At 44.7% G+C, this 72,089-nt stretch overlaps 2 protein-coding genes across 2 annotated transcripts; one reads left to right on the top strand and one right to left on the bottom strand.

Moving 5' to 3' along the window:
• Positions 1-33,927: 33,927 nt before the first annotated feature.
• LOC127295254 (uncharacterized) lies at positions 33,928-34,954 on the bottom strand. The gene is made up of 3 exons (XM_051325169.2): positions 34,565-34,954; positions 34,424-34,485; positions 33,928-34,223 (listed from the first exon to the last, which is right to left on the bottom strand). Exons 1-3 carry the CDS (start codon positions 34,677-34,679, stop codon positions 34,092-34,094), a joined length of 309 nt encoding a protein of 102 aa, XP_051181129.1. The 5' UTR covers positions 34,680-34,954; the 3' UTR covers positions 33,928-34,091.
• Positions 34,955-38,466: 3,512 nt separating this feature from the next.
• LOC127348901 (probable calcium-binding protein CML46) lies at positions 38,467-39,331 on the top strand. Its single transcript, XM_051374763.2, has one exon. It carries the CDS (start codon positions 38,556-38,558, stop codon positions 39,132-39,134), a length of 579 nt encoding a protein of 192 aa, XP_051230723.1. The 5' UTR covers positions 38,467-38,555; the 3' UTR covers positions 39,135-39,331.
• Positions 39,332-72,089: the final 32,758 nt, after the last annotated feature.

The raw sequence follows: 72,089 nt of genomic DNA on the forward strand, positions 1-72,089 counted from the left end.
TTCTGCCTTTTATTTCGCATTGCCTCTTTTGCTATGTTGGATGGATTTCTTTGTTCCATTGACTTCCAGTAGCTTTGAGCAATGTCCAGAAGTGTTAAGAATGATTGTGTCACCTCTGAACATGTAAATTTTTATCATGCACTAACCCTCTAATGAGTTGTTTTGAGTTTGGTGTGGAGGAAGTTTTCAAGGGTCAATAGAGGAGGATGATACAATATGATCAAGGAGAGTGAAAGCTCTAAGCTTGGGGATGCCCCGGTGGATCATCCCTGCATATTTCAAGAAGACTCAAGCATCTAAGCTTGGGGATGCCCAAGGCATCCCCTTCTTCATCGACAACATTATCAGGTTCCTCTAGTGAAACTATATTTTTATTCCATCACATCTTATATGCTTTACTTGGAGCGTCTGTTTGTTTTTGTTTTTGTTTTTGTTTTAATAAATGCTTGTGTGGGAGAGAGACACGCTCCGCTGGTGCATATGAACACATGTGTTCTTAGCTTTTAATTTTCATGGCAAAGGTTGAAACTGCTTCGTTAATTGTTATATGGTTGGAAACGGGAAATGCTACATGTAGTAATTGGTATGATGTCTTGAATAACTTGATGCTTGGCAATTGTTGTGCTCATGTTTAAGCTCTTGCATCATATACTTTGCACCCATTAGTGAAGAAATACATAGAGCATGCTAAAATTTGGTTTGCATGATTGGTCTCTCTAAGGTCTAGATATTTTCTGGTAAAGGTGTTTGAACAACAAGGAAGACAATGTATAGTCTTATAATGCTTGCAATATGTTCTTATGTGAGTTTTGCTGTACCGGTTCATGCTTGTGTTTGTTTCAAATAACCTTGCTAGCCTAAGCCTTGTATTGAGAGGGAATACTTCTCGTGCACCCAAATCCTTGAGCCAAACACTATGCCATTTGTGTCCACCATGCCTACCTACTACATGGTATTTCTCCGCCATTCCAAAGTAAATTGCTTGAGTGCTACCTTTAAATTTCCATTCTTTGTCTTTGCAATATATAGCTCATGGGACAAATAGCCTAAAAACTATTGTGGTATTGAATATGTACTTATGTATCTTATTTCTTATTAAGTTGCTTGTTGAGCGATAACCATGTTCCTGGGGACGCCATCAACACTTTGTTGAATATCATGTGAGTTGCTATGCATGTTCGTCTTGTCTGAAGTAAGGGCGATTTACCATGAGTTGAATGGTTAGAGCATGCATATTGTTAGAGAAGAACATTGGGCCACTAACTAAAGCCATGATCCATGGTGGAAGTTTTAGTTTTGGACAACAATCCTCAACCTCATATGAGAATAATATTTGTTGCTAAATTCTTATGCATTAAAGAGGAGTCCATTATCTGTTGTCTATGTTGTCCCGGTATGGATGTCTAAGTTGAGAATAATCAAAAGCGAGAAATCCAATGCGAGCTTTCTCCTTAGACCTTTGTACAGGCGACATAGAGGTACCCCTTTGTGACACTTGGTTAAAACATATGTATTGCGATGATAATCCAGGTAATCCGAGCTAATTAGGACAAGGTGCGGGCACTATTGGTATACTATGCATGAGGCTTGCAACTTGTAGGATATAATTTACATAATACATATGCTTTATTACTACCGTTGACAAAATTGTTTCTTGTTTTCAAAATAAAAGCTCTAGCACAAATATAGCAATCAATGCTTCCCTCTGTGAAGGGCCATTCTTCTACTTTTATGTTGAGTCAGTTTACCCATTTCTCTCTATCTTAGAAGCAAACACTTGTGTTAACTGTGCATTGATTCTTACATGCTTGCTTATTGCACTTGTTATATTGCTTTGCATTGACAACTATCCATGAGATATACATGTTACAAGTTGAAAGCAACTGCTGAAACTTAATATTCCTTTGTGTTGCTTCAATGCCTTTACTTTGAAAATATTGCTTTATGAGTTAACTCTTATGCAAGACTTATTGATGCTTGTCTTGAAAGTACTATTCATGAAAAGTCTTTGCTATATGGTTCATTTGTTTACTCATTGTCTTTACCATTGCTTTGATACACTTCATTCATCTCATATGCTTTACCATAGTATGATTAAGATTATGTTGGTAGCATGTCACTTCAGAAATTATCTTTTTTATCGTTTACCTACTCGAGGACGAGTAGGAACTAAGCTTGGGGATGCTGATACGTCTCCATCGTATCTATAATTTCTGATGTTCCATGCTTGTTTTATGATAATACCTACATGTTTTGTTCACACTTTATAATGATTTTATGCGTTTTCCGGAACTAACCTATTGACGAGATGCCGAAGTGCCAGTTCCTATTTTCTGCTGTTTTTGGTTTCAGAAATCCTAGTAAGGAAATATTCTCGGAATTGGACGAAATCAACGCCCAAGATCTTAAAATTCCACGAAGCTTCCAGAATACCCGATAGCCACCAGAGGGGGGCCACAGGGCCACCATATGACAGGGCGGCGCGGCCCAGGGGGGGCGCGCCCCCTATGGTGTCATCGCCTCGTCAGCCCTCCGACTCCGCCTCTTCGCCTATTTAAAGGTCCCTGACCTAAATCTTCGATACGGAAAAGCCACGGTACGAGAAACCTTCCAGAGCCGCCGCCATCGCGAAGCCAAGATCCGGGGACAGAGTCTCTGTCCCGGCACGCCGCCGGGACGGGGAAGTGCCCCCGGAAGGCATCTCCATCGACACCACCGCCATCTTCATCACCGCTGCTGTCTCCCATGAGGAGGGAGTAGTTCTCCATCGAGGCTAAGGGGCTGTACCGGTAGCTATGTGGTTCATCTCTCTCTCCATGTACTTCAATACAATGATCTCATGAGCTGCCTTACATGATTGAGATTCATATGAGTTTTGTATCACTATTCATCTATGTGCTACTCTAGTGATGTTATTAAAGTACTCTATTCCTCCTCCATGATGTAATGGTGACAGTGTGTGCATCATGTAGTACTTGGCGTAGTTTATGATTATGATCTCTTGTAGATTATGAAGTTAACTATTACTATGATGGTATTGATGTGATCTATTCCTCCTTTCATAGTATGAAGGTGACAGTGTGCATGCTATGTTAGTACTTGGTATAGTTGTGTTGATCTATCATGCACTCTAAGGTTATTTAAACATGAATATCGAATATTGTGGAGCTTGTTAACTCCGGCATTGAGGTGCTCTTGTAGCCCTACACAATTAGTGGTGTTCATCATCCAACAAGAGGGTATAGAGTATAGCATTTATCTATTCTGTTATGTGATCGTTGTTGAGAGTGTCCACTAGTGAAAGTATGATCCCTAGGCCTTGTTCCCAAATACTGCAATCATCGCTTGTTTACTGTTTTACTGCATCTGTACTGCCTGCAATATTACCACCATCAACCACACGCCAGTTGTAGCAGCAAGCTATTTTCTGGTGCCGTTACTACTGCTCATATACATTCATACCACCTGTATTTCACTATCTCTTTGCCGCACTAGTGCACCTATACATCTGACAAGTGTATTAGGTGTGTTGGGGACACAAGAGACTTCTTCCTTTGTGGTTGCAGGTTTGCATGAGAGGGATATCTTTGACCTCTTCCTCCCAGAGTTCGATAAACCTTGAGTGATCCACTTAAGGGAAAACTTGCTGCTGTTCTACAAACCTTTGCTCTTGGAGGCCCAACACTGTCTACAAGAAAAGAAGCGTGAGTAGACATCACGCCTCAGAGCCCGTCGCCGCCGAGCCCGTCGCATCCGAGGGCGGCGCATCCAAGCGCGGCGCCTCCGTGAGCTGGGCCTCTCTCATGGGTGACGGACCACTTCACAAGATCGGCGAATGCTTACTGGCAAATAAGGAGTACGTGGACGCCTACTCTGCTATGAGGCAAGTCTGTAGAAATTGGCGCTCAGGTTTACCTGAGCCCGACGTGCACCTGCACGAATGGATCATGGTAGACCACGCCCTTCCACGCGCCGCTGCGTTCACCTTCCTCCAACTCGGCACATCCCGCTACGTCACCATAGATATATCGGAAGTTCGTGCAAGGTTCAAATTCCTCCAAATTCCTCCATATCTATAGAGTTAATCTATTCTTATTTTCAATCTTAGTGTTGAATGTTATCTTCATCAATATATTTTAGATACTACTTCGCCGGCTTTTGCCGTGGTGTCATCGTGCTTGCCCAGAAGAACCCGCCGCACAAGATACGGCTTCTGAACCCACTCACAAAGGCATCGAACACTATGTTTGAGGCGCAGATGCCATCTGTTTTTCTGAATTCAGTCACTGTAATCAAATCCCCGACTATGGTCTTCGTTTGCTCACATTACCCGAACGAAATTAGTTGGGTCGATGAGAGCACTCCAACTAAGGATATATATGAAGATTGGGGAGATGGTAGTTTTTCGATGGAGAACCATGGTTTGCGTTGCATTACCCCGTTCAATGGTGAACTGTATACAATAGCTGTGGATAATTTTGAGCCCGGAAGAATAGTGTGCACCAATGTACAATTGCAGCAGCGCGCGAGCACTGTCAAGATGGAGACACTAATTTCATTTCCACAACTTGGAAATGACAAGTTCTATCTTGTGAAGTCGGATGGTGATCTGCTGCTTGTGTTATTGGACAACATGCTTTTGGAGGACTGATACGTCTCCAACGTATATATAATTTCTGATGTTTCATGCTTGTTTTATGACAATACCTACATGTTTTGTTCACACTTTATGATGATTTGATGCATTTTCTGGAACTAACCTATTGACAAGATGCCGAAGTGCCAGTTCCTGTTTTCTGCTATTTTTGGTTTCAGAAATCCTAGTAAGGAAATATTCTCGGAATCGGACGAAATCAACGCCCAACATCTTATTTTTCCCGGAAGCTTCCAGAGAGCCAGAGAGGGACCAGAGGGGAGCCCTGGGGGCCCCACACGTGGTGGCGGCGCGGCCCAGGGGGGGCGCCCCCCTACTGTGAGGGGGCCCCAGACCCCTTCCGACTCCGATTCTCCGCCTATTTAAGCCGTCCTAACCAAAAAACTTCGGGGGAATAAGCCACGGTACGAGAAACCTTCCAGAGCCGCCGCCATCGCGAAGCCAAGATTCGGGGGACAGAAGTCTCTGTTCCGGCACGCCGCCGGGACGGGGAATTGCCCCCGGAAGGCATCTCCATCGACACCACCGCCTTCTTCATCACCGCTGCTGTCTCCCATGAGGAGGGAATAGTTCTCCATCAAGGCTAAGGGCTGTACCGGTAGCTATGTGGTTCATCTCTCTCTCCTATGTACTTCAATACAATGATCTCATGAGCTGCCTTACATGATTGAGATCCATATGACGAGCTTTGTAATCTAGATGTCGTTATGCTATTCAAGTGGATTTTACTTATGTGATCTCCGGAGACTCCTTGTCCCACGTGTGTAAAGGTGACAGTGTGTGCACCGTGTGGGTCTCTTAGGCTATATTTCACAGAATACTTATTCACTGAGTTATGATTTGAGTTGGATGTCTCTATGAAATTGTGGTGTGTTAGTACCTCCTATAAATGCTCATAGTGACAACGTGGGGTGTTTATTAGTACTTGGGAATACATCTTTAAGGTTTGCCTACATGATGAATTAGAGTTCGTTATCTTGCCAGAGAGTAATTCAGAATAGCATAGTGAAGTGCTTATTTATATTCCTTTATGATTGCAATGTTGAGAGTGTCCACTAGTGAAAGTATGATCCCTAGGCCTTGTTTCCAAACATCGAATCACCGTTTATTTACTGTTCCACTGCATGTTTACTCGCTGCCATATTTATTTCAGATTGTTATTACCACTCATATTCATCTATATCACTTGCATTTTACTATCTCTTCGCCGAACTAGTGCACCTATACATCTGACAAGTGTATTAGGTGTGTTGGGGACACAAGAGACTTCTTGTATCGTAATTGCAGGGTTGCTTGAGAGGGATATCTTTGACCTCTTCCTCCCTGAGTTCGATAAACCTTGGGTGATTCACTTAAGGGAAACTTGCTGCTGTTCTACAAACCTCTGCTCTTGGAGGACCAACACTGTCTACAGGAAAAGAAGTGTGAGTAGACATCAAGCTATTTTCTGGCGCCGTTGCCGGGGAGGAAAGGTAAAAGGTACTCACACTCCGGATCTCGGCAACTAAGCTATTTTCTGGGTGAGTGCTCGAAGCTATTTCCTTTAGATCCTGCAATTGCATCTTTTTGTTTCTTGTTAAACACTAGTAAGGCATAATGGAAAACAACTGTGAGCTTTTTAATCTATTTCCTGAGTTAAGATATAAATGGTGTGTTGCAAAAATTAAAAAACCTATTTTGCATGCTAGTAGCAATGATATTAGTATGAACGCTTTGAATGCCATTGTTTCTAATACTATGGGAAGTTCTAAGCTTGGGGAAGCTGGTTTTGATGAACATGATATTTTTAGTCCCCCAAGCATTGAGGAGAAAATTTTCTTTGATGATACTTTGCCTCCTATTTATGATGATTATAATGATAGTGGTCTTTTGGTGCCGCCTACTATGGAGGATAAATTTAATTATGATTACAATATGCCTCCTATATTTGATGATAGCTACTTTGTTGAATTTGCTCTCACTACAATTAATAAGAATGACTATGCTTATGTTGGGAGTAGTGATAATTTTATGCATGAGACTCATGATAAGAATGTTTCATTTGATAGTTATATTGTTGAGTTTGTTCATGATGCTACTGAAAATCATTATGAGAGAGGAAAATATGGTTGTAGAAGCTTTCATGTTATTAAAACACCTCTCTATATGCTGAAAATCTTGAAGTGGCACTTGTCTAGTTTTCCTATGCTTATTGCTTTATGCCTACATGACTTGTTTATTTACAAAATTCCTTTTCATAGGAAGTGGGTTAGACTTAAAATTGTTTCTTATTTTCTTTTTTGATGCTCTATTTTGCTTCAACTCTTATTTCTTGTGAGTGCATCATTTAATTTGCTGAGCCCATCTTAATGGCTATAAAGAAAGAACTTTTTGGGAGATAACCCATGTGTTTATTTTACTACAGCAACTTTGTTTTATATTTGAGTCTTGGAAGTTGTTACTACTGTAGAAACCTCTCCTTATCTTTATTTTATTGCATTGTTGTGCCAAGTAAACTCTTTGATAGTAGGGTTGATACTAGATTTGGATTACTGCGCAGAAACAGATTTCTGTCTGTCACGAATTTGGGTAGTGTTCTCTGTAGGTAATTCACAAAAATCTGCCAATTTACGTGAGTGATCCTCAGATATGTACGCAACTTTCATTCAATTTGAGCATTTTCATTTGAGAAAGTATGGTGCACCTAACAAATTCGTCTTTACGGACTGTTCTGTTTTGACAGATTCTGCCTTTTATTTCGCATTGCCTGTTTTGCTATGTTTGATGGATTTCTTTATTCCATTAACTTTCAGTAGCTTTGTGCAATGTCCAGAAGTGTTAAGAATGATTATGTCACCTCTGAACATGTGAATTTTGATTATGCATTAACCCTCTAATGAGTTGTTTTGAGTTTGGTGTGGAGGAAGTTTTCAAGGATCAAGAGAGGAGGATGATACAATATGATCAAGGAGAGTGAAAGCTCTAAGCTTGGGGATGCCCCGGTGGTTCATCCCTGCATATTTCAAGAAGACTCAAGCATCTAAGCTTGGGGATGCCCAAGGCATCCCCTTCTTCATCGACAACATTATCAGGTTCCTCTAGTGAAACTATATTTTTATTCCGTCACATCTTATGTGCTTTACTTGGAGCGTATGTTTGTTTTTGTTTTTGTTTTGTTTGAATAAAATTGGATCCTAGAATTCATTGTGTGGGAGAGAGACACGCTCCGCTGTTGCATATGAACATATATGTTCTTGGCTTTACTCATAATGTTCATGGCGAAGGTTGAAACTGCTTTGTTAAATTGTTATATGGTTGGAAACGGGAAATGCTACATGTGGTAATTGGTATAATGTCTTGAATAATTTGATACTTGGCAATTGTTGTGCTCAAATAGATCATGTTTAAGATCTTGCATCATATGCTTTGCACCTATTAATGAAGAACTACCATAGAGCTTGTTAAAATTTGGTTTGCATGATTGGTCTCTCTAAAGTCTAGATATTTTCTGGTGAGGTGTTTGAACAACAAGGAAGACAGTGTAGAGTCTTATATTGCTTGCAATATGTTCTTATGTAAGTTTCGCTGTACTGGTTCATACTTGTGTTTGCTTCAAACAACCTTGCTAGCCTAAGCCTTGTATTGAGAGGAATTCTTCTCGTGCATCCAAATCCTTGAGCCAAAAACTATGCCATTTGTGTCCACCATACCTACCTACTACATGGTATTTCTCTGCCATTCCAAAGTACATTGCTTGAGTGCTACCTTTAAAATTTCAATCCTTTGTCTTTGCAATATATAGCTCATGGGAAAATAGCTTAAAAACTATTGTTGTATTGAATATGTACTTATGTATCTTATTTCTTATAAGTTGCTTGTTGAGCGGTAATCATGTTTCTGGGGACGCCATCAACTATTACCTTTGTTGAATATCATGTGATTTGCTATGCATGTTCGTCTTGTCTGAAGTAAGGGTGATTTATCATGATCAAATGGTTTGAGTATGCATATTGTTAGAGAAGAACACTGGACCGCTAACTAAAGCCATGATCCATGGTGGAAGTTTCAGTTTTGGACATCAATCCTCAATCTCTTATGAGAATATTAATTGTTGTTGAATGCTTATGCATTAAAGAGGAGTCCATTATCTATTTTCTATGTTGTCCCGGTATGGATGTCTAAGTTGAGAATAATCAAAAGCGAGAAATCCAATGCGATCTTTCTCCTTAGACCATTGTACAGGCGACATAGAGGTACCCCTTTGTGACACTTGGTTAAAACATATGCTATGCAATGATAATCCATGTAAATCCAAGCTAATTAGGACAAGGTGCGGACACTATTGGTAATCTATGCATGAGGCTTGCAACTTGTAGGATATATTATACATAACACATATGCTTTATTACTACCGTTGACAAAATTGTTTCTTGTTTTCAAAATAAAAGCTCTAGCACAAATATAGCAATCCATGCTTCCCTCTGCGAAGGGCCATTCTTTTAATTTTATGTTGAGTCAGTTCACCTACTTCTTTCTATCTTAGAAGCAAACACTTGTGTTAACTGTGCATTGATTCTTACATGCTTGCTTATTGCACTTATTATTTTACTTTATGTTGACAATTATCGAGATATACATGTTGAAGTTGAAAGCAACCGCTGAAACTTATATCTTCCTTTGTGTTGCTTCAATGCTTCTACTATGAATTTATTGCTTTACGGGTTAACTCTTATGCAAGACTTATTGATGCTTGTCTTGAAAGTACTACTCATGAAAAGTCTTTGCTATATGATTCAGTTGTTTAATCATTGTCTTTACCATTGCTTTGAATCACTTCATTCATCTTATATGCTTTACAATAGTATGATCAAGATTATGTTGGTAGCATGTCACTTCAGAAATTATTCTTTTTATCGTTTACCTACTCGAGGACGAGTAGGAACTAAGCTTGGGGATGCTGATACGTCTCCAACGTATCTATAATTTCTGATGTTCCATGCTTGTTTTATGACAATACCTACATGTTTTGTTCACACTTTATGATGATTTGATGCATTTTCCGGAACTAACCTATTGACAAGATGCCGAAGTGCCAGTTCCTGTTTTCTGCTGTTTTTGGTTTCAGAAATCCTAGTAAGGAAATATTCTCGGAATCGGACGAAATCAACGCCCAACATCTTATTTTTCCCGGAAGCTTCCAGAGAGCCAGAGAGGGACCAGAGGGGAGCCCTGGGGGCCCCACACGTGGTGACGGCGTGGCCCAGGGGGGCGCGCCCCCCTACTGTGAGGGGGCCCCAGACCCCTTCCGACTCTGATTCTCCGCCTATTTAAGCCGTCCTGACCTAAAAACTTCGGGGGAATAAGCCACGGTACGAGAAACCTTCCAGAGCCGCCGCCATCGCGAAGCCAAGATTCGGGGGACAGAAGTCTCTGTTCCGGCACGCCGCCGGGACGGGGAATTGCCCCCGAAAGGCATCTCCATCGACACCACCGCCATCTTCATCACCGCTGCTGTCTCCCATGAGGAGGGAGTAGTTCTCCATCGAGGCTAAGGGCTGTACCTGTAGCTATGTGGTTCATCTCTCTCTCCTATGTACTTCAATACAATGATCTCATGAGCTGCCTTACATGATTGAGATCCATATGATGAGCTTTGTAATCTAGATGTCGTTATGCTATTCAAGTGGATTTTACTTATGTGATCTCCGGAGACTCCTTGTCCCACGTGTGTAAAGGTGACAATGTGTGCACCGTGTGGGTCTCTTAGGCTATATTTCACATAATACTTATTCACTGAGTTATGATTTGAGTTGGATGTCTCTATGAAATTGTGGTGTGTTAGTACCTCCTATAAATGCTCATAGTGACAGCGTGGGGTGTTTATTAGTACTTGGGAATATATCTTTAAGGTTTGCCTACATGATGAATTAGAGTTCGTTATCTTGCCAGAGAGTAATTCAGAATAGCATAGTGAAGTGCTTATTTATATTCCTTTATGATTGCAATGTTGAGAGTGTCCACTAGTGAAAGTATGATCCCTAGGCCTTGTTTCCAAACATCGAATCACCGTTTATTTACTGTTCCACTGCATGTTTACTCGCTGCCATATTTATTTCAGATTATTATTACCACTCATATTCATCTATATCACTTGCATTTTACTATCTCTTCGCCGAACTAGTGCACCTATACATCTGACAAGTGTATTAGGTGCGTTGGGGACACAAGAGACTTCTTGTATCATAATTGCAGGGTTGCTTGAGAGGGATATCTTTGACCTCTTCCTCCCTGAGTTCGATAAACCTTGGGTGATTCACTTAAGTGAAACTTGCTGCTGTTCTACAAAACTCTGCTCTTGGAGACCCAACACTATCTACAGGAAAAAAAGTGTGAGTAGACATCAAGGACCAACCATTGGTGTACCGTGTGGACACTCAGAGCCGCTCTCTCCATCCGGTCAGTAACATTGGCAGTCATGCCTTCTTCGTGCATTATATCCGGTGTATCTCCATCGACACCAGAGTGCACCCGACACTCCGACCTGGCTGCATCTACTACGCCGATTTGGGTTATATCAGAGAGTACATTCATGATACAAAGGCCTGGGATGAGTGGCCACAATATGTGGATAGAATGGGAAACTACGGTCTGAGAAATGAACACATGCCATACCGTCTGGAGGATGTATTGGCCGCACACTGCAGATGGAAGGAGTTCAATGAATATTTCCTTGGGATAATGCACGAATGGGGCGACGAAGAAATATATGAGCAATGAGGAATCTTCTAGCTGGCCATACATTGCGTGTGTCTTGTATTTTTTTTTCATCTTAGTTTATCGTGAACATTAACAATGTTATTGGCTGCTTTTGGCTACTGTATGCAGTTTATGTATTATACTTAGTTTTCTGATTATGTTGCTGTGAATTTATCATATACTAGCTTCTAGATTTGCTGCCATATTGGGCAAAAAACGAGGGTCAAAAGGCAGAAATAGAAGCTTCTCTAGATTTGATACTAATTTGGTGAAAAAGACAGAGAGAGAAAGATGGGAAAAGGTGCTCTTAAAAGGGAAAATGCCAATTTGGGCTGAGAGAGACAAAACTCAGCTCCTGCTCACATGCAACCAAACGCTATCTCGTCCTGTCCCACGCGGTCCCTTTCTACCAGCTCCACGCGACGAGGGCCCACACGACGTGGCCCCACACGTCAGCACGGAACGGTCAACTTAACGGGAATCCTGCCGTTTGAGCTGCTTCTGCGGGTTTCAAACAAGGACTTGGGGAAAACTGAGGAAAAACTAAGGAGCTGGGGAAAACTGAGCACAACTAAGGAACCGAGGGCACGAAAATAGAAATCCCAAAAATATAATATTAAATTTTTATTTTCAATAAAAATTTAATTGTTTTAAACTTAATAATTAAGTCTTTTCTTTTATTCTAAATGCAATTAAAAAAATCAATAATTAAGAAAAAATTCTAAAATAAATAAAAACCAGAAAATGAATAAAGGAATACATTAAAACTAATTTTCCTTTACTAATAACTTGTTAAATCCTTATTAGGAGGATTTAAACCCTGTTTAATAATTATCTTAATAATTAATTCTTTATAAATAATAAGGTGTCAAATCCAATATTATTTTTATTTCAAAGTTATTAATAACTTCAACTTTATAATGAAGTTATTAACCTAAGAACTAAATGGTAATTAGGAAACCCTAGTTCCATTACAAATAAAGTTATAGTTTCATAATCTCATGTGAAACCTAAAACCCTAATTCCATTTAGGAACCCTAGCTCCACTATTTCATGTGAACCCTAATTTGCTTCTAACCTAAACCCTAGGTTATAAAGTATGTTCATGGTAATTATTTTTAACTTATCGATCCATAAGTAGCAACTAAAATGCTTGTCCATATCTACATAAAATATAGGAACCCTATCACTAATAAATTGTTAGTTCATGTCCTCATCCAAATAAAACTAGATGATAAAATAGGATCAACCAAGTGTAAACCCTAGTTCCTAATACCTAGGCCATCAATCTTAATATCCATGATTAGCAACTCTAATAGCAACCATGCCTTATATTTTGCATCATTTGCCATACACACTAAACCCTAATAGTGTTAGATGTTTATAAACCATCTTATTTAGGAACCAATTATTCCTTACTTAGTGGATCCAATAGTAAACCCTAGACAATCACAACCTTAATTGTAATACTTCTTATTCCTTAAGAAGTATGTTTTGCAAAAGTTATTCTTTTGAAAAAATAAGAAGTAGCCAACAACCCTGACTAATAGGATCTATAAACCCTAGCTATCTACCACCAGTAAAATATATCCACCCTGATATAAGCCATATATAACTAATTGCCTAAGATGCTTATACTTAATTAAAACCATACAAGCCCTAGTTGTTGATGAATCCAACTGTGTTGTGATCCATCTAATCGTTACTCTAGAACCCAATTAGAACCATAGTAAACCATAGAACTCCACAACCCTAATTATCATACTTGTTCTTTATTAAAGAACATGTTCTTCCAAAGTTATTCTTTTTGAGTATATAACAAGTAATCATCAACCATACACTATAAGACTTAAAATTGACAACTGCTCTTTACTTATTATACAACTAATATCTCTTGGTGTATATGATTGTTATTATGCATTTTACCACTTGTTTATGATTGTAAGACAACAAAAACCTAATAAGAACCTTGTTTGTAAATCACTCTAAAAGTGCAACACACCCTAAACTAATCATTACAACTTACTAATCCTAAATCATCGGGGTTAGGTCACGCTTAGAGTGATTGCATCTCATACTTATGCATTATTGCATCCTTGCCAATCTTTTAAACATCGTCCTTACCGGACGATGATGCTATTTCAGAATTTGGAGTTATTGCGTATCGAAGACTTTGCCTGCATAAGCTTGCAGTCAAGAAAGGCAAGTTCATCGCTTGCTCATGTCATTTGAGTATTTTTACCAAATTACTTGCAAAATACTATGCTTATCACTCTTGCATGAAAAGTAAAAATACTAATTTCATAACTATGAATATGACTATGTGGTGGGCAATGGAACCATGGTATGAGTATGGTGGAGGTTCCATTGCAAGGGTTTGTATCCATCTAGGATTAAACAACAAATATCGTCCAGTGATTCTTGTGCCGTAATACCCGTGTTAAACATAAGATCTGGAGTGGACGGAGTAGTCAAGTGTGTTCTCTCCTCTCGTTCATCAACAGATGCGCTTACCGTAGACACTTGATCCAGTTAAGGACAAGTGGTGGGTGGGGATCCCATTCTAATTCCCCACGGTAATGCGGTCTATGATGGGTTGCAACCGCCGGCGATGAATTCAGGGAGAGTCCTGAATTTTCATCGGGGTCGGAGGCTATCCATAGGGGTACGCTCACCGGCGTGGACCCAGGGTCGGGGTTTCAACAAAGGGTGGGTGTGCGGGGTCGCGGGAGAATGCATTTTGACTAAGACCTTATACCGGGCCTCACACCACCGAAGAGTGGACGGGAATGTACACCCGGTTGGCAACAAGGTTAAGATCTCTTATGGGTAAAGCAACACACCTCTGCAGAGTGTAACAAATCGTGACCTGTCACTACCTGTTCCGGGTTATGGAACTGTGAACGCTGCCGGAAAGGAACTCCGTGAAGTTCTAGTAAACCGGTGAAGGCTGATGGACATAGTTCTTCTGAATAAAAGCAACCTTTGGAAGAAATGATTATGAAAACCTGCATTGGTATTAGACCTTCTGGTCTAATACCGTAGCTAGTGCATTAAACACCCCTTTCCTATAATGACCTTGTTGAGTAGGCTCGTACTCATCCCACCCTTAAATCCCCTGCTTAGATATGGAGGCATCGAAGGAGGATCTACCGTGCAACTCGAAGACCGAGGAGTCAACAACTACTTCAAGGGACAGGAACCTGCCGGAAGAGTCATATATCACATCCACCATGGAGGAAACCTAGATTAGTAGTAGAAGGGAACTAGCTCCCTAAACCTAGCTCCTATTTAGCTAGAATCAAGTCTTAACCTCTATAGCTAGTCAAATACTCTATAATTGGAGTTCGTGATAAGATTAGACTACGAGTCGTTCTTCTGGAGTTTATTTGCAGTTTTACCTTATTGTAAAGTAGGAGGCTGTGTGGATCTTTTGTAAAGAGTCAGTGTTGTAATTCTATAGACATGCCTTGGCCCCGCATATGTTTCTGTTGTACCACTCGGAGCGATATAAGACTAGTGGAACGGTGTTTCATTGGTGTTATGTTAGACTTGCATACTACACCATGCAGCGGTATGCCGGGTCACCATAGTTAGATCTAGGGTTCTCTGTAACCTAGTCATACCCGGACAGTACTCTCGAGACCTGGCCCCCAATATAAGGGCCAGGAGAGGGGCTGCCGAGGGACACACGCAAACCTGGTAAACTCAGCCACCGCAAGTCTAGAACTAGGTTATACAGAACTTAGTCTCTTGACAAGATCATAGCCGAAACCTTCGGCACCCCATTGTAACTCGATATTTTCATAATGAAGATCATACAGGAAGGACGTAAGGGTTTTACCTCATCGAGGGCCCCGAACCTGGGTAAATCGCTCTCCCCGCTTGTTTGATAACCGATGACTCGTGTCAGCCTACAGGATTCCATATACCCTAAGCCCCATACGGAGGGCATTGCCGAGGAGTCCGAAGGCAGTGAAGTCGGGCCCATAATTCTATGTTGGGCCAGAGACCGAGATAACCCTCGATGAAAGCAACAAATGAGGAAATCACCGTGTAAGCATTAGCCGGAAGGTGGTGAGGCTGGAGCCGGTACTTGCCTAAAAAGGTGCAGAAAAAGCCGCTCGCGGGCAGGCCAAAGCCGCGCGCGAAGTGTGCGAAAAAACACTACAACCTCGTTCTCCTCCGGGATAGGCTCTAACTTGCCCTTAGGGAAACATGTGAATGGATGCGTTTGGTCTTGTACAACCAATCTATTTCGATGGGACATACATTGGAGCCCTCCATCCCACATATCTGACGCACGGACTATGCTATGGTACAGGTTCCTCAACCTCCTCGGCCTACTCCACTATCGAAGCAGCCGTGAGGATGATCTCTTCTGAGGACATCGTATCGACAAACTCAGGTAGAGGGGAGGAAGAAACTGGACCTACTATTTATCTGCAAGGACGAAAGATCTGAAAAAGGGGGGACATCAAAAGAGAAATATAATAATCGGAGATAAGGAAGTTACCGGGAACTTCAAGAACATGCAAATCAAGAAGAACACTGAAAAAGACTGCTTCCCGAGATGAAACAAAACACCAGATTACCCTTACCTTGCTCGGCCCCAACCGCTACAAATAAGGACCACATCAACGGCGTTGTCCCTGCTGGTGCTATGACGCGGGCGAAGGTGCGGCTCCGCGTAGTGGCGCTCCACCACAAGCTCTTCACCAGTGACAGAAACGAGAGGGTTGAGGAAGACGAATTAATAATAGGGGAAAAGTGCGGTCAAAAAAAAGAAAGGGACTGGCGGAGGTGTTTATACTCCCCGAGGAGATCATGGGTCACGGATCTAGTGCGGCCGCACATTTTCCAACCGCACGAATCGTGCGCGGTAACCGTGTGTACGCGGCCACACCAAGGGCCACACGGATGGCATGCGCGTGCATTAACTGCGCGCACTTATCAGTAAAAGCATCATGATTACCGCCGCGTGTATGATTTGACCTTACAAGGGCCTGTTTCGTCAGTCACAGTGACTGCTGTCACTGGCAAATATGTGAGTTCCCATGTATTCTCTGACAAGGGCACATGCAAGTGGGAAACTGTGCCAGAAGCCATCGGCGATACATGCTAAGTGCTGATCGATTGAGACGGATTAGGTCTATGCTGGCAAGTGAAGTATTTCATGCTTAGAAGGAAATCGGGATAACTAACCCGACGAGATGATTAATGTCGGGCAGAGAACCTGATGCGGCCCATCTGCTGGCACCGTTGGACCACACCAGCTTCGGGGACTAATGTCGAGGGGATAACCCCCGGTAGTCTATCCTGGGGCATAATAGACCGACATAAGATAGTTGTGTCGGGTGATTCAGGTTATGCCAGAATACGGTATGATAGTGTCGAAGATATTGAGCAACTCAAAGCTCATCCGGCTGAAGTACAAGCCCGGGACAGAAGTTACCGACATCATGGGACACAGTGGGTAATCCGACATACAGATCTATCATACGAGAAAAGCTAGACCGGCATACTCGGGGTATGCTGATATGAGGATCCGACATAGGACCAACGGTCCACTGCTGGTCAAAGATCCGGTCGTCTGCTACATGACATGGAGGAGATACGCAAGATCAACTTTATGACAAAGCCCCGCTAGCTTCCAACTGAGGCCAAAGCATGCCGCTGATGAAGGAGCAACAATGTGCAAACTGGCACAGGTCAGCACACAGAGGGCACATGCGAGGACATCACGGCCAGGGTCAAAGGTACTTTATAAAGGTGGATGATGTAGGCATAGATTCCCTCCCTAGTTCCTTCTCTTGTAAGCCTCCTCTCCATTATATAAGGAGAGGGGAAACTCCCTTGCACGAAGGGTTATGTTTTACGGCTACTATGCTCTTCTCTTAGGGTTTTCTCCCTCTATCTTCATCTTCTACCTTTGGCCAAGTGCTGAAGAACACCATTGTAGCTCCCTGTTGAGTTCATCTACTACATACATGCAGGAGTAGGGGTTTTACCTCCTCACGAGGGCCCTGAACCTGGGTAGATCGTGTGTCCCTTGCGTTTGTGCTTGAGTTTCATCTCCATCCTCCCCTCATCCCGCGGCGTACATTTGGCTCCAACATAAGCCTACCCATGGCATTTGTTAGTTCACCACGACGACAATCTAAGGGATGGATTTACGATTCCTCTAGTACTTGCATATGCTTGTTTGAGTATGAACATTCAAGGTAAAGCTAGTGCATTAATACTAACATGCATGGTTTCCTTTACAGTTGAGAGTAGTTTTATTGCACAAAGAAGTGGTGCTTACGTGTGATTACATGAAAATAACAATTTATGTTTCATATTTGTCTTCTACTACTTGATCACACAAGGGTTATGCAAAGTGAAGAAATGAAATTAACAAGTTCATTTGTATTTCAGACTTGTAAAATTGTAGTAGCTCATAAACATGCATTTATTTGCTTGGTAAAGATTATAAAATAGTTGCCAAGGTAGGACTATTTCCTTTAATAATTTTCTAGGGTTTAGGTTTGAAATTCCTTAGTGGTTGCAAAATTTCCTTTAATAATTTTCTAGGGTTTAGGTTTGAAATTCCTTAGTGATTAAGTTAGGGTTTCACATATTTCATACAACTTTGAAAATTCCTAATTTATTAGAAATTAAAGCTAAGAAATAACCTTAAGTATAAGTGGATAATGATTTTTAACATTTTCTAAATTTAATTATTTTTAGATAATAATAATTAAGACACTACCTTTCTATGGTTTAAATATTAACAATTGTGACTTCATGATAATATGATAAAATAAAACAACTTGGGTTTTCTTGAGTTTTTAAGCTTTTTAATATTTTAGAAATAATAATAATTAGTATTTTTGGAATTTAGAATAAAAAAGTTATAAACAAGGTTTATTAAATAATTAAAATTTTATTTTTCTTAGAAATGTAATATTATATATTTAATAGATAGACATTATTTTCTGAACATTTTGATATCTTATTGTATTTTTCTAATTCAAAATATATTAGTTACGACTTTCTAAAGTTTGAAACATTTTATGGAATTTTAAATAAACAATAAATACTATTTTATACAGTGGCAACCCTAGCTACATGTCTAACAGATGGGACCAGGACATGTAGGCTGCCACGCAAGCAACAGTTGTCTAATATTTTGACTTGCTCAATGATGATTCACTCGCAGGAACCGCATCAGCACACCGGTGCACGACGGTGACGTTGATTAAAGGTTATCGGATATGCACGAGTGAAAGTGCATGAAGCCCCTATGTGTGGTTTTGGTATTGGTGACAATCCGTATGGACTAATATTTTCTTTGAGTTATATGTGTAGGAGTTATCCATAGGCAATACTTGAACCATATGTTAGCCTCAAGGTTGCAAATAAAAGAAATTGACGAAGATGAAGTGATAAGTATGTCCTATAGAAAAAGGTTGGGTGAGCTCTCGGTATCTTGAAGACATCAACAGGATGAAGAAAGAAGAAATGGTTTGCAAGTTCAATATGAGCCATCCCGAGGAAATCATGTGCTTTATCTTGCCATCCATATGGTGTTCATGGATATGTGAAGATGCACCGAAGAACGGTCAAGATCATCATCATCTACCTCAAGTGAAATGTGCAAGGTTAAGGTTTGCTCTTCGTAGGGTGTCTTTCTTACCGGTCTCGTGGTTTAATTGGGAGACCGGTTTATAGGTTAGTTGTCGTACTATCAAGAGGCTCTCTAGTGAGTGACTCGATCATATCATTTGGAGAGAGCTCAAACCTTTGCATCCTTGCATCATCTTTCCTGATTGTTATTTGGATCTTATCCATATGGTGTTTTATAGCTTGTGCTTATTCTCATTAAAATCTCTAGTGTTGTGGATATACTTCATAGGTGTACCATCGACAGTGCATAGATCCGGCAAGCCCGTGTGGCCCACAGATGGTGGTGGTGGCATATGGCCCACCGGGTGGCCCAATTGTTGTTGATCAAGATGGAAGATGTCTAGCCCAAGAACGAGGATCCGAATCCAGCCCGACGCCAGGAGTCGGATCAAGCAAGGCCCATGAAGGTAGCCGGATCTAGTACGACCGATTAGGGATAGGCGGATCCTTGACGTGCACGGCGATGTATATTCCGTAGTTAGCAAGATTGTATTCCGGGTAGGACTCTCCGTAGAAACTCTAGAGCCTAACGCCTTTATAAGCCGGATCACGAGAGCCTAGAGGCACAACCACAACTCATTGTAATGACGCGAAAGCGCCCACATACCTACAGATAAGCAGCAGTAGGCCCTGCCTCCGTGCAACGTGATCCGAAGCTGGGTAAATCGCGTACCACCATGACGATGGCTCTCTGCCCTTTGGCCCCATCTTCTTCTCCCCTCCATGAGGATCCCTCCTCCAGGGTATTGTCGAGTAGGCAACGACATCTAGTTCATCAAATACGGATTCCGTATGAAATTCTTGTTGCGTTTTTGATATTAGAGTTTTTCTTGGTTCTACGTATTGAGAGATTTCACGTCTAAATTCATGGAAAATTCTACCCTAGTTGTTTTTAATATTTTGAATCTTTGTAGGGTAGCTCTTTTCATACTCTTTCCAACAAAATTGTTTCACCTAAATCAGTGTTTCTAACTCAACTTGTTGCGTTTTCCATATTGGAGATTTTACCGGTTTGTCTCTTTTTTGATAGGTTAAACATTACAACATTTGGTTTTATGCCCTTGACGAACTATGATGGTTCTTTGCGTGATTTTTAGAGCTTGTTGCTAGCTTAGAAACGAGCCCAAGATCATCAAAATCGGAGTCTGGATGCTGTAGTTATGGTCGTTTCAGTTTCAAGAACGGTCATTCCCAGGGCCGGAGACTCCGGCCTCGGGGGGCCGGAGACTCCAGCCTCGGGGGACCGGAGACTCCAGCCGGGACATAGGTTTTTCTGTTTTGAAGAGTGACTTGCTCCTAGCATGTGTCAACACCCGGATTTTTAAGTCCGGGTGCCTATTATGTGATTCATCGCAATCCCAGGAATATTGTTGTTGCGAGGCATAATAGTTAAGTATAATAGTCATCATTCATTACAAACCATATCGTCTTACAACTTGAATCACATGATCCATATTACACGAATAGTTGATCTATTGATCAACGAACAAACACAAGTTCATAGCGGAAGCGTAAAGATAAATGGACTCTCTAGTCCACAGGCCAACGCTTGACGTCGGAAGACTCCTAGTTGTCGTAGGTGTCCTGCTGGTCATCTCCTTGGTAGTTCTGTTCATCTTCATACTCTGGCCATTTGAATAGCCAGGGACACAGCCGTGAGTACTTTAGAGTACTCGCAAACTAATACTAATGTAAGTGCTAACAATTCTAATAAGGGGGTGCTAAGCTCTAGTTTATTTGCATAAAGCCAATTTTAGTTCACAAGTATTTGAGAAAAGACTTATTCAAAGTGCTAACTAACTCAAGTGGGAACATTAGTGTCATTCCCACAACATTTGTTGTGATTCACCACAAGTCACCAATTCACCATTCATTTCACCATCATTTTCAAGAATCTGACATCGGAAACTGTATGGCCTTTCCAACCGTCCGTAACCGTGGACACGGCTATTCGAATAGATTTACACTCTGCAGAGGTTGCACACTTGTGCCACAACATTTGATTTCATCCGTCGGGATTACCCCGAATCATCGTAACACAGTACGCGGATCATCAACCATAACCTTTTACTTACAAACCCTAGTATGAGCACCTCTTCCCATGAGCTTGGCCTCCCAGTGAAGACCAACTGTCAACTTGGGAACTGCACAGGGCTTGGCCGTACAATTCACCTCAATTCACATCATTTCTCAACAACGGAGGCAGCCTCGGCATAACCCCTATGATGTGTGTTCAGAGGAAACCCATACTAAGATGCATAAATTTCCAGTTAAGCCCTACCCATAATCAGGTATTGTGGGGGTACTCAATATTGGAAAGGTATCGCATTCAAACCAACCTCAGTTTTATCAAAATCCACATCTTCTCCGAGTCATATTCAACTTCAGATTCATTCAATGGAATGACTCATCATTCCAAGGTTTCAAATTCATTTCAAGTCACATGTTCCCATCTAGAGTAGTCAAGTTTTAGTATTTAGCACTAGCACTAATCATGAGGGGTGCTAATCTTGCTTGGCTAGCTTGAGACTAACTTTGCTACTCTAGTAACCTTCTTTAACTTTGACCAAAGTTAACTATAAAAGTAACTCTTTGAAATAAACAAGTAAAAACTTGTAAGGTAGAAACTTGTGATAGGCTTGTGGTAAGAAAGGTAAGACTAATGGTGCCTTGCCCCAAAGGGCTTTGCACTTTGCAAGAATATTAGCTTGCAACCATGGAGCTTGCAAGAGTGTTAGCTTGCAACAATATAACTTGCAATAGTCTAGCTTGCCTTGGTTGTTGAGGTGGTCAAAGTGCTCTTCTTCTTCTGGGTAGATTCCTTCCTCTTCCTGGTATTCTCCGGCACTAGCGTCTATACACGAATACGAGGATACAATCACCAAAAAATACTTAAGTAACCTTAATTAGCCTTAATGGCTCACTCCAAATGATCTAGCATCATCACTTAGCATTGCTACCAAGAATTAATCTAGGGTTTTCTTACTTAGGGTTAGAGAAATAATTTCCTCTCATTACATATGTAAATGATAGTTTCCATTGAGTTCTTGAGGAATAATTTCCTCTCATTGAATCTTCTTAAGATTTAATTTCTCAAACAATCCTACATGATACCATGTTGACCTAAGTCAACCATTCATCATCATTATTTGAGAAAATGATTTAAATGAGGTAGCATACCTCATACCATTTAATCATGCTTATTTATGATTTAAAATCTCCAAGTATTTCACGTGAGAGTATTTGACCAGGGGTTCAAACTTCACATGAAAATACTTGGGACAAGATTTAAATGAAGTGAAACACTTCATATAATTTGCATAATAGTTTTGGACAATATCAACTAACTAATATAGCTATATAGTCTTTTATTTAATTTGGGCCATGATCACTCAAGGTAACCATACCATATTTTTGCATAAACAGTTAGTGTAAGTGAAATGTGAATTATAGCAATTGGATTTACTTCAAAATTCAAATTGGTTGATTTTTAAGATTTATTTGAAGTCACAAAAGTCCCTGCCTTGTTCTTTTTGTCACATTAATTCTACACAAGATATCAAAGTGGGACCAGTGGGGTTGGATAGACCTTTTTGCAAGATTTCCAACAATATAAATTTCATCAAATTTGGTTGGGTAGATTTGAAACTATTTAATTTCTAAGACAGGACCAGTATTTGAATTTCTACCAATTTATTCAACCAGATTTGAAAAATGGGCCGGCGGGAAATGGAGTGGGCCGAAAGATTTAAAACGCCAGAAGGGCCAGCCCAGCTAACGCTTCACACGCCACGGGCCGCCTGACAGAGGGGCCGCACGTCAGTGAGTGAAGCTTACCGAAACGGTGCGTTTGATCGCGAGGAGGATCCTACGGTCGAGGCTCGTCGTCTCCGTCGAGGGGAAGAGGTCGCTGCCGCGGCGGAGGTAGGGGGTCAGCGGCTCTGCTGGACTCCGACGAGGGGCGGCGTTGACGCGAGGCGAGGTTGTCGTCGATAGGGAGTCGAATGGTACCGACGGCGACTCCGATGGTGGCCTGTAGCGGTGGATTGGTCTACGGTTGCTTGCGGGTCTCCGGCGAGAAATTGGGTGGCTAGCGGCGGCGATGCGCAGTGGAGAGGAGCGGAGGAGGTTCAGAGAGAGAGGAGTGGAGCAAGTTTGCTGTGGAGATAAAGGCGCGGGGGTGGCTCCATTTATAGGGCGCGAGGTGGCCGTGAGGTGTGCGGCAGGGTCGACATCAGCACGACGACTCCGACGAAGGAAGGGGATCGGCGAGGTGGGCGCTAGGTAGGCGGCGTCCAGGGGGAGCTAGGGAGCTTGATAGCTAGGTGGGGGAAGGTCTGGCGAGCACGCGCGACGGTGATGCTCTGGCGGCAGGGTTACGGGAAGTCAGCGATGTTGTCGTCAGCGTCTGGCGGCGCGAGAGCACGTGAGCTTGTCTGGCAGGCTTGTGTCGCTGCGGCGAAGCTCGACGTTCAACATGGGGGTCCGGGGGAGGCGCAGAGAGAGGGGACGGCGCGTGGCCAGGGCTTGCCGGTGGACGCGCCCACGACGTCCTCGGCATTGCCCAGGGCGCGCGTTTTCCGGCGAGGATCTGGTCGATTTCCTGCAGTGGAGGTGCTAGGCAGCAGTAGGGGGTCGAGGTGGTGCATTGGGGCACCAGGGCCAGAGATGGAGAGTGAAGGAGAGGATGGGGTGTGCCATGTGTGACATTTCCGGCATGGCCATCTCCATGGTAAGTTTGCCCCCCCCCCTCTTAGGGTTTCTGTGTATGGGTAGGGTGAGAGGGGACAAGGGAACCAGGGGGAGTGAAATGGGGCAAGTAGGTTTGGCTAGAGCACTATGCAAATAGTGAATTTGGTTTGTTCCATAATTGCCCAATTCAAATTCTTGCAATTTTTTGGTTTAGTTCAAATGGTTGCGAAAATTGAAAGTGGTTGGTTTGGTTGAGTTGTAAATGACCAAAGACAACCATGTGTGGTGGTGGAATTTTAAAAATCAAAGAAATGCAAATTTGCTCAAATTGAGATTGTTGCATTTGATAAAAAGTTCCAACTTTGGATGAGCATAGAATTTGATCCAAGATGAATTTGACATGGTGGTCTTTACCAAAGTTGTTCTCCTTCATGTGCTCTTGGATGAGGTGCAAAGAATTGGGAGAGTTTAGTTTGAAAAACTTGAATTGCAAAGGCTCAAAGTAGGGACCAGATTATAATTGGCAGATTTGACCATTATCATATGTGATCCCATTTTGAGTTTGAAATTGATGTGATTTGTGTTTCTTTAATTCCAAAAGCTGTAATAAGTGTTTAGTAACATATTAGAACTAATGGTGAAGGCCAAATAGGTCTAGGTCAAAGATTTGGAAAAATGGCATAAGCCATATGTGTGGGTTTTGTGATTTTCTACTTTTTATTCTTTTATTTTTCTTTGCTTCACTTTGACAAGGGTGAGCTTTATTTGGGGTTAGATTGAGTTGGGTAAAGGGTTCAAACCAATTTGGGGCAATGGGGGTGCCTAGGTCAAGATTGGATATTTTGGCTAAGTGCCACATATACCTCTATGCATATGTTTGATTTTATTTTGTTTCTCACTTGAATTGGTTGTTAAGTACTTGGTTGAGTGTGTTGAGGTATTTCCAAACCATCTACCAAGGTAGACAAAGCAAGATTTAGCATTTGCAAAAAAGTAGCCATAGGCTTGCATATGCCTTTTTCTTAATTAAGATCATTTCTTTTTATTTTGTTTTTCAAAGGTTGGTGACAAGAGGGATGAGGTTTAGGGTTTGGTAAGTTTTGCAATGGTTCACCACCATTTAGCAAAGTAAGAAAGGTAGAGTTCAAAATTTACATATTAGGGCTATATGCCCACATATGTCTTTTTCTTTATTTTGGGTTTCTCAAAATAGGTCCACTTGGTTTTGAGAAAGTTAGGGTTTTAAGGTTTTTCTTATTTGATTTCTTTCTATTTTATTTTATTTGGTTTGTGATCTTCACTTGATCCCTTTAGGGTTTTAAGGTTTATCACATAAGCATAAGAACACTCATCATGGCAAAACACAAGTATTAGGTATGAGCACTATGCATAGCACCCTATGTAAGAAAAGTTTTTGTTGGTTCTCATTTTTGGAAAAAGGAAATTCATTTTCTCTTTGTTTTAAAATTTGGGGTGTTACAAACCTTCCCCGTTAAACAAATCTCGTCCCGAGATTTTAAGAAAAGTTAGGTTCCTAAGAGAGATTGGGCGATATGATTTAACAGGGAAACATACTTGGCATGGCCTGAGGTGCTTCTTGGGCTTCTGTTACAGTCATGTTGTAGAGGCAGCCGTTGTTGTTGTTCTGGTTCCTTCTTGCGGCAAAGCGGCGCTGGTTCTGAGCAGGTGCAGCGGTGTTGGCGTCAATCTTGGCTAGCCTCTTGGGGCACTCATTGGAGTAATGCCCAACCACTCCACACTCGTAACAAGTGATGGTGGCCTTGTCCTTGTTGGCGACGGGGATGGCGTTGCTTCCAGTCCTAGGGCCAGTGTTGTTGTTGTTGTTGTTGTTGTTGTTGTTGTTGTTGTTGTTGTTGTTGTTGTTGTTGTTGTTGTTGTTGTTGTTGTTGTTGTTGTTGTTGTTGTTGTTGTTGTTGTTGTTGTTGTTGTTCCCGTTGTTGTTGTTGTTGGGGTTGTTGTTGCTGGTGTGATTGTTGTTGTTGTTGCCTCCGGGCTTCGGGGGTCCTACGTGGTTATTGGTGTAGTTTGGGCGGTAAGTCTGGGAAGTGGGCTTGTTGTATCTTGGAATAAATCCTCCAGATGAGTTTTTGCGGTACTTCTGGGTATTGCTGCACCCATGTTGGTTCATCATCCGGCGTTTGCGGTTCTCGTTGGCTTGGTGAAGCTTCCCTTCCATCTGGATGGCGGAGTCCACCAGGGCTTCTAGGTCAGCAAAGGGAATGTTGACCAGTACAGTCTGCATCTCATCGTGTAATCCGTTCAGAAATCTTTCCTTCCGCTTCTCATTGGTGTCGGTCTCGTCCGGGGCGTACCTTGATAGAGTAAGGAATCTGCCGCGGTATTCTACCACGGACATTCTGCCTTGCTTGAGTTCGCGGAACTCGTCTCTCATCATCTTGATCAGTCCTTGGGGCACATGGTACTTGCTAAACTTCAGCCTGAAGTCTTCCCAGGTTATCATCTGTCCCGCATTCATTGCGCGGGCGCTTGTCAACCAGGCTCGTGCAGGTCCTGACAGGTAGTGGGTGGCGAACAGTACTTTCTCTGTGGCTTCAACTCCCGCCACTTCCAGGTTGTTCTCCATTGTTTGGAGCCAGTCATCGGCATCGAGGGGCTCTTCGGTCTTGCTGAAAATAGGTGGGTTGGTGTTTTGAAAGTTCTTCAGTTTTGACCCAGGGTGGTCGTGGTTTCCATGGTCGTTGTTGTTCTGAGCAATCTGATGTAGTGCAGCGATGTTGGCTTGGCGTTCAGCTCTCTCGGCTTCTCGGTCGGCCATCATCATCTCTAGCATCTGCATCATGGCATCTTGGTTGGCGTTGCGGGTTGGTGGGGCCATCTAAACATCGGAGGAGATGATAAGATAAGAGGGAAATTTCTATGGTTTGTTTGAATTAAAGTTCACGAAGTTCAAAACTTGAAAGTTTGTGTAGTGTTGAGGGGGTAAAACCAACAACACTTTTTCATTCATACCAAACATCACACATTACAATTCTAACACACCGTTGGTTTGAAGAACCATTCATTCGTTCTACGATACAAGGGGATCCTGATACAACTCACACCTATTCAAGTGCTGGGGTGCTACTACTCTTCGGGGTGGGTTCTTCGTCTTCACGGGTAATGTGCTTGGCGAGAGGCGAGGGCATTGTCCAACTCCTTGCGGGTCTTGTACAGCATGAAGTCGAGGTGTGCTACATAGTGGTTCATCTCCGTGTGCGGGGGCATGGTCATCGGTCTTCCCATGGGGTCATGTCTTGGGTAGTAGATGAAGCGAGTGTTCTTGATCTTGTTCTCATTTTGTCCACACAGACGGGCAATTGCTTCCTGCATCGCTCTGACTAGTCCTTCCTTCCAAGTGTTTCCCGTTACAGAAAACCATATGGTTTCCCGTACCGGGGCTCCAAGCTTTCGTCGTAGATCAGCAGAAACTTCCCATCGAGGTGGCCCTCCGGAGTGATTGTTGAGGGGTGTTCCAAAGAACTCAGGATACGGGCGTCCTAGATATTCCACTAGTTGCTTCAAGTCTTTCTCGAACATCAGGTTTCCTCCGTGACCAAGCTGATAGAACTCCCATTTGTACTCCATCTGTGAGCAATTAGGATGAGTAAGTTAAAGAGGTGGTAAAGTGTGTAAAGTTTTATGTAGTTCTTAAAGGAAAACGTAGAGCATGAAATTCATATTTTGAAAAAGATCTCAAGGATAAGAGTGAGGATAAGTTTTTTAGAAATATTCACTTTATTTGTTTTGAAACTAAGTTTTTCAGACGTCCATTCTAACTAGGGTCTCCTAAGGTCAAACAATGGCTCTGATACCAACTTGTCAACACCCGGATTTTTAAGTCCAGATGCCTATTATGTCATTCATCGCAATCTCAGGAATATTGTTGTTGCGAGGCATAATAGTTAAGTATCATAGTCATCATTCATTACAAACCATATCGTCTTACAACTTGAATCACATGATCCATATTACACGAATAGTTGATCTATTGATCAACGAACAAACACAAGTTCATAGCGGAAGCGTAAAGATAAATGGACTCTCTAGTCCACAGGCCAACGCTTGACGTCGGAAGACTCCTAGTTGTCGTAGGCGTCCCGCTGGTCATCTCCTTGGTAGTTCTGTTCATCTTCATACTCTGGCCATTTGAATAGCCAGGGACACAGCCGTGAGTACTTTAAAGTACTCGCAAACTAATACTAATGTAAGTGCTAACAATTCTAATAAGGGGGTGCTAAGCTCTAGTTTATTTGCATAAAGCCAATTTTAGTTCACAAGTATTTGAGAAAAGACTTATTCAAAGTGCTAACTAACTCAAGTGGGAACATTAGTGTCATTCCCACAACATTTGTTGTGATTCACCACAAGTCACCAATTCACCATTCATTTCACCATCATTTTCAAGAATCTGACATCGGAAACTGTATTGCCTTTCCAACCGTCTGTAACCGTGGACACGGCTATTCGAATAGATTTACACTCTGCAGAGGTTGCACACTTGTGCCACAACATTTGATTTCATCCGTCGGGATTACCCCGAATCATCGTAACACAGTACGCGGATCATCAACCATAACCTTTCACTTACAAATCCTAGTATGAGCACCTCTCCCCATGAGCTTGGCCTCCCAGTGAAGACCAACTGTCAACCTGGGAACTGCACAGGGCTTGGCCGTACAATTCACCTCAATTTCACATCATTTCTCAACAACGGGAAGTCAGCGATGTTGTCGTCGGCGTCAGGCGGCGCGAGAGCACGTGAGCTTGTCTGGCGGGCTTGTGTCGCTGCGGCGAAGCTCGACGTGCAGCATGGGGGTCCGGGGGAGGCGCAGAGAGAGGGGACGGCGCGTGGCCAGGGCTTGCCGGTGGACGCGCCCACGACGTCCTCGGCATTGCCCAGGGCGCGCGTTTTCCGGCAAGGATCTGGTCGATTTCCTGCAGTGGAGGTGCTAGGCAGCAGTAGGGGGTCGAGGTGGTGCATTGGGGCACCAGGGCGAGAGATGGAGAGTGAAGGAGAGGATGGGGGTGTGCCATGTGTGACATGGCCGGCATGGCCATGTCCATGGTAAGTTTGCCCCCCCCCCCCCTTAGGGTTTCTGTGCATGGGTAGGATGAGAGGGGACAAGGGAACCAGGGGGAGTGAAATGGGGCAAGTAGGTTTGGCTAGAGCACTATGCAAATAGTGAATTTGGTTTGTTCCATAATTGCCCAATTCAAGTTCTTGCAATTTTTGGTTGAGTTCAAATGGTTGCAAAAATTGAAAGTGGTTGGTTTGGTTGAGTTGTAAATGACCAGAGACAACCATGTGTGGTGGTGGAATTTTAAAAATCAAAGAAATGCAAATTTGCTCAAATTGAGATTGTTGCATTTGATAAAAAGTTCCAACTTTGGATGAGCATAGAATTTGATCCAAGATGAATTTGACATGGTGGTCTTTACCAAAGTTGTTCTCCTTCATGTGCTCTTGGATGATGTGCAAAGAATTGGGAGAGTTTAGTTTGTAAAACTTGAATTGCAAAGGCTCAAAGTACGGACCAGATTATTATTGGCAGATTTGACCATTATCATATGTGATCCCATTTTGAGTTTGAAATTGATGTGATTTGTGTTTCTTTAATTCCAAAAGTTGTAATAAGTGTTTAGTAACATATTACAACTAATGGTGAAGGCCAAATAGGTCTAGGTCAAAGATTTGGAAAAATGGCATAAGCCATATGTGAGGGTTTTGTGATTTTCTAATTTTTATTCTTTTATTTTTCTTTGCTTCACTTTGACAAGGGTGAGATTTATTTGGTGTTAGATTGAGTTGAAGGGTTCAAACCAATTTGGGGCAATGGGGGTGCCTAGGTCAAGATTGGATATTTTGGCTAAGTGCCACATATACCTCTATGCATATGTTTGATTTTATTTTGTTTCTCACTTGAATTGGTTGGTAAGTACTTGGTTGAGTGTGTTGAGGTATTTCCAAACCATCTACCAAGGTAGACAAAGCAAGGTTTAGCATTTGCAAAAAAGTAGCCATAGGCTTGCATATGCCTTTTTCTTAATTAAGATCATTTCTTTTTATTTTGTTTTTCAAAGGTTGGTGACAAGAGGGATGAGGTTTAGGGTTTGGTAAGTTTTGCAATGGTTCACCACCATTTAGCAAAGTAAGAAAGGTAGAGTTCAAAATTTACATATTAGGGCTATATGCCCACATATGTCTTTTTCTTTATTTTGGGTTTCTCAAAATAGGTCCACTTGGTTTTGAGAAAGTTAGGGTTTTAAGGTTTTTCTTATTTGATTTCTTTCTCTTTTATTTTATTTGGTTTGTGATCTTCACTTGATCCCTTTAGGGTTTTAAGGTTTATCACATAAGCATAAGAACACTCATCATGGCAAAACACAAGTATTAGGTATGAGCACTATGCATAGCACCCTATGTAAGAAAAGTTTTTGTTGGTTCTCATTTTTGGAAAAAGGAAATTCATTTTCTATTTGTTTTAAAATTTGGGGTGTTACAACATGCGGGTACGGAGTCTCCGACCCGCTATAACGGCCTATTTTTTTTGGGGGGGAGGGGGCTATAAAAAATCCCCCTTCTTCCCCATTGGTGGGTTGGTTCTTCCATTCTCTAACCTTCATTTTTGACCTTGAAGAGCTTTCCCTAAATCTTGATTCCTCCCATGATTTTTGCATATTTTTTAGGTAAAAGAGTGAGGAGATCTAGATCTACATATCCACCAATCAAATCCCTCTCTTTGTGAGGGGAACCATTAGATCTAGATCTTGGAGAATTTGGCGTTCTCTTCTGTGTTCTTCCTCTCTTATTCCCCCAATAGCTTTTGTAGCTTTGGTGGAATTTGAGACTGAGGGACTTGCCATTGCATTTTGTGCATCAGTTTGAGTTCTTCACGGTGATTCATCGAAGTGAAAGTGAGAAGCTTGTTCCTCTTGGGTTCTTGGAACCCTAGACGACTTTGTGGCTTTTGTGGTTTCCTTGGGGCCTCGAATTAAGTTGTGAAGATTTCCTCAAGTTTTTAGCTTTGTGGATTGCTTGGGGCCTCCAATTAAGTTGTGGAGATTCCTCAAGTGCGAGGCCTTTGTGGCAATTTCTTGGGAGCCTCCAATCAAGTTGTGGAGATTGCCCCAAGCTTTGTGCGGGTTCAGTGACCACCCTCGAGGTTCCATAGTGGATCGAGAACTTCCCTGTTGGTGGGAAGGCTCGAGAAGAATACGGTGAGGCCTTTGTGGCATTTGGAGTGCTTTTTCCTCCACACCGCTCCAACGGAGAGTAGCACTCACAAGAGTGTGAACTTTGGGATACATCATTGTTTCCACGTCACCTCAGTTATTCATGTACCCAAGCTCTTTACTTACGCACGTTACTTTGTGATAGCCTTCGTGCTTGATGTTATATATCTTGCTATCACATAGTTGCTTGTCTTGCTTAGCATACATTATTGGTGCATATAGGTGAACCCTAGTTATATAGGTTTTGGGCTTGATAAATTAAACGCTAGTTTTATTCCGCATTTGTTAAGCCATATTCTTTGAAGTTTTAAACCATCTATTCACCCCCCTCTAGCCGACATCCATGTCCTTTCATTGAGTTAGTGTGTCCGAACCATCGTTGCAAGATGAAGCTATTGTCGGTGTCACCTTTGTAAGATGGTCATCGGAGCTTGCTCCGGCAAGCTATACCGTGCCAGCGAACTCCCCAGCGTGAACTAGCTAAAGGGAGCTACAGACTGCAACATGATGCAATAAAGGGCTCGGGAGATGCGCAAGTTCACTGTGGTGCTTCCCAGATGGTCTACGACGCCAATCATGGACGGATGTGAACTCAACTTCCCCAATACCTGCGAGCTTCTGTGAAAAGGAATGCTAAAATCCTCCTCCCTCCGAGTTCCTCTAGATGTCTGACTTCACCGAGATGACCACTGCAAAGAAGCACATAACCTAGACAACTCCACAAAACTTCGGGATGACCTTAATTGATGGCTAGACAGAGTTAGGTCGGTGGCAACTTTCAGTGATTGTAGAGGTTAAAGAGTAGTAGAGAGATTGAGAAGAGGTAGCGAAGGATGAGGGTCGCGATGTGCTTCTTCTCGCGTATTTATAGACCTTGTAGAGGTCTAAATCGTCCGCTCACCGTTGGCTATGGTCTAGATGCGGTGGTGATATCGGCGTGTATCTAGGCATGAATCGCTTCGTTTCTGGATAAGAACGATTGAGAATGACTTTTAGACTACTCCAAGACGATCGCGTACGCCCGACGCAGTCCAAACGGCCGCCGGGATGTGGCGGTCATCATCGCATTGTCAAGCTCGCGAAGGAAGACGAAAACCTCGTCCTTCTCCGGTGTGCCCCGCCTTTTATAAGGCTGAAATGATATGTTGAACTGGGATTGCTTGTGCAGTTGTGCTGGTACGGGGCTTCTGGGCCGATTCCTGGGCTGGTTCGTTCCAGGGGTTTGCATGGTCTGGCTCTCTCTCTCTTTTTCTTTTCTATTTTTTTGTTTTCCATTTCCATTTGAATTAAAATTTGGTTTCGGATAATTTAAATGTGTGTATTCGGTTGGAATGTTTAGAGATGGTTCATAGATCATTATTTTGTATTTGAAAATATTTCAGGTATATTTGTATTGTTATAATTTGGTTATAACTGAATATTTAAAATAGGTATGTTAAAAAGATTATATTTTTTCTCTTTCTTCCTGGGTTCAAATTATTTTTCTAATACTTGGACAACTACCTAGTGATATGTAATATTCATTTTGTCTCAACTATAATGAGACAATTAATTGGAATGGAGGATATTATTTGGTTTCTTGTTTGGAAAATGTTCCCAAGGGAAATTATTTAGTTTCTTTTAAATTTCCTAACGATTTGGAAATTACCTAGGTTTATTGCTATGCCATTAGGGGCGAGTCTTTTAGTTTGGATATTAAGAGATGATTCGTATTTCTTTGTTAGAAGAAAGATATATATATATATAGGGTTAAGATTTGTTTTGTAACTCACCTATTAATTTGGTCACTTGGTTCATGGGATTGACATTAATTCTAAGGATGGTTAATTGATCACACCATTTTGATTTGAGTGTAGGGCTTGGTACTAGGGTTTTCCTATGCTCACCAGAAGCATAAGTGTAATGGGATAATATAGATTAGGGTTCCATATATGTAGATGAAAAGTTATAAATTATGAGAAGGTTCTGTCTCCCACCACAAGGAGATATTGATAAATTCTAAGATGTAGCTAGTGTGATTTAACTTCTAATCTACAAGAGCGTAGAATGTAGGTTTGTTTTTATCATTATCTTGATTACTTAGCCTAGAAGAAATGTTGTGCAAGGTTAAGGTTCTGCTCCTAGTTGCTATGTACTCACATAATTTCCCTTCTCTACATTTAGTTAGGATGATAACTGCTTATCACACTAGGGATTCCTATTTAACTTATTCACTTTATATGTCAAAGCATAATCAATGTACTTGACATGATCAACTTATATATCATTAGTTTCCTTTGTTATATTTTTCTATAATATTTACCTCTAGTTTTTATAACCTTGGCACTAAGGCTCTTAAAGGCTTGGTCATGGAGATTGTCTACATCATCAAGGGCATCAGGTCCTCACCTTTTTTTTGAGGGAAATCAGGTCCTCACCTACTTTGCCCCTGGCGGCGCTACAGGTTGACCATACTGGGCCGCAGCCCACCCTTTTGTTTGATTTTTAGCTAAATATATGGTATTATTTCAGCCCATGAACATGAACTGGCCTACTATTTATGCTGATTTAGCCCAGTTTAGCTGAACCGACCCATCCTTATTTTCCAGCTCCGTCACTGCCCTTGAGTGTCGAGTGCATTTCAGGTAAAAATGTATACTGGAATCTTTTGACCTCTTCGGCATGAAATGGCGAGTCTCCGTCACTCCGTCAGGTGATTCACCTTCAGTCGTCCATGGCATCTCCCTCCTCTCCACTTTTGAGTGGAGACTTGTGGCAGGAGGTCAAGGACTCTTAACTGGTTGGACTCGGCGCAGACAAACCTGTGTCATCTTTTTTTTGAGGGAATAAACATGTGTCATCTTTCTGTTGAAGTCAGCGGATTAGTCTGTGGCGAGATAACTCACACACAAAAAAAAATCTTCTATGCCACACGCCACACATAATGTACACTCACTAAGCTGATGCTTATATATGTGATCTTGATGCCCTTGCAAATAACAAGAATCGATCTTATAGGTTACACCAGTAGTAGAGATATGGCAGTGTGAGAAATATACACAACTGTGCAACACTGCAGATACAAATGCAGCTTTGCTCCATGTTCTCAGTTCCTCCTTTCTTGCCGCCACGGTGAGTGCCGGTCGTTGGCCCCAGAGCCCGGGTAGTCCTCCAGCTCCATATCCATCTCCATCCTTCTGCTGAAGCCGCCGGAATTGGCCTCTCGTGTTATGACAGCCTGGGGTGATCATACCAAAGATTCAGGCCAACTACAGTTTGAAACCTGACTACCTGAGAGAAGTGTGGTCTGAAACAGCTAGTACTACTTGCATGAACATGCGGTAAAATCTGGACAACACCTTACCTAAGTAATATAAATCTTGAAGAAAGTATCATGTAAATTAACTTGTGATCACAGATAGTTCAAGAGTATATCACCTGGCCATCTGCCCCACTTGAAGTTGGGATCGCCTCAGTCTTCCGCTGCACCATCGGGGCCGCTGACACATATAGAAATAAATTTGTCACTACTCATTCAGAACAGTAGAATTAAATATCTAGACGGGATGAGAAGGTTACCAGGTGGAAATTGAATCGCAGAACTTGAAGCATGGACGAGGCAGCAGAAGCCCAGCAGAGCCACCACTGCCAGGTGCAGCGCAGGCGATCTCTCCATCCGTGTCATCTGAAGCATTTTCTCTGACTGTTTCTACTCTTCTTCTGCACCCATGAGGGGTTCATGTAGAGGACCTGAACTCCAAGCTATTTTATAGCACAGTTGGCAGTAGTCATGGAACAGATTGAGGCTTCTGAAGCATCCTCCACAACCTTTGTTAGTTGCTATATAAGTAGTTAAGCACCTTCTCTTAAGTGCTTCATTAGCTCACATGATGAGCTTTTCTATGACTAGAAAAGTAGGTGGCCAGCATTTCGTAGGCATGTGCTGTTTCTTGGAACTGTGAATTGCTATTTGCTAGGAACGCACGCGGAAAGGGAAGATATACATATCACGAAAAGGAGGGGTGAGAAAAAAGGAGGCAATTGCGATTGACAACGGAATGATTTAGGCCAAGAAGAGGTTGCAAGAGGTAATCAAAACAGGAATTTAGGATGGTGACACGGCGCAGATGATTCTGAGGATTTTTCCAATCTGGTACCGGATTCTCTTATCCTGATGTAGGCAGAGTGGGCTGCAGACTTCAGGTAAAGTAAAGTTGGCCCCTTTATTTTGAGCTCATAGTGGATTCAGCACTTAGGCAGATAACTTGTGAGCCTCCACTAACTCACCTGATGAAATAAAACTGCACCTAGCAGCTCATCAAGTCGGTTTTGCCCAGTTGAAGCTTGACACCTTGTAGAGGGCATGCTACGAGCATCTCCAGCCACCCCCAAAGCGTCCCCAAAAGGTTTTTTTCGTGCCTCAGTCGCGGCCCCAAAGCCTCCTTCCACCTGGCGTGGTCCAATACGGTGTCTAGCGCCCCGAGCCCATCTTCGCTCCACAGGAAACGCTTCGGGCGCGCCGGACATAGCGAGAAGCAAGGTGGGGAGTGGCGGGCCTGACGCATCATTGGCACACGAACGATGCCCAACCGTCGCCTACCTTGCAACGAAGTTATTATTGGCGCGCAGCGACGGTGCAGTTGCAGAAAGGGGAACCGCCGCAGTGGCAACTGCGTTGGTCGAAGCGAGAACCACCGAAATGGAGCGCGAACTCCGCAGAAGAGCAACCACAGCCCTCTTCGATATCTGCGCCGCCATTCATCCATGCTCAATAAGCCCCTACGTCTGCACATTCCGACCTCCAACCCGCTGGCGCCCTTCATCTCTACGACTGATCAACCTCTCCTCTCTGACCATGAGCAACCTCTCTTTGTCATCGAACACCGGTAGCGAGGGGAAGCCGCCGGGATGGCGCCATTGGTGGGAAAGAACTGCCGCGCCTAGCAGCTCTAGTTCCCCGCTGACGGACGGCCAGGAGGAGGAGTGGGAGGCCGTCGCCGACGACAGCCAGGAGGAGGAGGGGGAGGCCGTCGCCGACGACGGCCATGAGGAGGAGGAGGAAGAGGATGGAGATGCCAGGTGGAGACGGCTGGAGGCGGAGGAGGAGGAAAAGGATGGAGATGCCAGGTGGAGACGGCTGGAGGCGGAGGAGGCGACCGAGGAGGCGGCAACAACAAAGAAGGAGGCAAGGGTCCGGGCGAAGGCAAAAGCGCATCCAGCAAGCACCGATGACGACGAATGCACCAAGGACTACACGTCGGAGGGGGACACAAGCTCCTCAGACGCGTCGAACGTCACTACCTCTTCGAAAGAGGTGACGAGCAGGAAGTGTCTCCATGAGGACGACGAGGCGAGACCATCAAAGAAAAAGTAGCTTGTAGTTTAAAAATTAGTTTGAACATTACTTTTATGTTTAATTTGTTTCAATATGTTGCACTACCTTGAAAATCTCGATTCTACCTACAAATTCCTTCTCTCTATTACAATGAAAATGCAAAAAAAAAAATTTATTTTAATGTTCAGGGGTGCGGCTAGGCAGCAACGCGCCTCAAACGCGGTACGAAGCGGAGGTGTCCCCAAACGTTCGATCCGGCGCCGTTTGGAGAACGTTTTGGGGGAGATGGTCTAACACGAAAGTTGTTTCTACGGAAATTACGACAAGCATTAGGTCACACATGCATGCAGACAAGGTTTTAATCTTGAAATAAAGTATCATGTCACTGTTACAGGTTATAACTGAATTCTACAGCGTTCATGAGTCACAGGCACTAGCATATATCTTGCTCGCATGGCATCCAAAACCACCAATGAATTATTTTCTCCTTTATTAAGAGTTCAGACGATAGTGTCCACGCAGTGAACTTGTCATTTCCACGCAGAGAAAGAGAAAGACTTTATCTGACAGAGATATATGCACGCGGTGCTTAGACTTGACGAAGCAACTCACCTTTTTTTTATTAAATTAGTACGGCAGACATTAAGGACTAAAGTAAATATGAAGGAAAGTGTCTGTAAAAACGAAAATACTTTGTTGACTGACAGTTTCTTCAGTCAAATATCAAAGACTGCGACAGTACCCTCCGAAAGTTTCTACGTAAGATCTTCAAGGAACAACTGATTTCCTGGATGATCATACACACATGATAACGATACTGGTATGATACTAAATTACTAACTCATAACCTACAGCTAAGTACAAGTCTAGATCTTCATCGGGAAAAAGAAACCAGAATCATGCATAGCGATCTGTAAGATTTGAACCAGACAACAAACTTTGATACTAATAAAATATAAAATGAGTGGAGATTTTTGGCTCCCAGGCATTTTTTACGAGTTTCAAAGAAATTTGAGAAAAACTCCGGATGTAGACAATAGTTTATCCTACAAACGTGCCAAATATAAATTTCAAATACTAATTTATATTCTGAGTTGCAGAAAAATAACAAACATGTGGATCTGAGTATATATATTTTTAAATCTTCAAATTTGATCAGATTTTATCATTTTTGTGTAACCCATAATATAAAGAATTCCGCATTGCGAGTTTCATGTTTTTATGTTACATCATTGACCATGTTCATATTTTTTTTTAACTTATAAATATCTCTGGACGGATCACTGGAGCTTGGAATCCAAAGAAACTTTCCGTAAAAAAGTCATGTATTTTTGGCTGCGCTACACCCACTTCTGAGGTCTTGAGTCTTCCAGATGTCCCCTCAGGTTTTGAGTCTTGTTTTTTTTTTTCCCAAAGAATGAAAGAAATATCACCTTCCTGCCTTACCCGAAATTTCTATGTAAGCAACATCCATACTCAACTTGGGAAAATGTAGTCAAACACTACATATGTATATTTTATTTAAAAAATTCATGACTTAGTATTGAAGACCTAATCAATGGACCACCCAGCTCTGGCACTTTGAGCCGGTCCATTTTTGGCCCTCCCTGTACACATTGTGACCCAAGTATCAGAACGTGGCTTTTGATCCGGAGCCTGTAGCACTTACCCTACTTCAGCCTGGCTTGCCCGGCCAATTCATTTAATGTATATGATATGAACATTTATTACTTTTTGGTGCAAAAGAACCATGAATTACTCATCATGTTCGATGTGTTCTGAAATATGTTTTCATGTTCTGTATGTTTCCCAACATGTACACGGCAAATTTCCGCGAAGAAACATGTACCAAACCAAGGAGCACAGAACATGCATTAGACTTTTGTGTGTGAGAGCAGAAAGGGAGAAGGAATAGAACTCATGAACCATCTCTTTCCAGGAAGCATCTAATGGAGTAAAAAAGATTAAAAGAGCCAGTAAGAACCAAGACCATAGACTCTCTGAATCTCAGGCTAACAAGTGTCATCTTGCTGTTTACTCTTCTTCCATAACGTTTTCCAAAGTGGAAATATCCTCTGACCTGCCTGGATCTTTCATATTGATTCTCTTGAAGCTACAAGTTAGGCTACAAAAACCAACTAGTTGGCTTCCTAGTTCCTATATAATCCTCCATTGGTACATCTTCCCTTCAACAAAACAACCAGACTTCCGAGTTCACAGGTGAAGCCAGCAACAATGGAGAAGTCCCCAGCCACTGCAGCATGTCATCATGAACCAATTTTCCAAGAAGAACTCGGTATTCTCATCCTTTTCACTATCCTCACCTGGTCCATCTCAAAGCTTCAGAGGTTCTTCCCCAGTTCTTTCCAGTCCTGCAGTTGTCCTGTCTCCAACACAACCTCGACGCCTGTCCTCGCCAACACAGAGATATCCAAGGCACCGAATAATAATGAATACAATGAGGTAGATAAGATGCAATCTGATGCTGAGATAGCCATGAGAAAGATGGGGTTCAATTTTGATCAAGAACATAGTGTGGCCTTGAACGCAATTAGCTCTGAATGTATCTCTACGCTGTTCGTGGACGAAGAACCTAGCTTGCAGGAAGTGAAAATGGCGTTCTTGCTGTTTGATGAGAACAATGATGGGTACATCGACGCATCAGATTTGCAAAGAGTTTTTCGGGACCTAGGATTAGGAGAAGGAGTAGGGTTAAGTGAGTGTGAGCAGATGATTTCCAGATATGATATGAACGAGGACACGAGGATAGATTTTATAGAGTTCACCAATGTTTTGGAAGCCAGCTTTTGCTAAAATTATTCCGATGTATATTTTTTTTCTTACACGCAGTGATTTGTATTTAACATTTTGTGATTTACCGAGTTAGTATCCCAGTTTAGTCGAGAATTCAATTGTGGATCTTTGACTAAGCTATTACAAAGGCAACTTCTCGGCCAACAGGACCTATTATGCCAGTTTGGCATACAATGGGCAGTTCCCTCATTGTCTAATTGGGTCCCCCCCCCCCCCCCCCCCCCCCCCCACCCCACCCCCGCGCCACGCGAAAGGTCATTTCTACGCCTAGCTTTTCATGTAGACTTTTGTCGTTGCATATTCGACAGTATTTCGGTGAAAGGGGGAGCCACGGGGCGAGGAGTCACCGGGAAGGGTACACACGAGTTACCCAACTTCAAAAACCACACGACAGGGGCGAGATCCTATTGTTGTTTGTCTGGAATTATTAGGCAACAAGTACGATATTACAATGAGTTTGTCGTGCCTCTAGGGCACCTAGTATCCGGCTTATAAAGGTGTCTGGATCAAGGATTACAATGGTACAGATCCAATCGGATACGACTACGCTTAAGCTAAGCTAAGTTATCTTGTCGTGTACATCAAGGATCCGACTGACCTCTACTATGGGCCGGATCCGACTACTTCTATCCAAGCTAGATTCCTCCATATTGATTCTCCAGCAACTAGGCTGACATAGGCCTCACCACCATCTGTGGACCAACGCTACATGCAGTTTCACTCTTGTTGCTTGTTAGTGTCCTTTTGCATTGCAACTCCGAGGTTTGTGCACTTATCCCCTGCCCCCCCCCCCCTATAACCTATGCTGTTCACAGGTCCATCCAAGCACCGTGGCGGCGCCAAGGTCTAGTCTCCTTCTCGTTGTCACCGAGAGCAAGAAGAGCGAGAGGAGATTGTCTCCCCAAGGACCACCAAGGGTCAAAGAGCAGCAGCAGCTAGCAAGAGGACCACCTCGGGTCCCCAAAAACAATAAATCCCAATTCTTGGAGGTGAGGGGTGTCAACCCCTATTTGGTACCAAGGAACCCTCGGCTATGCCCCAACAACTTCTTCTACCACGCCAATTAAGAGAAGATCTACAATGAAGTCTATGGGGCCAAGGAGTTCAATTGTTGCCCCCAATTCTCCATCAACATGGACAAGCTCCGCTCCAAGCCCGGATACATTTGGGAGGCTCTAGAGATATGCGAAGAACAAGGACTTGTCCCCTTGATGACCTTCACCCACAACTACTCCAAGGAGGTGATATGTCAATTCTATGCCACCGCGGTGTTCCTCCAAGAAGAGTCCGGTGCCCGTTCTATCAAGTGGATGACCAAGGAGCGCATGATGGAGGCCACTTGGGATGAGTTTGCAAGGGGCATTGGCTATCAACTCCTCGGAAATGACACCAACTACTTCCGGATTCACCTCCAAAACAAGCCTATGAGCAAGGACAAGATGGCCAACCTCTACCTTCCCGGGAGAATAATGTGTGGAAGTTTCCATGACCTCCTCTCCACTTATGACATCATGAATCGCATGTATCGCAACACCATCAACCCCAAGCATACTAGCCAAGATGAGGTGCATGGTGTCGAGGGTACTCCTCGCCAATGCCCTCCGATAGGGGCTTAGGGTTGATGGAATCCTGCAAGCTGACACGAGACATCGGTTCACAGACAAGCGGGGAGAGCGATTTACCCAGGTTCGGGGCCCTCGATGAGGTAAAACTCTTACGTCCTGCCTGTCTGTTCTTGATTATGAAGACAATGGGTTACAATGGGGTGCCGAATAGTTCGACTGAGATCTCGTCGAGATTGCTATTGCTAAGGTGACCTAGCTCTAAGCTTTTGCTGGCTAAGATTGCTAAGATTGATCGTGTTTCTCGGCAGCCCCTCTCCTGGCCTTTATATAGGAGGCCAGGTCTCAAGAGTCTTAACCGAGTACGACTAGGTTTACAGTAGTTTTAGATCTAATCTTTCCTTGTTCGGCTGCTTCCTTGTCTTGCTCGCCAAGGATTCCTCTGGTGCGCCGTCCAAGTGGCCCATCTCGCCTTTTGCGTGTCTTCATGGGCCTCCAATTAGTCAATACATGATAGGGCAATGTTGGTTACCCGAAGGGTAATGCCCACGTCAGTAGCCCCCGAGTGTCTAGCCGAAGATAGTTCGGGTAGAGACTAAAACATGTCTTCTCCTGATGTTTTTCTCCTTTATTGTCCTTGTTCATCTTGAATCTGCTCCGTCTTCATTTTATCGGGTGCGCGTCAGCGCTCCCGATGGGAGTAGCCCCCGAGTCTAGGTACGGATGCTTGCAATTCGTGCGTAGACTCAAGTTGTACTACTCGTATATTCTCCTCTGCCGATGTTTTCCACAGGTCATCATAGGCCATCCGATACATTTTCTTTATGCAAAGGATAATGAGTAATGTGCCCAACTTTTGTTGGTTAACTGCCGATGGCAAAACAACGTTACCCAACACAGAATCAAGTCCCCGGGCATGATCCTGGAGTGCAAAAAACTTCTATCGGGTGCGCGCCGCGCTCTCCCGATGGGAGTAATTGTCGAGTCTGGGTGCAGACTCAAACCTTCTTCCTTCGACTGCTTATTCTGTCGAGTCTTCATTTTATCGGGTGCGCGTCAGCGCTCCCGATGGGAGTAGCCCCCGAGTCTAGGTACGGATGTCTGCAGCCGGGCGTAGACTCAAGTCTTTCATCCGATAACTTTTCATTTTTCCTTCGAATGCTTCAATGTTTTTTTTATGACGTCACTGTTGACGTGTAACTGATGTGGGCCGATTGACAGGACTTGACCTGACAGGCCCACCCTAGTTCTGCGCGGGCAGTTTTTAGGGCTTGACCAATGCACGCGTGGCGATCGAGGCGTCTCCTCGATTTTCGCACGACGTGGGAATAATGGGCCGCCGGTTCCACTCCTTCTTCAAGCGCCACGTGTACAGTCAGATCTGCTCCACTCCCCACGATGCTTTGTGGAGATATGGCCACGATTGAACACGAATTCTTACAGGATAAATAGGGTGCCTCTTCTCTTTTTATCTTTTACCCCGTTTACTGCTCATCTTCTCCCTCAAGCTTCCCTGTTCCTCTGCCTCTTCACCAGAAGCTCCGTTCACCATGGGCAAGAAGAAGAGCGGCAGTACTTCGGAGGCGAGCAAAGTTAGCCGCGATTGGAGCGCCTCCGCCATTTCCAACCGCGACATCAGCAAACTTCGCGCTCTCGGCTTCATCTCCGCATCTGAGGATGACATTCGTCTCCCAGGTTCGGTTTCTCGCCCAAAGCCCCCGAAGGGCTTCACTGTCATGTTCGCTGCTTTCCTGTTTCGTGGCCTCTCTCTTCCGGCCCACGAGTTCCTTCGCTCCCTTCTTTTCTTCTATGGGATTCAGCTCTGGCAGCTGACCCCAAATTCCATCCTCCACCTTTCCATTTTTATTACCGTCTGCGAGGCCTTCCTTGGCATTGAGCCTCACTGGGGCCTTTGGAGGAAGATCTTCTATGTGAAGCGTCACAATGATAGTAATGGCCCCCCCGTTGTCGGTGGCGTTGGCTTCGTCGTCAGGAAGGAGGTCGACTACTTCGACTATCCGATGAAGGAATCCGTCCAGGGCTGGCGCAACAAGTGGTTCTACCTGCGAGATCCCGCCGTTCCTGGGCGGCATTCGAATCTCCCTCTTTTTGATGACGTCTTGGTAGCTCATAAGAAGAAGTCTTGGCAAAACACCCTTTCTCCCGAAGAAAAGGCGACAGCCGATGAACTATTTGAGCAGATAGTCACTTTGAAGAATACAGGAGGCCTGACGATGTGTGGCACTGAAGTAGTTTCAGTGTTCCTACAACATCGAGTGCAGCCGCTGATGTCCCGCCCTCACCAGTTGTGGCTTTACACTGGCAAAAGCGACAAGTCAAGGATCAACTCTGCCGACCTATCGGCAGATGAGCTTCGGGACGAAGTTCATCGCCTAACATGCCTTAGTACCAAGGACACCATTGTCTTGACATCGGCACGTCCTCCCTATGATCTCAAGCATCTCCCGTCCGAGGTAACCTTACCGCTCTTCGTTTACTGTTATTACTTCTTTTTTCTGTTTGTGTCTTACAAGTTTCTATCCTTCCACAGGCTCCCACTGTTGCCCAATGTTATCCTCCCTCACCCGAGAGCGGCGTGGTACTGGAGGATGACGATGATGATTCTGAGGGAACCGAGGACGTTCAGCACATTCTTGAGGACAGCGATGTCCAAGAGGAGGAAGCTGCCGAAGATGACGCCCTCCTCAGGAGCAGGCGTCGTAAGCAGGTACATGATGACCTTATCACATCGGCTGAATCAAGTCCTAGAGGAGGAGATAATGATGCCGACGAAGCTGCTTCGCCTCCTCCTGCTAAGAAGAGTTCAACAAGTTTCTTCGTGGACGAAGATGATCTGGACCTGTGAGCATCTATACTCTTTTTCTTTTTAATTTATTTCTTGTCATCCTGCATGCTAACTGTGCACTGTACTTAAGTAGCTCTGACGTTGACGATGTTCCTCTCGCGAAGAGGGCCAAGCTAGCCTCTGAGAGAGCAGCATCAGCTAAGGAGTCAAATCCTTCTCCCGCCAAGTCAACACCTCCTTCACGAACGGGTGTGGAGAAGGTCCCAGTATCGAGAGTTATTCCTCCTGATGATGCTCCCAGCCCGTCGGATGGCCGTGATCATGTAAGTACTTAATCTATCTGGCTTTGCCGAGTTTCTATCATCTGACTCCTCTTGATTTTTTCTGGCTGCAGCCGATTTACGCTACAGTCGATGTTGTGGCGGACTTTGCTGAGCAATTCACTCGCCTTGAGGCCGAAAACTCCCAACTTCGGAAGGCCGTCAAATCTTCGGCTGATCAGGTGGTTGAGGCCAACAGGCTTGCTACCGATGCCAAGAATGAGAACGCCTTGTTGAAGGAAGAAGTGAAGAGGCTGAAGCGTCAGATGAAGGATGATCAAGATGCCAGGCGTGCAGCGGCGGCTGCAGTCGATGAGAAGGAAGGTGTCCTCCGTGAATCCGTCAAGAATTTATTGGGTAAAAATCCTCATGGTATTTCGCTTCTTTCTTGGTGTTTCTTCATTGATTACTGATATGTCTCTCTTTTAGAGGCCGCCAATATAACTGTCAGCAGACGCCATCAGCTTCGGGAGGACTCCACAGCCGATGCTTTGTCACTTGCCGCTGAGTCTAATATCCAGGTCCTTGGACTACTGCAAAAGACCAAGGGAGCACTGTCGAAGCTATACTCGATGATCTTCCCAAAGAAGAAGTTGGACAGGACTCTCGACGAGATGGCGGAAGCTTTCCTTGTCGACCCTTCCGAGCCTGTGGAGGTACTGAAACGCCGCAGCCGCTTGATTGGAGCGGTTCTTACTTTTCAGTTGCTTATAGGCCATGGGATGGGGTCAGAATTGGAGGAGTTTTCTAAGGCACTGCATGTTGATGATGAAAGCCATCTGGTCGATCTTGAGCCTTTCAAGAGATCGGCAATAACTTGCGCCAACCGACTTCTGAAGCTGGTGGATGAAGCACAAGCCGAACCTGTTCCTGAGTCTGCCCCTGGTTCATCGTCGGCGAATCCTTGAACTATTATTTGACTTGTTGTACATAAGATCATCCGTAACTCGAAAAATTCGGCTCCGTTGCCAATTTAAACATCCTTTTGTCTGTATGATGTGTGCTCAATGCTCCCGATGTGAGTTTTTATATTAATGCTTGGTCTGAACTGAGGACTGTACTGCAGATTCCTTCATCTTCTTCCCGTGCCGAGCTCTTTCCGAACCCTTCGAGTAATGACGAGTCAGGCCTTGTTCGTCGCTTACGTGATCAGGTGTCTTGCCTAAATAAAGACATCACTTCTCTTCGTGCGATGGCTGCCTTGGTGAAGAAAAAGGGAGAGATAGCGACTGCTGTCGAACAATACGCTCTTGATGGTCTTCATGTTGCTACCGAAAGCTTGGGCTGTAAGTATTAGCCTATCTTCTGATTTCTGGCATAGCTTGAATGTTCTTTTATCTGACATTCGTTCCTTCTCCAGTCGTAGCTTCGGATGCAGCTGAAGAGGACAAGAAGATTCATGAAGAGGTTGAGGCGATGACCGATGTTGCACATCCAACGCATGGTTTATGGCTGCATCGTCCGAAGGCTGTCGTCATGGCGAAGTTTATGTACCGGGTGATGAAGGCGCATTACTATTTTGATAAGTACTATGCCCATCTCACGATGGTTTGGAACACCTTGTTTCCTCTAGACCAAGCACCCGAAACCTTGTCTGGCTTGTTCACCCGATTCAAGTCTCCTGAGAGGATTCGACAGCTGGTGCGGAAAGAGCTTCTAGCTGGTGCTGAGCTTGCCTTTGCTTCAATATTGGCGTGCCATCCATCTTTAGATTTGAGGGCCGTGGCAAACACTGAAAATGATTTAGGCCAGTACTATGATGTTGCTAGAGGTCCTGCTTACACCATCGTTTCTCGGATGGAATCATGCCTTGAAAAGGAACTGAAGGCCCACTGGGACCGGGGAACCCGATTATAAATGTAATAACCTTGTATCTGCATAAGATTGTTTACTGCGTACGCTGCACGCTATGTTAGTTTGATTGATATTTTATTTATCGAGTGCGGCTGAGTGATCAGTTCAACCTGCTTTCTCGACGACTTCGTTGGATTTTACGCAATATTATTGCGAAGTCGATATGTAATTTATTCGAAAGCTCGGCTTCGTCACGCGGTGCACCGGTTTGAGCCTTATCTTGTGATAATGTAACCATCGACTGCAGCACTCGCGTATTTTTCGGGGCTTGGATTGGTTGTTTTTGTGTGTCATTAATCTTAGCTCTCGCTGAGAGTATTTAATTAATGACACTGTGTAAGCACATTTCTTTTGGGCCAACGCTCCCGATGGGAGTTAGAGCCGATGGTAGGGGCTCCAAACGTTATGTTCGGGTGCCAAAGCCTGAAGCAAGAAAAAAGGTAGAAAATCTGATTAGATCTTTATTCATAATGTAAAGCAACCTTATAGGACGTTGAATGATTAAAAACAATCGTGTCCTATGTATAGAACCATCACAACTGCGCGATGTTCCACGGATTCTCGACATCTTTTCCTGAAGCTGGATTTTTGAGCCGATAGGCTCCTCCTGGTATCACTTCGGTGATGATGTATGGTCCTTCCCATGGAGATTCTAGCTTCAAGGGTCTTTTTTGCTTCAGCCGAAGTACCATATCCCCAACATTGAAACTTCGACTGCATATTCGTCGGCTGTGGTAGTTTCTCAGCGCTTGCTGGTATACCGTTGTTCTTGCCAAGGCGATATCTCGTGCTTCGTCAAGAAGATCGACAGCATCTTGTAGTGCGATGTTGGAGGAGGACTCTGTGTAAGCTGTCACTCGAGGAGCTTCAAATCGAACGTTGGCTAGTAGGACTGCTTCGGCTCCGTGCACCAAGAAGAATGGAGTATATTGAGTCGACCTGTTGGGTGTGGTACGCAAACTCCAGAGTACAGATGGTAACTCTTCGACCCAGGCTCCGGTTGCGCCTTTAAGGCGTTTCTTGAGGCCATCTCCTATTAGACCATTGATCCTTTCCACCTGGCCGTTGGTCTGGGGGTGAGAGACTGATGCGAATTTCAATTTGATTCCTCCATCATCACAAAATTTCCTGAACTCCTCGGAATCAAAGTTGGAGCCGTTGTCTGTGACGATGCTGTGGGGCATACCGAATCGACAAGTTATCCCCTTGAAGAATTGAACCGCTGTTTCAGCTTTTTGATTTCGCACAGGTACTGCCTTGATCCACTTAGTGAATTTGTCGACTGCGACCAATAAGTACGTGTGTCCTCCGGGTGACGATCTTGGCAGCGGTCCAACTTGATCGAGTCCCCATTGAGCGAACGGCCATGCAAAGGGTATTGTTATTAGGTCCGTTGCAGGAGCGTGTGGTTTCGATGAAAAATGTTGGCAGGGATCGCACTTCATGACTAGATCCCTAGCATCCGACGCTGCCGTTGGCCAGTAAAATCCTGCCCTAAAGGCCACAAGGGCTCTGCTCCCTGCATGATGCCAGCAGGTTCCTTCGTGTATCTCGCGCAACAGTGCTTTTCCATCATCAATGGCGATGCACCTTTGGAAGATCCCTGAGATGCTACGCTTGTAAAGCTCACCATTTATCACGGTGAAGGCCTTTGAACGTCTGACGATTCGCCTAGCTTCCACAGAGTCCTCTGGCAGCTCTTGCTTTGTCAGATACGCTAGGAACGGTTTGGTCCATAGTGGCTCGAGGAGGAGGACTTGTTCGGCAGGAGGGGCTGGAGATTCTTCAGCCGAAGGAGTTTGCTGTGAGCTTGCCTCTAATTCATCAGCCGATGATTTTGGAGATGCCGACGTCTTTTCTTTTATTGATCGTTGAGTGATCACTTCGTAAAACACTCCGTCTGGGATGGGGGAGCATGTAGATCCGATGTTTGCCAAAATGTCGGCTTCCTCATTACTGGCTCTGCCGATATGTTTGAGCTCGCATCCTTCAAATTTAGCTTCCATATTCTGATACAGCTGCCGATAGGCGATCATGTTGTCGCTGACTGCATCGCACAGGTTCATCGACTGCTGCACCACCAAGTTTGAGTCTCCGTAGATTTATAGGCAAGTAGCACCACACGCCTTTGCCATTTTCATTCCGTGTAACAGCGCTTCATATTCTGCTTCGTTGTTTGTCGGCAGAGAGAAATTCATTCGTAGTATATATTTCATCTTATCTCCCTGCGGTGATATCAGCACCACTCCTGCTCCTGCACCTGTACTCCGTTTTGACCCATCAAAGTACATTATCCATGACCCCGACATGTCAGGTGCTGCCAGCGTCTGTGATTGGATCCAATCTGCCACAAAATCTGGGAGGATTTGGGATTTTACCGCCGTTCGATTAACGTAAGTTATGTCATGTGGCGCTAGTTCGATAGCCCATTGGGACACTCGACCTGTGGCTTCCGGATTGGTCATTATGCTCTTCAGGGGTGCTTCACTTACAACTTTGATCGGGTGCTCCGTGAAGTAGTGCCGCAACTTGCGAGCTGACCTCCATACTGCATATGCCAGCTTCTGGTGATGGGGATACCTCTGCCTTGCAGGAGTAAGCACTTCACTGAGGTAGTAAACGGGCCTCTGCACACCATGAACTCTCCCTGCTTCCTCTCGTTCGACGACCAAAACGCTGCTGAAGACTTGAGCTATTGCGGATATGTACATGAGCAACGTCTCCTTTTCGCGCGGAGTCACAAGCACCGGGGAGGTCGATAAGATTTTCTTCAAGTTGTCGAAGGATTCCTGTGCCTCCTTTGTCCACTCGAACTTTTCCGACTTTTTCATCAAGTTGTAGAAGGGCAAAGCTTTCTCCCCTAGCTTTGCAATGAACCTGCTGAGCGCTGCTAGCCGGCCTGCCAACTGCTGCACTTGGTGCAGATTCTTTGGCGGCTCCATATCGAGAATAGCTTTGATCGTCAAGGGATTGGCTTCGATTCCTCTGGCTGATATGAAGTACCCAAGTACTTGTCCTCCTGGCACTCCGAAGAAGCATTTCTTGGGATTCAACTTGATTTTGTATCTGTCCAGATTGTCGAAGGTTTCCCGCAAGTCATCGATGAGTGTGGCTGCGTGCTTCGTTTTCACCACGATGTCATCGATGTAAACTTCAATGTTTCTTCCAATCTGCTCCACGAGGCAGGCTTGCATGCAGCGTTGGTAAGTAGCTCCTGCATTTTTCAACCCGAAGGTCATGACGTTGTAACAGAAAACGCCGTGTGGAGTGATGAACGCGGTTAGCTCCTGGTCTTCCTTCTTCAATTTGATCTGATTGTACCCGGAGTATGCATCGACGAAAGAGAGATGGTCGCATCCGGCCGTGGAGTCGACTATTTGGTCTATTCGAGGCAGCGGGAAATGATCTTTCGGGCAGTGTTTGTTAAGGCTGGTGTAATCGATGCACATGCGGAGGGCGGTTGTGTCCTTCTTCGGCACCATGACGGGATTGGCCACCCACTCAGATTCCTTAAGCTCTCGAATAAATCCCGCCTTGCTGTTCTTCTTTTTGGTTCGGAAAATCGTCGCATTGACTGTTGTACTGGTTTGGCCGTTGGGTCAACATTTAGGGCGTGCTCAGCGAGTTCCCTGGGGATACCTGGCATGTCGGATGGTTCCCATGCAAATATCTCCCAGCGCTCATGGAGGAACTCGATGAGCGCGCTTTCCTATGCGACAGTGAGATCAGCCGAGGTATTGACTGTCTTCTTCGGGTTAGTAGGGTGCACCTGCAGCTTCTTGGTTTCCTTTGCAGTATCAAACTCATCGGATCTTACGTTTCGATTGTCGGCTGGTGGTTGTGTATGGTCTGTAATGGTATCGATCGCGTTGAGTTCTTCCTTGGCTCCAAACTTCGAGGCGATCTTCTGGAACTCCCTGTCGCAGTTGTCTGACCGAGCGAAGCTGCCGTGAACGGTTATTGGGGTCCCGTTGTTGCCTGGCATCTTTAGTTTCAGGTACGCATAATGAGGCACGGCCATGAATTTGGCAAACGCAGGCTTGCCGAGGATGGCGTGGTACTGAGATTCCCAGTCGACTACCTCGAACTCGATCTTTTCTTTCCTGAAATTACTGGGCGTGCCGAAGACTACGTCCAATGATGTTTTGCCTAGCTAGTAAGCGGGTCGAGTCGGTATAATGCCGTGGAACCCTGTGTCGGATTCTCTTAGCATGTCGACTGTTAAACCCATTGCTCTCATTGTGCTGGCGAATAGCAGGTTCAGGCCGCTTCCTCCGTCCATGAATACTTTGCCCATATTGTACCCTCCGATCTGCGCTTCAAGGACAAGGGCCGCGTGACCGGGCCTTCGGACAGCTTTCGGGTGATCCGCCCTGCTGAAGGTGATGCTTTGTTCTGACCAGTCGATGAAATCCGGCGTATCAACCATGGCAACTTCCGCATATTTTACTTCTCGGGAGAACTTCTTGATTTCTCTTTTCGAAAAGCTGGTTTTATGGATCATGTTGATTTGTCCACGCAGCGCTGGGAATGCTTCGACTGGTACATATTCATCTTTTTCCATTGGCTCGTATGGTTATGGTACATATGGTTCTGGCGGATGGTCGTAGGACCTTTCCTTCTCCTCCATCATGTGAACTCTTGATATAGCTTCGGCTCTAAGATCATCACAGAACTGTCGAATCTCTAGGAAGTTTCGGCAGTTCCTCAACAAATGACTGGACTTCTCCCGACCATCTTTTGGATCAAAGTAGGAGTGGAGGTAACATGGCGCCTCGAGTTGCTCTGTAGCCGAAAGGTACGGAGAACGGGTGCGGCCCCTGATTGCCGATGTGTCGTGGCATCCTTGCTCGTACTGTCGAGGGTGAACTGATGTTCTGCCTTCCTCCTCACTGTGTGAGCTTCTTCGTCTCTTTCTTTGTCCAGCCGTGGTGTTGAGATTCCCTCGGTCGCTCTCTTGTATGCTTCTGGGCGAAATTTTTTGGGTTGTCGCTGAAGAGACACCCTCCGGAGGTACGGCCTTTGGGTCGGATGCACCGGCCCTAGGGAGGCGAAGGAAACCTCCAGAATCGATGACGAAGTGGACGCCACCGAAAACAGCTTCCGTGCCATGAGATGGGGCCATAGAGTTTGAGTGAAGTACTTCGCGGCGCGGCACGAACTCGAAGGACCCGCAGCGGATCGGATCTCTTGACTCTGCCGTCGTCGGTGATTCGAGTAAGAACGCCGCGGACGTGACTGGTACTGCCGATGAAATGCCTTGTGCCGACAGGCTTCCCACAGACGGCGCCAATTGTCGAGGGTACTCCTCGCCAATGCCCTCCGATAGGGGCTTAGGGTTGATGGAATCCTGCAAGCTGACACGAGACATCGATTCACAGACAAGCGGGGAGAGCGATTTACCCAGGTTCAGGGCCCTCGATGAGGTAAAACCCTTACGTCATGCCTGTCTGTTCTTGATTATGAAGACAATGGGTTACAATGGGGTGCCGAATAGTTCGGCTGAGATCTCGTCGAGATTGCTATTGCTAAGGTGACCTAGCTCTAAGCTTTTGCTGGCTAAGATTGCTAAGATTGATCGTGTTTATCGGCAGCCCCTCTCCTGGCCTTTATATAGGAGGCCAGGTCTCAAGAGTCTTAACCGAGTACGACTAGGTTTACAGTAGTTTTAGATCTAATCTTTCCTTGTTCGGCTGCTTTCTTGTCTTGCTCGCCAAGGATTCCTCTGGTGCGCCGTCCAAGTGGCCCATCTCGCCTTTTGCGTGTCTTCATGGGCCTCCAATTAGTCAATACAGGATAGGGCAATGTTGGTTACCCGAAGGGTAATGCCCACGTCACATGGATTTCTTGTGAACCTCCTTGTGCGCACTCATGAGTTGAGGAGCAGCAGCAAGTAACTGGACATCATGAACTACATTTGGCATGTGCACCATACATCATGAGTCTTATTTGCCTCAAGTGGGATGCAGCCGGCCGTGGAGACCTCATAGAGCTTTGCTACCCCATCACCATCCACAAGGAGCGCAGCCCCGCCGTCAAGAATCACTCTCTCCTGAGATATGGCAAGAATTCCCCCAAGGACAAGGAGGAGGAGGAGGCCGATAGTGATGACTCCGACTTTGTGTGATGACTCCGACTTTGTGCCCAACTCTGTCAAGACCAAAGGCCTCTTCGCCAAGCTCACCGCTCGCCTCAAAAGTCTTTTTGCTTCAAGGAGGACCTCCAAGACAAGATGTACCAAGCTCACCACGACAACAAGAAGATTCATCAACGCCAAAAGGCTATGATGAGGCACATGGGTCTTCCCGTCTCCGAGGGCTCCAAGGACAACACCACACCCCCCGGTGAGTGGAAGTCCAAGCACGCTTGGTCGAGCTCCGAAGACTCCATCCCCAAGCGCATCATTCGCCCCTCTCCACCACCTCATGGCAAGGGCCAAGTTGAAGACGAAGACGACAATGAGGAGGACGAGGAGGATGAGGAAATTCAAGGTGATGATGAGGAGGATGATGAGGAGGACGAGGAGGATGAAGACGAGGATGATGATGAAGAGTAATCTCCTTGGGGCGTTAGCATGCTTCTTCTCCCTTTTTGGTGTTCCGATGCCAAAGGGGGAGAAGTTGATCTATTAGGACGGGTATTTGCATGGGGATGCCAAGGGCTCACGTTTCGTTTTGGTTCTTTGGCCTTGGCATCATGTTTTACCTCTAGTTATTCGAGAACTTATTCGTATGCTTGCTACTCTAATCGTGGATCTCCCCGTTTGTAATAAGACCTATTTGTGGTAGCATATATTGATCTTTGTTGATTATCTATTGTTGGCTACACCAATTCTATGGAGGCTTTTATTGGGAGTTTGGGTTTTCTCAAGGCAAAGGTATGACAAATCCACCCAAAGCTCTTTGCATGATCATGTGTTGCCTCCATAGTGTGCATATGCTATATGGATATATCATTTATCCTTGTTGCAAATGTGCATCGTTTGTAAAACCTAGGGGAGTCATATCTCTAGGATGTGTGTATGTGTATTCAAATGCATATTCCAATTATGCACACGTCTAGGGGGAGCTCTGTCTATCTTTTGCAAATCTAGAGCCCTATCATAATATCTTATGCTATTGCAAATTCTTGTGTTGTCATGAAACACCAAAAAGGGGAGATTGAAAGAGCAAGGTCTATACCCTGTGTTTTGTGTGTTTGATAACAACACTTGAATATATTTAACAGTGTGCATAGATTGTCTTTGATAGATTTGCAGGTGCACGGTGCCCTCGCTGAACACGTCATGATCAGAAGACTGAAGCGTAGCTTATAGGTTTTCTGGTTTTGTGTGTGTCGTGAGGTGACGTGGTTGGAGAGGGAAATAGAAAACAGCAGATTCTGCCTGACCGGTACTATCGGTACCAGGAGAGGTAGTACCGCTACCCTACTGGTACCGCTCTGAAGTACTGCTCTGAGTGTTTGCACTGAAAAGTCCCACAGAGTGCGTTACGGTACCTCTACGGTACCATGAGCGATAGTACCGCTTGTAAGCGGTAGTACCGCCTTGGTACCGTAACACAAGTTACGGCACTACCGCGCTGGTACCGCTAAGGTACCGCAAGGAGTCCGAGGCTCGCAAAGGTCGTTGCAGTACCTCGAGTGGTACCGCCAGCGGTACTACCGCTGTGAGCCCACGTGGAGAATCTGTGGGGGAATTTCAAACCCAGAGCGGTACTACCTCTTGCCCAAGCGGTAGTACCGGTTGTGCGGGATCTGCACATAACGGTTGGATTTGGAGGGACCTATAAAAAGGCCCCTTCTTCCCCAGCTCGATTTTATCTCTTCTCTCTCTCTCCTCCATTGTTGCTGAGCTCAAACCTTGAGGATCTCCCCGCCTACCCAACCAATCTTTCTCAAACTTTGTGGAGTGGTGGAGGAGGTCCCGATCTATAGTTCTACCAAGAAAGAAGTCACCAATACTTTCTAGTCCTTAGTGGATCTTGGAGTTAGGGTTCCTATGGTGGGATCTTGGAGGATATGCTCCTATGAAGTCTAGCTTGGAGTTGTGCTAGCCCCATAGGGTGTTGGGAGCCTCCGGTGTTGTGGAGCTCGCCCCAACCTTGTGAAGGAACCGCCGCCTCGACCAGCTACTTAGTGGAGAAGGGGAAGCTCCTTTGTGGGGCTTTCTCGAGGAAGAAGGTGAGGCCTTCCTTCGTGGTGTGGCCGTCTAGCCTTCGTGGCTAGCACCTCCTCAACGTAGACGTACTCCCTCTTGTGGGAGGAACTGCGGGAAACGAACTTTGCCTCATCTCCACGCCCCCCGGTTGTCCCACTCCCTAACTTTACTATCTTGCTTGGTTCCTTTGCTTGTTGCACTAGCCTAGGATCATACTAGGAACACCCCTACCTCTAAAGCTATCACCTTCACTTCTGTATCGCATAAAAACTGAAAAAGACATAAAAATTGTGTAGCGCCCATTCACCCCCCTCTTATTCGCTACGATCCATTCAACTGGATGACGGCCCGCGAGTAGGATGCATGGCGGTGCCCGCCAACGGCTGCTGCCATTTAGTGCCACGCCTACCCGCGGTCCTCCTCCTCCATCGACGCGTAGGGGAATCTGGGAGGAGCTCGGGAGGTGGGGGAGAATGGGAGATTATGGAGAGAGAGAGAAAGTGGTAAGAAAATTGAGAGAAGGTGGGGCGGTGGGCACGAAAATTCTGGAGATGGAGGCCAGCCTCACAAGCAGAGAAAAATATTAGAGGCACCCAAAAGTAAGCACCAAATGAGAAACTAGGTGGAGGTAAAATAGAAAGGCGAAGCAAGGTGTACCCAGAAGTACACACGGAAAAGAACAAATGCACAAAAGTACACGTGTCAGCTAACGTCATAGGCCCAAAAAAATCCAAAAATCTGTGAAAAATCGAGACTGTTAAGGTTTAGTATAGTAGTTATGAGTAGTCAATGCAAACACCGTCTAGAACAACAGTGGGGAAAGAACCAGATTGTTTTGCTAGCGCCCTGGGTGGTAAATAAATAATATACTATCCGGTTTCATATCATTGACTTCTACTAACCTAATTAATTTTCACCGGCTCACATTCCCAACTGCCCTTGCCATACATTAATGACTTGCATGCAATACTCCACCAGAAATAATTGATGCTTACTTTGTGCACATATCACAGAGCATCATCACATGGTCTAGATTCCAGGGACACATACCTCCAGGTTTACAAAGTCCGCGTACAGTAGCACTTTCGATCGTGCTACACGGGCGTGTGCGGGTCAGGGGTTTGGCGTGTGGCTAATGGCCGGTGTGGCCCGTCATGGCAGACATCATGGTACATGTGGCGGCACTGGACGCATGGATGTGTGACAAGAGGGGACGTTCCTAGCCTGGGGCTTGTCGACGAGGATGTCGATCTTCTAAGGGGGTAAGCGCGACATCCTGGCCTAGGGCTCAATATGATTGATAGAATACTCATATCAACAAGTTGCAACTTCTTTTGCGGAAGCTGATCTCCAAAGAACTCCTAGGTTAAGTGTGCTTTGGCCTGGTGCGATTTGAGGATGGGTGATCGACTGGGAAGTTGATCCTGGGTGCGCATGAGTGAGGACAAAGTGCGCAGAAAAATACTAGTGTTGGTCTATGGGGCCAGTCTAGAGACACTAGAGAGCTACCAGGGGTGACATGCCCGGTCGGGAGGGGGTGGTCGGGGTGTTACAAAGCAGCAATACTAACACCATGTAGACACCAGAAGTCCAGCTTCTCCAAAAGAATGCACCATCTTTGCCCAGTCATAGATCTTAGGTTTTTACCCTGGAGAAAAGTTCTCGCTCTCCAAAAACAGTGTTTTCAACAAGGTCATTGCCAGACACAACCAATTAAGGCTAGACCTTGGATTTTCATCCTGGAAAGTAGGACTTTGAACTTCTCCAGTGTTGTCGACCCCACTTCCGAAGCCCCGCTGCTCCAAATCACAGATCACCAAGCTAATTCATCATCACCACGAAGAGTCAAATCATCATTGCTAGTTCCCAGATATCGGCGTCCATGACATTCTCCACCAGCTGACTTCACCATGGGTGAGAAAGCATGCCCTAGGATGGGAACAACCAGCAGAGCTTCCAACGCTCCCTCTAAAACCAAATGGTCAGAAAAATTATGGGTACGTACGACCGAATCCCATCCGATCCAGAAAACTCCGAGCATGAGCACCCAATAGATTACACCGGCGGAGCATTCTGGAACACGACACTTCCACCAGATCGAGGCGAACCTGCAACCGGTAGATCTTCATCGTGTCGCGAGAAGAATCCTAGGACCACCTCCATCTTTTGCGAGACTAGCACCCCTGTGCCAGCAGTCACTCATGTCGGGCAGACAATGGAGAATAAGGTGGCACAAAGCACTCACATGGGCATGGCGGAAGCCATGATCCTCCTACGACGATTGGGCACAAGTGGGCCCAGATATGGCCCAGATCGGACCGCCACCACTAAACCGCCACTGGAGATGACGGCCCCCACATGCCACCCAGTGCTCAACGTAGACCACCAGAGACGACGGCCGCCACACACCTCCCATTGCTCAACGCCGCCACCGGAGTGACGGTGGCCGCATTTCCCGACGTCCCTAGCCTACACCCCACTGCCTCCCGTGATGCGCCGCCGCGGAGCCCTCTTGAAAGGACATGGAGCCCCCATGTGTGGTTTTTGTAATTGATGAAAATCCCTATGGACTAATGGTTATATTGAGATTCTCTCTTAGGCCGTGTCCATAGGCAATGCTTGAGCCATATGTTGGTCTCAAGGTTGCAAGATGAATAAGATCGAGTACAATGAAGAAGACGGATGAAGACGGTGTCGAAGAGAGATAAAGACGGTGTAGAAGATGAAGAGGGACGAAGATGGTGTAGAATATATGAAGATGGTGGCGTGTATGTTGGATGAAGTGGATGGCATGTACAATGATGAAGAGAGTGAAAATGGAGCTTGCCGGCTTGAGTGGAATGCGCAAGGTCAAGGTTTGTGCTCGGTAGGATAGTTGGTCGCATCACCGGAGAGAGCTCAAACCTTGCATGCATTGCATCGTGTTTCTTGGTTTTTGTTGGTTCTTATCCATGAGATGTTTTAGAGCTTGTGTTCATTCTAATGACAAGCTCTAGCTCATCGGAAATGGATTCCAGATGCATCTCATGTTGCGTGTTCGAGTTGGATGATATTCCCAGTTTATCGTAGTTAGAATCATCGTCCACTCGTTTCCATGATTTCACCTTGTGTGGAGGTGGCTCTTGTCTCTTTCCGGCAAAATTGATTTCACCTCAATAGGAGTTTCCAAGCTCCGGTTATTGCGTTTCTCGTGTTGCGTTTTATTTGGAAAAAAAAGAAAAAGAAAAAGGGGGTGGTACTACCGGGCCAGATACCGGCCCAGTACCGGCAGGGCTTCTGCAAGCCCTGGCCAGTACCAGGCTGGTACCTAGGCCGGTAGTACCGGCCGGCCCACCCAGCTCTTCTTCCTCCCCCGCCAGCCAGCATGGCTCCTCCCAACCAGGCCGCCTCCCCATTCCGAGCTGGGCCGCGCCCTGCTCCCGCCAGCCCATGCCGCGCTGTTACCCCTTGCCCGCACATGGGCCGCCGCACAGATAGCCCAGCCGCGCCCAGCTTGCCACGATTTCCCCCCGCGCACACGCTCGCTCCAGAGCGTTGACTTGATCCCGCTAGCGAATTGCTGCCTCGCTCCTGTGCGCTGCCCTGCTACATGATGGGCTGGCCCATTCCTGGCTGCACCAACCCAGCTCCATCCAGGCCGGATTCCCTTCTTGTTTTCCCTATTTCTCTTCTCTATTTTGCACAGTTTTACATGGGCGGTAGTACCGGCCCATAGGTGGTAGTACCGGCCCAAGATGCCTTTTTGACTATTTCTGGATGTTGTTTTACACATAATAGGTGGTACCGGTTCGAAGAGATATAGTACCGGTTGAGCGTGAATCTGACCAGTTTTCTGCCCCAACGGACATATTTGTGGAGCCCCTATTTATACCTTTCTTCCACCTCTTGTCTAGCTAGCTCTTCTACATCTATTATCTCTCCTCCATTGTTGACCTTGAAGAGCTTGATCCTCCTCTTGATCCCCCACTATTTGTTGCATCTTTTGGGGGGAAAGGAGAGAGGAGATCTAGATCTAGTGCTCCACCAAGTGAATCCCCCTCCTTGTGAGGGGATCTTGATAGATCTAGATCTTGGAGTAATTTTGTGTTCCTCCTCCTATTTTGTTCTTCCTCCCTTATTCTCCCAATAGCTTTTGTAGCTTTGTTGGAATTTGGGAGACAAGGACTTGGGCATCTTAGTGGTGTTCTTATCCATTGCATTAGGTGCATCGGTTTGGGTTCTCTCCGGGGTTTCGGTCTCATGTGAGTTCGTGTGAGTTCCCTCTAGGGTTCTTGGAACCCTAGAGGGCTTGTTGACCTTAGTGCTTGTTTTGGCTTCGTGGCCTTGTTGCCTTTGTGCCGTGCTAGCCTTTGTGGCCTTGTCGCCTTTGTGGTGTAGTAGCCTTTGTGGCGTTGTTACCTTTGTGGCGTGTTGTAGCCTTTGTGGCTTTTGAGCCGTTTTTGGCGCGTTGGAGCCTTTGTGGCTTTATTGTCGTGTGTGGCGTGTTGTAGCCTTTGTGGCCTTGTACTTGAGAGCCTCCGGTGTTGTGGAGTTTGCCTCAAGCTTGATACTTGGGTGTCTGCCCCAAGCTTGTACGGGTTCGGTGACCACCCTCAAGGGTCCCTTAGTGGATCGAGGCTTTCCCTTTGGTGGGAAAGGCTCGAGGAGAATACGGTGGCCCTAGCGGCTTATTGGAGTGCCTCATGCCTCCACACCGCTCCAACAGAGAGTAGCACCCGCAAGGGTGTGAACTTCGGGAAACATTGTCGTCTCCTCGTGCATTGGTTACTTCTCAACCCGATCTTCTTTACCTATGAACTTTACACCGTGATGGCCTTCGCGCTTGATATTCAATATCTAGTTTGCTATCACCTTGTTCCTCATCATGCTTAGCATAGGTTGTTGGTGCACATTGGCAAACCCTAGTTGATAGGCTTTGTGCTTAACAAGTAAACCTTAGTTTTATTCCGCCTTGTTAAGCCTTCAAGTAGAAGTTTTATAACCCGCCTATTCACCCCTCTAGGCGACATCCTTGTACATTAAATTGGTATCAAAGCTAGGGCTCTCTTATCTTATTTGGCTTCACCGCCTTGATAGTAAAGATGTCGGCTAGAGGATTAGTGCACAATGACACTTTTACATTTTATGGCACTAACTATGATGCTTGGAAATTATACATGCTTGATTATTTTCGGGGCATGCAACCACATATGGAGCAAATTATTGATACGGGTTTTTCTTCTCCCAAGAATCCACAAAATCCATCTTATTAGGAGAAGAAAATCTCTTATCTAGATGCTCAAGCTATTAAAGTGCTTTGCCATGTTGTGAGCCATGTAGTTATCTCCTCCATCGCGCCTTTCCGTAGTGCTCATGAGTTCTGGACAAAGATTCAAGGTACATATGGTGAATCCAAGACCATTGAGGATGATTGCACTCCTTCCACTTCACCAATGTGGTGTAAGACACAAGGTAATGGCATGGTGAGTGGTGATGAACATTGCATTGTTGATAGTGAGCTTTCTCTTGATGATCATTCATCTCTATCCCATTGCAATGATTCATCTTTGAACTTGAACACTTATAGCACTAAAACTGCTTTACATGCTAGTGTTGATAGTCCTTGCATATCTACATCTCATGATGATATGTTTGCCTTGTCTTGTTGCCATAATAAAAAATGCTTTGTTTTCCTCTAGTATTTGTGTGACTAACAATGTAGAGGAAACCAAAGATACTATGGGCCAAGACAAGATCTTGGATGGAGCTTCAATTACTTCATCCATTTCATCATCTCACGGTTCTTACACATGCCTTATGTCTAGGGTTTGTAAGGTATCTCCTTCTTTAGAACCCTATCTATCTAGTGATTATGAGGATGATTATACGGAATAACTGAATGTTGCTTCCTTAAACATGATGGGTGAGTTGGTCTTCCATGCGCTTCATAAGAAGAAATCTGTTTGCTCTAACTTTATGAAAATCTTGGCTTTTTCCATTGAGAGCTCAAAAATAATTGAGAAAATGGAAGAGCATGAGCATGAGTATGCAAACGAGATTGCAACTCTTAGTGAAGCTGTTGAAGAACAACAAACCATCAATGAATCTCTTGAGGAGACTTTTACTCTAGAGCTATCTAAAGTAAATGAATCTTGTGATAGAGCTTTAGAGGTGACACGTGATTTCGAAACTAAAAATGAGGAGCTAGTAATTGCTCATGCTATACTCCTTGAGGATTTTGAGCTTCTCAAAATGATTCTAGGGCCATTGAGAGTGAGCTCATCAAACTCACCGAGTCACATGAGCAACTTAAAGCTTCCAACTTAATAGAGCTTTCTAAGTTGCCTTCTCCTTGTGCTAATAAAGCTTGTAATTCACCCACCCATTTTATTGCTATATCTTGTGGTGAATTAGCTACCTTGCCTTGTTGCTCTAACAATGAAGCTTCCACTTCCTCTAGTACTTGTGTTGTTACTAACTATGTAGAGGAAATCGAAGAGCTCGAGGCCCAAGTCTCTTCTTCGAAGGACTCGGTAAAGAGTCATGAAGGGAAGAGCAAACTTGACGCCATGTTGAGTGAGCAACAATCCCCCTATGACAAGAGTGGACTTGGATTCAATTCCAAAAACAAGAAGAAGTCCACCATGCACAAGCGAAATAAGGGACAAGGACATGTGAAGGATCCGCCAAGATTTTGTGCTTCAAGTGCAAGATTGAAGGGCATCATGTTAGATCTTTCCCTTTGAAGAAGAATCCACTTGGTGAGAAGAAACAAGGGAAGCGGCCTAAGATGGAGCACATGGTCTACTTCGAGTTGAAGAAATGCCGCTACCCAAGAAGGATCAAGCCAAGGCTCCAGTTGTGGAGAAATCAAGTGAGAAGAAGGAGAAGATGAGGTCATGCTACATATGTCGTGAGAAGGGCCACATCTCCTCCTTTTGCACTATTGGTAACTCATCCAACCCTATCTTGATCGATGGTGCTTATTCTCTTCGTAAGGATAAGGTTCGAAAAAAGATGTGTTTGCCAAATATGTTGGCACTCATAGTGGTTTCATAAAAAGAACCATCTGGGTTGCCAAGCCTATTGTGACTAACTTCTTAGGACCCAACTTGGTTGGGGACGATCAAGCCAAAATTTGATCAATAGGTATGATTGGAGGGCATTGGAGACTTGACTAGTTCATGAAGAATTAAGGGGTCTTCATCATTCTTATTTCCTCAAGTCAAGTCATTGGTTATTATTTCTTCCATCATTTATCCATGCTCCTCCTTACGGTAATGAGACCTCAACTCCTTTACATTTAAAGTTACTCGCCCCCTTTGCATGTGTTGGTTTTGTACCTTGCATGTGGTTGTGTATGTTGTGCTTCCTACTTTCTTATCTTGCTATCATGCTTATATATGTTGGGTGACACATCATGTACAATTGTTCTTATGTTGAGCCTATTGCATCTTGTTGATATCTTATTTGTTGGCTCTTGTGAGAAATTAATGGACTATCCCATTTTGGAGCGGTGATATGCTTTGTGCATTTCACAATCTAAAAATGTGCGACATAATGAATTAAAATTCTATAATTTTCATTAATTATCTCTAGTGGTTCTTATTTGCCTCTTGTATAAAAATTCCTTTATCACGTTATGGGGGAGTATTATTCTTTGTGCATATTAAAAACTTAGAAAATGTGAACACTTGATGTTATGTCACATAGAATTGATATCGTAGATTGTCTTGTTCCTATGCGACATGTTTGGTCAAACAAATCCTATTTTGCCTAAAATGCTTTTATTTCCATTCTTTTGGATTTTGTTTGTGAGAGTTTTTCTTGGCATGGTTTTCCACATTGTGTTGCTAGCTCTATATACTCTTTGTAAAATCATGTGCTTCAAGTTATGTTATTCATTGCATGTTGGTGTAACTAATTGAAGCTCTCAAGAATCTCCTTATGCATTATGGTCAACTCTCATCCTTTACCATATGCTTTCTTAGTTGTGAAGATGATCTTGGATATATTCTCAAACCACCATAGGGAAATATTTCCTAAATATCTATCGTCCTTGGACAATTGGTAATATATTATGTGGTATATTTTGGATCATCTTTACATTTGGCTCGTATGCTCAATTCCCCTATTTCTTGCCAAGAATTTGTCTTTGTGAGTTTGACTCCCATGTGTCTTCTTTGCTTCTTATGGATCTCCTTATTTCACTTGAACCTTTTTAGTGTTTTGATAAATAACGGTAGAGTGATGATCCCGCATTTGTGCATTTTGTATTCAAATGAAAAATCCTAAATAGTGCACTAATTTTGGGGGAGCTCTCCTATGTTTGTTAGAACACTCTCTTGTTTCCAGAATTTGACTTAGGAAGACAAACCTTTTCTTTTCGGTACTTTTGTGCCATCATGAAAAGTGTTGAGGGTTTGGTTTACTTGGAACCTTGCTTTCTTTGGCAGTTGGTTATCTCATTACTTGATTTTTGGTTTTACCTTCTTAAAATGAGATAAGTCCTTGAGCATGTGTGTTTTGGATATCATCTTGCTCGTTGTGTTTAGTTTAGTTCATTTGTTGAACATTGGGGTCAATCTTGTGTTGATTTGATTCTTGGATATGGGTTGGACAACCTTTTGACATGTCACACCTTTGTGTGTCATCATGTTGTATTTTGTGTTTTGTGCAAGTCATATCTCCATTTGGTTCTTGAAAGTCTTGCATGCATATTTACGTTATGTCTATCTTATGGCATGCTTGCGTTCGTTGATCCAATACATAGGGAAAACTCCACCATAATCCTAAATCGACTGAGATGTGCATGAAATTCAAATTCATATCTATATGCACATATTTATGTGTAGTTTGTCCTATATGTTGTAGTTGCACTAACTACTCGAACCCAATTAGTTGGGGACCATTTTGTACTTGAGCTTTGTCTTAGGTACATTGGAGATGCATTGGATGCTCGTCTCACTCATAAGGATGAAGTGAAGGCCAAGTGACTATTGGAGACGAGCTATGATGTTATGGCAAACTCATATCTAATACATCACACCATTGCATCCCGGTAACAAGTATCAATCTACTCCATGCATGCTTACCTTGTATCCAGCCATGTGGTTATCTTTGGCATGAATTATTGTTTGAAATTGTGCGGTCTTGCAAAGTTTTTAAATGAAACCACTTTATTGCAAATATGAGTATGTTGAGATGAGAGCATATTTCGGGGAATATAAAAATCATGCTTATGATTCACCTAATCCCAAATATGTCAACGTCGCATGAATTGCATATCTTTTCCTTAATATGCTCACATGTGCAATAAAGATGAATGTGCAAACTTTGATTCTTCCATTTGTTATTTCATTTTGTGGTACTTGTTTGCCTTTCTCAAAACATCTTAACAATATCCTTCCCTTGGTGGTTGTTGTGATGTCGTTGATGTGGTTGTGGTTGAGTTCATCAATATACAATGAGATAAATTTGAGCCTTTGTCCGTGCTATAAAGCAAATATCTCATTGGTATATTGTATTACTTCATCTTGGATATTGATGACACGTAAAGCACACGCCCGTTGGGAACCTGATGTAGCCCGACCTTCGGTCTTCGCCACATCATATGCTTCATCGACAAGACGGCACGCTAAGGTGAATCTTCTCCTTTACGCGTGCCTCGAATCGCCTACTTGGAACGATATACTACTTCATACTCCGTCACATCTTGATGATAGGAACTCGACGACAAGTACGGAGGGAAGAGAGGACGCCACGGAGACCCGAGGACGCAAGGCCGATGTCACGGAAGCTTGGAAGAGAAGGAGGAAGAGGAGCTAGAAGCTCCAGGGCCGGCACTGCCGCCCTACACAGGCCGGCACTGCCGCCTGGGCCGGCACTGCCGCCCTCCCCACGCACCTTTGCCGCCGAGGTCGTGACCACTTACAATCTGAACCCTAGGTTGCCACATGTATGGCTGTGCTTGTATCTTTGTTTCCCCAAAATACCCCTCCTTAGTGGTTCCCTATAAATAGACCTCCACCCCCACCTTCATGAGGGAGAGATGATGTTTAGATGAATTGGCTTATGCCACTACTATCCCTTTGTGGATTTGGGTAACCCCCACCTTAGGTTAACTCCTATTGTATCACCCGGGCTCCTTATCGACTCGTGAAGATCTCTTTGGTGACTTCTACCGTTTGTTGATCTTTTGCTTGCACTTCTACCGTTTGGTCTTTTGCTTGCACTTCTATCAACCTTCCGGTCTTTTCACCCTTCTAGATCTCGCGTGTTTCGATTTGTCGATCTCTTTGCGGGACTTCTACCGGAAGGTCTTTTCTCGCAACCTCTATCGAGTTGGTGTATCGGGCCAACGAGGATAACCGATTTGTGTGTGTGCGTGTGTTTGTATCGTGTTCTTCGCGTTCATCCACTTCCCCGCGAATCCCCCTCCGCAATCACACTCACCCGGGTCAATTCGTGAGATCGGGCAACCCACACGGGCTTAGCCCGCATCATATGGTATCTGAGCAAAGGTTGCCACGGATTTGACCCTCCGATTCCACCAATTTCGCCCAAAAATTTGCCCAAATTTTTTTCCCCAAAAAATAGCTCGAATTTGGATCTCTGGATTTGTTGAGTTTTTTGTGGTTTTGGTCCACAGATCTGTTGTCTCTTGTGTTGATCTACATCTCCTCCAAATTTCGCCATCAAATTCCAAGTATTTCTCCGCGAATCGACGATTTTCTCTCCATATTTCCGCTGCGTTCGCGAGCTGTTCATCGTGTTCGTGCTCACCGGCAGTGCCGGCCCGTTCATACCGGCAGTGCCGGCGCTGGCCTCCATCTTCCTCAACCAGCAGCTCCACCCACTCGCCCCCGCCTCGATCCGCCCCGCGCTGCGTGCCCCACGCCCAGCTTCCGCTCGATTCCTTGACCACCACCAGCCGCCGCCGCCCCTGGCTCCCCTGGCCGCACGCCTTCGCCCAGGCCACGCCCAAGCCACCGCGCGCCGCCTCCACCAGGCCCAGCCAGGCCGCCGCCCGCACCAGGCCCAGCCAGGCCGCCGCCAGTCGCCCGCGCATCATGCACGCCCGCGCCTCTGCTCCCGCTCGATCTCCGCTACAAGTCGCTCGCGCCAAGACCCGTGGCCTGCCCTGCCCCTGGCCGAGCCCCACTCCAGGCCGCACCTCCGCTGGACGCCGGCCCAACCAGCCTCAGCACTGCGCGCGCCTCGCTCCACTCGAGCTTCTCCACAGCGCACGCAAGCTGCAGCATCCGCTAGGCCACCAATCACCAAGCAGCTCCTCTTGTTTTTCCCTTACAGCGCTCTGCATCATCTTGCTCCTCCTCACACGCAAGCAATCGCTCAAGCTCCCTATTTCCATTCACGCAGAAAACCACGACCGGCAGTGCCGCTAGTCCGACCCCGGCAGTGCCGGCCGAGTCACCCCGGCAGTGCCGGCCAGCACAGTCCGGCAGTGCCGCTGATGTTGCTGATTCCAGTTTCATCCACTTTGGACACCTAATTTTGCCCCAAATCTTGACAACTTTCCGGCGCCCGTTTGACTCCAAATTTTAACATCAATCCTCAAATACTCTACGTAGCCCACCTCTAATTTTTGACGATTTTTGGAGCCCAACTTTTGACCGCTCGTTTTGACCTAACTTTTCGGGCATTGACATATTTTGCTCGGTTTCCGATTTGGAGTGCATCGGTTGTCTATTCCGCTTCCGCGCCGACATCAACACCGCGACGACACCGTTGGCACCCCGGATTCAGGCGCAACTTCGCCATCGTCATCGACACCACCACTTCGCCATCGCAAGTTCGTGTGCTTGACACCGCCTAACATCAATAGGTATAACTTGCCTCCCCTTGTAGCCCCGTTTCTTTCTTTGTGTACCTATCCCATTGAGAGTGGCTTTCCGAGTGTTGCGAAGCATTGCACAAGTGTCACGACCGTGAGAGGGTGTGTGTGCGTTGTGTTGAGCAAAGCTCCGAAGCAAGCTCAGTGAGAAAGATACACAAAAGAAGAAAAAGTGTGACATAGAGAAAAATAAAGCTTCTAAGCATAGAAAAAAAAAGTGAAAAAAAAGGGAGAAAAAGAAAAAGAAATACAAAAAGAGTGTATATCCACCGATACAAAGGAGTGCAAAGCTTGTGAGCACTAAGAGAGAAAAGAGAAGAGTGGCATTTGTGCAAATCTAGTTGCTTCTCTCATATGCAACCAAGCTACGGTCTCTCTTGTGTTGGCGCGACACCGAGCTAATAGTCTTCGTTAGGACCATCTTTGTTACTTGCTCACTTCCTTGGTCGCGCTAACCCCATTGTTCTTCCTTGTGTGTGTTTCCGTGTTTCCTTGACATAGATCACCGCTTTTGACATTTGACTTTGGATCTTACCCACATTTGACAATAGACATTTTCTTTGGTTCTTTTCGTTTGCTATCCACTTCCTCACCTACCACCATATAGAGTTCTTAGCCTTTTGCGTGTGCTTTGTGTGTGTGTGTGAGTACATATCGGTTATTCTCTAACTTGAACCATTTTCTCGATTTTGGTTTGCTAGCTTTGACCTTTTGGTAGTTTTCCTTCCACCACATACATATACACCCTTCCTAGTGAGAGCTATCCACTATGACCCCACAAGAAAAGGCCGAGATGAGAGCCTACTTTGCCGAGCTAGAAGCTCTTGAAGCCAAGATGTCCTCCCAAGACAAAGCCGAGTGCAAATCCTACTTCAAACACCTTGAGAGCAAGAGTGACACACCACATGAGTTGAGTGAGGACGCTTTGATTTCTAACACATTAACCTCTACTCCTCTTGTGTTGTCTTCCTCTTTGCTAGGTTGCTCGGACATCGACGACGCCGTTGCCATGGAGATGAGGGACTCCACTATACGTGAGATGAGCGACTCCACTATATGTGAGATGAGCGACTCCACTATATGTGAGATGAGCGACTCCACAATATGTGAGATGAGCGACTCCACTATATGTGAGATGAGTGAATCCACTATACATGAGCTTGAGTGCCTCCACATTGAGGATATGAGTGATACACCGAGTGAGATGAGAGTGGTAGTTGATAGGTCATGTGAGGCCATTTCGAATTCTAACAACTTACCCTCTACCTCTAGTGTGTTTCCTTGTGTCTCATTAGGTCCCATGGATGACGAGTTCCCGATCATGGAGAAGATGTACATGGTGCATGAAGATGATGCTATCACACCATGCTTGATTGAAGATGAACATGGAGGCCACATGGAGCCTACCACTTCCACAACACCTACCTCAAATGAGTCGGACTACAAAGGTACCTATATGGGTGTTGATGATGCCATGATCCCACTAGTGGACATGATGATTTGTGAATTCATGCATGATGATGATGATACAATTGCTATTTCATATGCTTCGTTCATTCCTCCATGTGATGCTTTGCTTGATAACATTGTTGATCATGTGGACTTACTTGCTTGTGAAAATATGATCATGCCATGCGATGAATGTTTCAATATATCTCCAATTGCATGCAACTTGTCGAACAATTTCTCTTTCCCATGTGTTGCTTGCAATGATGAAAATGATCCTATTGCCATGTCATATGCTTCTTTCACTTTCCCTTGTGATACTTGTGATACCACCATTGTTGATCATGTGAAAGTAGTTGCTTATGATAATATGTCCATGCCATGCTATGAGAGTTTCACTTTCTCTCCTATTGCTTGCAATATGTTGAACAATTGCTCTTTCCCATGTATTGCTTGCAATGAAAATGATGATGCTAATGCTTGTGTTGTGACAACCTTGATGAACAATTGCTCTTTCCCTAAGTTTGTCGACAACAATGATAAAATGTTGAACATGTTTTGTGCTTTATGCTTGCAATACTCTTCCATTAATGCAACCAAAATGTTGAACACTTGCTCTTTCCAATGCTTGGTTTGCCATAATGTTAATATGCTTGTAAATGAGATTGCCCCCATAGCTCTCTCAAATTTTGGAGAATTTGCATATATCCATGTTGAGCATGCTCCCACGTTTACTCCGCATATTCACCATATCTATTATGATGCTTTGCTTAACGCTAATGGTGATGTGCAAAAGAGATGGACCATCATGATGGATGATGTGTTCATATACCATGCACACACGTTCTTTGGTTTGCCTATTGTGTGTGTAGGTACAAGAATGCCAATGTCAACCTCGATTGAGCACGAGTTGACAAAGAGAGCTCTAGAGAGCATAATACAAGTAAGTTCAAGATCGAACCCGGCTCTAATACCTTTCCCATGCTTTGCATTGAACATGCCGAACAATTTCTCTTTCTCATGGCTCTTTTGCAAGCATGATGATGTGATTCTTACCGTTGGTGTTGCCTCAAACAAGTTGACCAATTTCTCTTTCATTTGGTTTGTTGGCACGCACGGTTGTGCAAATGTTTTCTTGATGAACTTTTTGGATGATATGTTGTGTGTTGCACCAAATATGAGGACCAATTTCTCTTTCCAATGGTTTGTGTGCACACATGTTGATGCTATTTTGGACACTTCCACTTATGTGTTTTGGCCAAATTCTCCTCTTGTTGCGTCAAGGATGTTGAACAATTTCTCTTTCCGATGCCTTGAGTGCAACAATGCACATGAGTTTCTACATGAGATGGACATCATAGTCGTCTCACATCTTGGAGTTTTTGTGTTCCCGCATTTGGAAGATGTTCATACGGAGTTCTTACACATTGACCTTGCACATGCATTATTCTTGATAAATTTGTGTTGTGCTAACGGTGTTGTGAACATGAAAGGACATGTCATCGATGATGTGCTCCAATATCACACACAAACATACTTTGCTTGGTCTTTGTTGTGTGAAGGTACATGTGACTTGTGGATGAGCGTCAATGAGTGGCTCCGCCCACATACTTCGACGACCCAAGATCTATCGATGAGAGCACACCGACATTATGCAAAGGTGACCTCCTTCTACTTGCGCTCTCTTGCTAAACCCGTGGAACATTGGCTATGCTTTGAGTGTTGTTTGGCTTTTCTTGTGCTATTGATAGGGCCCTTGACAAGTGAAGCGACATTCAAGCGTTGGTGTCATCTACCTCCTCTACACATTCATGAAGATTTATCGTCGAGGACGACTCTTTTTCAAATGGGGGGAGATGATGTAGCCCGACCTTCGGTCTTCGCCACATCATATGCTTCATCGACAAGACGGCACACTAAGGTGAATCTTCTCCTTTACGTGTGCCTCGAATCGCCTACTTGGAACGATATACTACTTCATACTCCGTCACATCTTGATGATAGGAACTCGACGACAAGTACGGAGGGAAGAGAAGACGCCACGGAGACCCGAGGACGCAAGGCCGATGTCACGGAAGCTTGGAAGAGAAGGAGGAAGAGGAGCTAGAAGCTCCAGGGCCGGCACTGCCGCCCTACACAGGCCGGCACTGCCGCCTGGGCCGGCACTGCCGCCCTCCCCACGCCGGCACTGCCGCCGAGGTCGTGACCACTTACAATCTGAACCCTAGGTTGCCACATGTATGGCTGTGCTTGTATCTTTGTTTCCCCAAAATACCCCTCCTTAGTGGTTCCCTATAAATAGACCTCCACCCCCCACCTTCATGAGGGAGAGATGATGTTTAGATGAATTGGCTTATGCTACTACTATCCCTTTGTGGATTTGGGTAACCCCCACCTTAGGTTAACTCCTATTGTATCACCCGGGCTCCTTATCGACTCGTGAAGATCTCTTTGGTGACTTCTACCGTTTGTTGATCTTTTGCTTGCACTTCTACCGTTTGGTCTTTTGCTTGCACTTCTATCAACCTTCCGGTCTTTTCACCCTTCTAGATCTCGCGTGTTTCGATTTGTCGATCTCTTTGCGGGACTTCTACCGGAAGGTCTTTTCTCGCAACCTCTATCGAGTTGGTGTATCGGGCCAACGAGGATAACAGATTTGTGTGTGTGCGTGTGTTTGTATCGTGTTCTTCGCGTTCATCCACTTCCCCGCGAATCCCCCTCCGCAATCACACTCACCCGGGTCAATTCGTGAGATCGGGCAACCCACACGGGCTTAGCCCGCATCAGAACCCCAAGAGGAAGGTGTGATGCGTATAGCAGCAAGTTTTCCCTCAGTAAGAAACCAAGGTTATCGAACCAGTAGGAGTCAAGAAGCACGTGAAGGTTGATGGTGGCGGAGTGTAGTGCGGCGCAACACCAGGGATTCCGGCACCAACGTGGAACCTCCACAACACAATCAAAGTACTTTGCCCCAACGTAACAGTGAGATTGTTGATACGTCTCCAACGTATCGATAATTTCTTATGTTCCATGCTACTTTTATGATGATACTCACATGTTTTATACATACTTTATGTCATATTTATGCATTTTTCGGCACTAACCTATTAACGAGATGCCGAAGAGCCGATTCTTTGTTTTTACTGCTGTTTTTGGTTTCAGAAATCCTAGTAAGGAAATATTCTCGGAATTGGACGAAATCAATGCCCAGGATCTTATTTTTCCACGAAGCTTCCAGAAATCCGAAAGGGAAACAAAGTGGGGCGACTAGGTGCCCACACAATAGGGCGGCGCGGCCCAGGCCTTGGCCGCGCGGCCCTGGCGTGTGGGGCCCTCGTGGCGCCCCCTGACCTACCCTTCCGCCTACTTAAGCCTTCGTCGATAATAGTTCCAGTACCGAGAGCCACGATACGGAAAACCTTCTAGAGACGCCGCCGCCAATCCCATCTCGGGGGATTCAGGAGATCGCCTCCGGCACCCTGCCGGAGAGGGGAATCATCTCCCGGAGGACTCTTCACCGCCATGGTCGCCTCCGGAGTGATGTGTGAGTAGTTCACCCCTCTACTATGGGTCCATAGCAGTAGCTAGATGGTCGTCTTCTCCTAATTGTGCTATCATTGTTAGATCTTGTGAGCTGCCTAACATGATCAAGATCATCTATTTGTAATGCTACATGTTGCGTTTGTTGGGATCCTATGTTGATTATCAATCTATTATCTATGTGTTGTTTATGATCTTGCATGCTCTCTGTTATTAGTAGAGGCTCTGGCCAAGTCATTACTTGTAACTCCAAGAGGGAGTATTTATGCTCGATAGTGGGTTCATGCCTCCATTAAATCTGGGACAGTGACAGAAAGTTCTAAGGTTGTGGATGTGATGTTGCCACTAGGGATAAAACATCAATGCTATGTCTAAGGATGTATTTGTTGATTACATTATGCACCATACTTAATGCAATTGTCTGTTGTTTGCAACTTAATACTGGAGGGGGTTCGGATGATAACCTGAAGGTGGACTTTTTAGGCATAGATGCATGCTGGATAGCGGTCTATGTACTTTGTCGTAATTCCCAATTAAATCTCACAATACTCATCATAACATGTATGTGCATGGTCATGCCCTCTTTATTTGTCAATTGCCCAACTGTAATTTGTTCACCCAACATGCTATTTATCTTATGGGAGAGACACCACTAGTGAACTATGGACCCCGGTCCATTCTTTTACATCGAATACAATCTACGGCAATACTAGCTCTACTGTTCTCTGCAAACAATCATCATCCATACTATACATCTAACCCTTTGTTACAGCAAGCCGGTGAGATTGACAACCTCACTGTCACGTTGGGGCAAAGTAATTTGGTTGTGTTGTGCAGGTTCCACGTTGGCGCCGGAATCCCTGGTGTTGCGCCGCACTACACTCCGCCGCCATCAACCTTCAACCTGCTTCTTGGCTCCTACTGGTTCGATAAACCTTGGTTTCTTACTGAGGGAAAACTTGCTGCTATACGCATCACACCTTCCTCTTGGGGTTCCCAACGGATGCGTGCTGTACGCGTATCAAGCTCTTTTTCTGGCGCCGTTGCCGGGGAGATCAAGACACGCTGCAAGGGGAGTCTTTACCTCCAATCTCTTTACTTTGTTTTTTTCTTGCTTTACTTTTATTTACTTCTTTGTTTGCTGCACTAAAACAAAACACAAAAAAATTAGTTGCTAGTTTTACTTTATTTGCTGTCTTGATCTCCATATTAAAAACACAAAAAAATTAGTTACTTGCATTTAATTTATTTACTTTTACTTATTTCATCATGATTCCTCCTAAGTTCACTCTAAAAGATATATATGTAGGACAAGGGTCTATAATTGGAAGAGATAATATAGAAGCATTTTTCACCCATGTTAGCATGGATGAAGATTTCGAAGATATACCATTATTAAAAGCTGCCCCTACTTATGAAAGTGCTTCTGCCTG

This window comes from Lolium perenne, chromosome 4, assembly GCF_019359855.2.
Source record: "Lolium perenne isolate Kyuss_39 chromosome 4, Kyuss_2.0, whole genome shotgun sequence".
In the NCBI taxonomy this organism is placed as follows: domain Eukaryota; kingdom Viridiplantae; phylum Streptophyta; class Magnoliopsida; order Poales; family Poaceae; genus Lolium; species Lolium perenne.

Bases quoted from the DNA above. Each gene is read 5' to 3' on its own strand.
- LOC127295254 (XM_051325169.2), bottom strand. From the start codon at position 34,679: ATGCTTCAGATGACACGGATGGAGAGATCGCCTGCGCTGCACCTGGCA. The intron at 34,486-34,564 runs GTAACCTTCTCA...TATATGTGTCAG, and splicing joins TGCGATTCAATTTCCACCTG to CGGCCCCGATGGTGCAGCGG. The intron at 34,224-34,423 runs GTGATATACTCT...TGATCACCCCAG, and splicing joins CAAGTGGGGCAGATGGCCAG to GCTGTCATAACACGAGAGGC.
- LOC127348901 (XM_051374763.2), top strand. From the start codon at position 38,556: ATGGAGAAGTCCCCAGCCACTGCAGCATGTCATCATGAACCAATTTTC.